Source organism: Chenopodium album, chromosome 20, assembly GCF_948465745.1.
Source record: "Chenopodium album chromosome 20, dcCheAlbu1.1, whole genome shotgun sequence".
NCBI classification, from domain to species: Eukaryota; Viridiplantae; Streptophyta; class Magnoliopsida; order Caryophyllales; family Amaranthaceae; genus Chenopodium; species Chenopodium album.
Window position 1 is genome coordinate 25,824,987 of NC_137853.1, and position 60,756 is coordinate 25,885,742.

General features: G+C 35.7%; 4 protein-coding genes and 1 non-coding gene across 5 annotated transcripts; 3 read left to right on the forward strand and 2 right to left on the reverse strand.

The window, feature by feature from the left end:
- Positions 1–6,924: 6,924 nt before the first annotated feature.
- LOC145599872 (small nucleolar RNA R71) lies at positions 6,925–7,031 on the reverse strand. The gene has a single exon (XR_014104126.1). It is a non-coding gene; the product is annotated as a small nucleolar RNA R71 (small nucleolar RNA).
- Positions 7,032–7,938: 907 nt separating this feature from the next.
- On the forward strand, positions 7,939–8,820 carry LOC145596931 (uncharacterized). The gene has a single exon (XM_081653123.1). It carries the CDS (start codon positions 7,939–7,941, stop codon positions 8,818–8,820), a length of 882 nt encoding a protein of 293 aa, XP_081509249.1.
- Positions 8,821–31,170: 22,350 nt separating this feature from the next.
- On the forward strand, positions 31,171–41,889 carry LOC145598987 (thiol-disulfide oxidoreductase LTO1-like). Its single transcript, XM_081655399.1, has 7 exons — positions 31,171–31,390; positions 31,493–31,766; positions 33,149–33,405; positions 33,494–33,606; positions 37,013–37,160; positions 41,041–41,178; positions 41,595–41,889. The coding sequence occupies exons 1-7, from the start codon at positions 31,286–31,288 to the stop codon at positions 41,673–41,675; spliced, it is 1,116 nt and encodes a 371-aa protein (XP_081511525.1). The 5' UTR covers positions 31,171–31,285; the 3' UTR covers positions 41,676–41,889.
- A 3,592-nt stretch (positions 41,890–45,481) lies between these two features.
- Positions 45,482–47,980, forward strand: LOC145596932 (putative inactive purple acid phosphatase 27; the record flags this gene model as incomplete). The annotated part of the gene is made up of 8 exons (XM_081653124.1): positions 45,482–45,574; positions 45,765–45,894; positions 46,041–46,122; positions 46,222–46,354; positions 46,613–46,818; positions 46,910–47,035; positions 47,159–47,468; positions 47,649–47,980. Coding segments are annotated over 8 exons (1,386 nt in total), but the record flags the coding sequence as incomplete, so codon positions are not given.
- Positions 47,981–48,992: 1,012 nt separating this feature from the next.
- On the reverse strand, positions 48,993–49,616 carry LOC145596933 (uncharacterized). Its single transcript, XM_081653125.1, has one exon. The coding sequence runs from the start codon at positions 49,614–49,616 to the stop codon at positions 48,993–48,995; it is 624 nt and encodes a 207-aa protein (XP_081509251.1).
- Between the last annotated feature and the right edge of the window lie 11,140 nt (positions 49,617–60,756).

Consider the following 60,756-nt stretch of genomic DNA (forward strand, 5'->3'; position numbering starts at 1 on the left):
GATCAAGATCTGTTTATTTAGCAGGACCCGGATCCGATCCGGATTCTTTGGGTCCAAAATTTGAAGACCCATATCCATGAGAAACGGATCTGGATCCACGGATCAAGATCCACCGCCATCCCTAGTTGCGGCACAATTGTCATGGAAGCTAGGTTTCATGATCTAATCCTTGAATTAAATTCTCTGATTTTTGGCAAATTAAAAAGAGAAAATGCATGTTCCCATGATATTAAAGGCTTTAGCACATGATGTTGTTACTTCTCTGTTTCTCACGTAAGTAGAAATGGCAACAAGGTTGTTGCTTACGTATTATTAGCTAGAAAAAGCTTATTGCTGAATAGGATTTTATTACAGTTAGAAATAAGGTTTGTCAAATAGGATCATAGCACTGTAAGAAAATCAAAATGAGCTTTCACCTTGAAGTGAGTTGCCCACCATTAAAACCCATTAACACAATCCTCAGGCCCAATCTTCATATTAATAACAATGTTGACCACATATGATACGGAGTACTAGCTTTTTAAACTCAATTTTTAATTCTTCTAGCACGGTGATAAGTCATTATTGACACATGTTCAACTTTAATCGGACCAATTTTTTTGAGCATATAATCTACCATACACCAATCGAGGAAATTATTATATATATTTTAATTAATAGAATATTCCATTAAAGTTTGAAGGAAAAACCATATTTGTGGTAATGTCAATTTTTTAAGAGGTGATTATTAATTGACAAAGAAGGTATAAAGTGTGGTAATAATTGACAAATATTTGTAGCAATTGTAATAATTTAATTAAAAAGCAAAATCATGGTAGTAATTGACATTTTTTTTTGTAGCAATTGTATGATCCTATGATCGATACTAATATTCGTATGATCATTTATTAAAATGGTTATTATTTTGTTATCAGCGGTGATGGAGGGAATCACATTATATATCATGGTTGTACATGAACCATAACCAGACTAGACCAAATCGTATTCTAGCGGTTTGGTTTGGCTTACGGTTTATAAAAATACGACTAGTAAGTAGCCCGGGCGTTGCCCCGGGATACTACTTTTGTAGTTGTGCAAGTGCTAATTCTTAAGAGCATTTAATAGTGTGTATGTAGTATGTATATTCAATACTTTCATGGTATAATACTATTTAGTGTGAAACATTAAAGCATAACCAACAATTTACCTAAATGGTTAAGTAATAACATTTCTTCAAAGAGGTCAAGGGTTCGAACCTTTTCATCTATATATATTTTTTTTTTAATATAGTGGAGGCAATATGAAGTATTGTTGGTAGTGCAGATGATGTGGCACATTGAGGAATTGAGTGGATGACGTGGCGTAATAAGGAGTTGAGTGAGTGACGTGGCGTAGTGAGGGGGACTACGTGGCGTAGAGACGTTTTTAGGAACGCCTTTTAATATATTAGTATAGATTTGGTTTTGAATTTTTTGTAAATACGGCTAACGGTTTGATTTGGTTTTTTAAAAATTATAAACCAAACCAAATCGTAGAAGGTTGTGGTGTTCTCTTTTTTATGGTGTGATGATAAAGAACAAGACTACCTCCATTTTCAGTTTATTAATTTTAATTTTAGCGGAGCAAGTAGAAGGTTATGGTGTTCTCTGCCTTTTTTTTTTTCCTTTTACCTTGAGTTTTCTTTATGTGCTCTAATTTTTTTCTATGTAATGATAAGTTTGCTTGCAAGAGCGTTTGATTAAATACTTAAGGCACTGAATTCTTCCGATTGAGAGAAGGAGTATGGTCGAGCAGGATCTTGATTATCTAGCTTGGCGAGAGGTGAATGCGGGGAAATTAGGTTGTTGACTAACCTCCTCATGACCAAACAAAATTTAGTATAATCCTAAACTAACCCCCAAACAAGTCTAGTGATAAGTTCGGAGTCGAACCACAAGGAACGAAAATGTTAGATTGTTCTCGATCTAATCCTTAAGCTACCCCAAAGTCGGTTTATGGATAGCGGACACTACAACTACACTTGCACACATATAAAGAACAAGATATTATAAAGTCTACTAGGGGGCAAAGATCCACTTTGAACAATTAACAAGTTAATGAGAATCCATTTGATAATCAATCATGCAAAGAAAGATTAAAATGGGAATTAATTACACTCATTGCAATCACTTAAATTCCTAGCCTAGATCCCTCGTTGACTAGGTGCATAGAAGAAATTTACCCAAAATGCAATCAAATATATCAATTCTAATTCACAATCCCTTGTCAAACTAGAACTAATATGCAATTGAGTTTACTATCATGAAAGATCAATCCAATCTAAAACAAACAACATGCCATCACCAATTCAATCAATTTAATCACACAATTATCATCAAATTTATCTCAAATACCTCAATTAACCATTAAAAAGCTTCACTCAACACTTAGTAGAAGAAAATCTACTCAAACATGATTAACAAAGAAATTAAAGAAAGCATAAAGAGAAAAGAGAATAAGAATGCTCATTGATATAAGATGGAAATCATCAAATTCCTCCTTTAATTATATAAAATCCATGGAAACCATTGTTTTTCTAACTTTCTCTCTCCAAAATTTGAGAGTTTCTCTCACTAAAAGTAAATACCTAAAACTAACTTAAGAATTACTAAAAAATGAATTCCTCCTCCTAAAATGAGAGAAAAATCTATTTATACTCCTTATTAAATTACATAGGAAGCTCCGCAAAAAGTCGAGCATCATGTATAGGAGCGGGCGCTCCAAATTTCATGTACGGGTGCTCCTAGCTACAGAAAAATGAGACAGAATCGTTCTAGAAAGTTTGGAGCGAGCGCTCCTCATAGGGTGTACGCCCGCTCCAATCGGACTGGACAAACCACTGAGCTTCAAATGAACATATATCCCACGTTTTACATTGGAATTGAGTATATGACCTGTTGTTGAAAAGCTCTCGAGATAAACTTTCATTTCCAATTAGAATCACTCCAAAATGTTACGTAGATCAAAAAATATAGGCGTTTGAAGTTTTATCTTTGCAAATAAAGTGCACATTTCTTCATTACTTGTTTTTTTATGTTTTGTATTTCTTCAATCTTGAGCAATGAACCTATCCAAGTGTTCCTCTAAAATTGGATCTTGTTTTCCACGTGCTAGCAAAAGTGGAGTCAAATTTCCTTGATTCTTGATCCAAACCAATGCATAAGAGTATATCAAGTTATGTACCTAGTACAAATCCACATAAACATTTCCATGAGTAAAAAACTATTCTAAAGAGAAAAGAGAATGAAAGCAATAAAACACGAGTTACTTCCCAAGAAAGATTTGCTTAAGGTCCTAGCTTGACTGCTTTAGTAAATAATGTTGCAACGAACGCAAGAGCTTGTCAAATGCACTACTACACATTTCGTAACATAATAAGTAGGCAAATGAGGGGAAGAGGACGTGCAACAAGGATAGTGCACGTAAATGAGGAGAAAGATGCCAAGAAAAAGAAGAAGAATCAAAAGTAAATTCAACAAAATTAGAAGAAGAAGAAGAAGGGAAACTCTCCTCAAAATGTTTTTGGGTGGCAAAATCACCCTTCTCCTCAATAATCATCGAGTGGGGAGCTTGAATATCCTGAATAGAAGGAGGGTCCCCAATAGGCTCCTTGACGAAAGAAGGGAGGGACATAGGATAGTAGGGGATATGGTTAAATTTCCTTGAAAAAGGGACATGAGAAGAGAGGATAGGAGCAATACAAATGAACTCTTTCTCACCATCATTCCTCACATCACCAATAAGAGCATGGAAATCAATCATTGAATCTTCAAAATATGGACACTCATGAACTTCATATCCCTTAAAATCCAATCTCCAAGAGAAACTACATCATCCTCTTCATCACAACAATGAACAACATGCCCCATAAAAATCCCAAAGGCGAAACTCTCAAAACCATGCATGAATGGATGCAAATTCATTTTAAAATCATCTCTTTCCCATGAAGTATTTGAAAGGAATGGTGTCCTTCGAACAAGTGTATTATTCCGTTAGCGGGTTCAGAATTATTAGAAAGCTAATATATTCAGTAAGGTCAAGTGATCGGAATGCCTGGGTGGAGGCCGCTTCCGATCAGTAATATTAATGGATAATTAATGTTACAGCTTAATCTTGACTGAACCCTTCGGGTCACACCAAGCATTCAACAAACCGAATCGATGAATTAATCCGGAAGGAATTAATGAGTCAACTGAGTAATATTTATTCAGACGTCGGAAATTCGAGCTTAGAGCGTCGAAACCGAGCGTCGGAAGTCGAGTCGAAAAATAGTGAAAGACGAGACGAGAAATAGTAATAAATCAACAAAAAACCAAAATACCCCTAGCATCGGAATGCCCTAGCAAACCGAGTGCTAAGGGCGTATGGCCTAGCATGGTGGCTAGCATGCGCACCAAGCCGAGCCTAGGCTGGCTGGTGCGTGCTAGCGCACCCATGCTAGCATGCTAGGCACGCCAGCCCGCTGCTGCTAGGCCTAGCAGTGCTGGCCGAGGCACAAGGCCAGCAGCAGCAGCCCGCACAAGCATGCGGGGCATGCTGGCCAGCAGCAGCAGCAGCCCGCATGCTTGCTGGGCTTGCTGTGCGTGGCTGCCGCACCACATGGCAGCCCACCTTGGCTGCCTTGGTGCCCAAGGGTGGGTGCCATGTGGCTTGTGGTCCATGAGTGTGTGGGGAGTGTGTTGGCCGGCTATGGGAGAGGGAGTGGGGAGCAAGTTTGGTCCCCCCCCCTTCTCCAAATGGTCCTCACCTAACCACTCACATGAGCTTGCCACTTGTTGATTTATTACTAGCTTGATTATTAATTTTATTTTAGCTTTAAAATAAAATGGAAAAATCAAATGATGTACACGTTCTATACCATATTTTACCCTCATTTTATAGCTATTTTCGTATGGTTTTTGAGCTCTACGGAGCTACTTCTCGCTAATATCCTCTTCTATAGTGTGGTTTGGTCTATTTAGTTGATTTTGTAGGTATATAGAGATTTCCGGATGATTTGGACTTGTTTTGGATAGCCATGAGAGCTTATGAAGATGTTAGAGAATTTTCCCCGTGTCCGCCCTGCAGGGCAACATTGCCCTGGCAGCCAGGGCGAAGAAGGAAAGAAGAGAAGTCTCAAAAGAGGAAGTATGAAGAGTGTAGCTTTTGTCCGCCCGGACCGGGCAACATTGCCCTGGCAGCCCGGGCAGACAAGAAACTTCACAAGAAAGGCTATGTGAAGAAGCGTTTGGGCGATGTTTCTCGCGCCCGACCGGGCGGCTTTGCCCGGTCTGACCGGGCAAAGCTTCGCGAGACGCGTTTTCATCATTTTTCGGGATTTCTTAATTAAGGGATGTAAATACCCCTTTGTAAAGCCCGATTAAAACACTTAGTTATTATCTTAGCAGTTTTAAACACTTTTAGAACCCTAATATTCTCTCTAGATCTAGATTACATTTTGATTACATTTGATTTTCAAGTTTTAATCTTTATTCATCAACGATCGGTACTTTTCTTCATTCAAGCAATTGGTATTCATCTTTATTCCTTCTTTTACTTTTACTTGCTTATTAATTATGTTTTCTTCATTGAATATTGTTTTTGCCTTCGTTAATATGTGTGAGTAGTTTCTTTATTCCAAGATCTAGCGGAACCCGAATATGATTGATGCATGATTTAATTCTTTAAATTCTCTAATGATAATTGCAATTGATATGCTTAATTGATTATGCTCATACCAATATTAGATTAGGGATAATTAGTATTGTTATTAATCCATTGTTTTAATCACAACGGGAGTTGGGTTTTGACGGATTTGAATAAATCAATTAAGGGTTTGAAGTTCATCACGGAAGTAGGTGAACGGATGATTAGGAAGTTAGAGTAATGTGCTCAAGGTCTTTAATTTGCATGATTCCACGGGAGTAGGTTTGATTGTGATTAGAGAAGCCATTGATAACTCGGGAGAGACCATTGGTATTATATAGGGATTACTTTTCCTCATTAATCAATTGAATTATATGTTAGGGGTAGAACGACTATTGCATTAATTGTATTCGTGGTGATGCTTGATCTTGGATGTTTTTAGCATTGATTTATCATATTTTTTAGTTTGATCGCTTTAATTAGTTCTTTAGTTATTGATTCTCATTCGTTTGATTTGGTTACTTGCTTAGTAATTGCTAGAGTTTATTTAATTAGTTGAACCATAGTCTCTTGGGATCCGACCCTTGCTTGCCCGTCTACATAGTAGTGGTCTAGTTAGGTTTATTTTTGTTAGGTACGCGACAAGCCTATCAAATTTTGGCGCCGTTGCCGGGGACTAACGGTTTCATTCTAGTTATTTGTGATTCGTTTTTACTAAGCATATATTTTGTTGCTTCGGCTATTGTTCCTTGTGTTTTTGATCTCCCGTTTTAGTTTCTTTGTTGCATGCAAACTCGAAGTTCAGGTTCAGATGATTTAACACCTTTTGATTCTGAGATCGAAGCTACTGCAAGAAGACGAAGAGGTAAAAGGAGGAAAAATCGAAATACAAGAGATATGGACGATCCGGGAACAAAATCTCTTTTGGAGTATGGTATTCCGGATACAACAACCGGATTCCTCTCCAGTATTGTTAGACCACCTGTCACCGCTCAGAGTTTTGAGTTGAAGCCCCAATTCATACAGTTCATCTCCAATGATTCTTTTGCGGGCTCACCTAATGATTGCCCTGTGAGTCACATTGATAGTTTCTTGGAGAAGTGTGACACTATGAAGCTCAATGGTGTCACTGATGATGCTATTAGACTACGCCTTTTCCCTTTTTCACTACGGGATAGAGCCAGGGAGTGGTTACGAGATGAAGGTATTGGTTCTTTTGATACGTGGGACAAGCTTGCCAAGGCCTTTCTAGTCAAATTCTTAGGGCAAGAGAAAACCGCAAAATTAAGGAACGAGCTATCTACTTTCCATCAATCCAATGACGAATCCCTATATGACGCATGGAGAAGATTTAAGCGATTGCAAAGACAATGACCTCACCATGGTATTCCAGAGTGGATGTTGATCCAAACGTTCTATAATGGTTTGACCCATGAGTTTCGCATCTACATTGACGCTGCGTCCGGAGGTTCCATCATGACTAAGAACCCAACCGATGCGAAGGATTTGATTGAGAAGATGGCGGCTAATGATAATTACCATCCAAGGGGACGAAATGCTATCAACATAGGTAATAAACATGATGTTGATGCTCTAACCATGTTGACTAGTTCTGTGCAGGCACTAACTCATAAAGTCAATCAACTCCAAGCTGAGTCCCCTCGACCCTCGATGGAAACTTGTCAGATGTGTGGATTGCAAGGCCATACGGCACGGGAGTGTCAACCCAATTACGATGGAATGACAATTGAGCAAGCCAATGCTATTTATACCACGACCTCCACAAGGCCATTTGATGAAGGGTGGAGAAATCATCAAGGGTTCTCATACAAGAACACTCAAGCTATAGCGAATCCTCCATCACCACCCGCTTTTCATGCAGGGGCACCTATCAATCATCATCCCATGCACCAACCACCACCTCAATCTTCAAATCTTGAGTCCATTATGGAGACTTTTGCTACTTCCCAACAACAACAATAAGAGCTTATTTCAAAGCAATTTGAGTTACAAGCAAGGCAGAATGAATATTTTGAAAACTCGATCCAACTGCTCGTTGCTCAAAATAAGAGGATAGAAACTCATCTTTCTCAATTATCACAACAAGTGAGTCATCTATCAACTCTTCAAGATCAAGCAAAAGTCCAAACAAAACAATGCAATGCAATTTTCGTGAAGAGAGATGAGTTGACTACGGGGGGATTAGAGAAGAAAGTGTGCAATTTAGAGTCGAAAACTGAAATACATGAGAATGAAGGTCCCAAATATGTTGCTCCACAAGCCTATGAGGAACCGATGCCTTTCCCGCAAAGGTTATCAAAAGTCGTGCTCGATAAGCATTTTGGGAAATATTCTGAGACTCTTAAAAAGGTATATGCTACCATTCCTTTTTCTGATCTTATAATTCAAATGCCTCAATTTGCAAATTTTGTGAAAGGAATTCTAGATCATGATCATAATGACAAGAAATTAGAAAGTTTGGTAGTAAAGGAGAAATGTCCTGATCCTCTACATGATAGCTTACCACCTAAATTGCATGATCCTGGTAGTTTTACTATCCCTTGCATGATAAACGAAACATATTTTGATAGGGTCTTGTGTGATCTAGGTGCTAGTGTTAATTTAATGCCCTATTCTTTGTATGAAAAATTAGGTTTGAAAAAACTTAAACCCTCCCCCATATCTCTTCAAATGGCTGATAGAACTGTTAGACTCCCTAAGGGTGTAGTTGAAGATGTATTAGTTGGGATTGGTGAACTTGTTTTTCCTGTTGACTTTGTCGTAGTGGATATGAAAGAAGACCTCAAGATCCCACTTATCTTTGGTCGCCCTTTTCTTGCTACAAGTCAAGCTTTAATAAATGTTCCTAAAGGACAAGTGACCATTAGGGCTCAGGATAAACAAGTTGTGTTTAAGCTTTTCAATGACCATAATTTTACTTTCGATGGTGGTACTTGTTTGAGAATTGATGCTACTAACCCTTTGGTTGATAAGTGTGTTTCTAATAGAAATCTTGTGAGCAAAAATGACAATATTCCACCACATGATGGGTTTAGCTACATTAAAATAAGCTCGGACACAAAACACATCGACTCTAATTTGAAAGAGTTGTTTGGAGGTGGATATATTAATGAGCAATACCACGGAGTATCTTCTCCGTGTGGTGACCCAGGTTGAGCTACTAAAGAGGGGTCGAGCTAAAGACCTTAAACAAGCGCTAAATGGGAGGCAACCCATTCCGTTTTTATTTATTTATTTTATTTTCCCTTTTCTTTTATTTATTTATTTATTTATTTTCTTTTTAGTTTGGGATTATGATGCGACATTATTTTGAGGGCGGTCCCAGCTCCGCCCTTAGGTATGATCCCGCCTCTGCCATTAGGGCCTAGTTTTCTTTTTTCCTTGCTTGTTCTTATTCGATATATGTTCACATTGAGGACAATGTGAAGTTTAGCTTGGGGGAGGGATTACTTTTGGCTTTGGGCAGTTACTTTGTGAATCATCATGACGATGAATAGCTAGTAAACTACTTCCCTGTGCCCCTATCCTTGATGATTTAAAAGTTTTTTTTTTGTTTTAGCTTGATTTTGATTGAAAGACTTGCAATGCGGATTAAATGATCATGATCTGATTTTGGATTGTCTTGGCCTAATGGAAGTCAACTTTGCTCAACTGTGTATGAATCTGGAGCTTGACTGTGTTAACTGTGAGGCTTGAGCCTTTAATATTCATTCATGTGTGTTAGTTCCTAGTGTGACAGTGATCTTAGTTTTGACTTGAGACTTTTAGTAGTGTGCCATGATACATTGCACATGCACGATGAGGAGGACGAAGGCCATGTTCATTAGGTAGCCTCCAGATGAATTTAGAAACGTCTGTTCCCTTCTTGTTTACCCATGTTGTAGCCTTGTCCATGTTCTTCATCTAAGTCACAAAATTAACCTATCGGCCCCAATTAGTAACTTATCCCAAGTCTAGCTTGGGGGAGCCATCTATCTTGGTGTTCTCTATGATTTGTGATGATGTTTTAGAGAAGATTAATTTGAAGCTTGAAGGTTCTTGAAATTTTTGCTATATGATCTATTTTTGAAGCTCTTATAGTTTGTTATTTAAAAAAAAAAAAGTTAATGAAAAAAAATGAAAAAAAAAGAAAAAAAAAAGGAAAAAAAAAAATCAGCTTCTTAATGGATAAATAAATGAGCTTCAAAAATAAGAGTAGTACGATGAATTGTTATGTAGGGTGAATAAGGTAGTAGTTGCTCTCAATCCAAGTTATGTTTGGAGTGTGTGTTCTTGTGAATTAGTTCGATGGGATTTTAATTTGTATTGTTCATTTTTGATGGCTTCCCTGAGGGACTATATTTGCCTACATTTTCCAATTTTTCCTACCCATTTTCACCCGGCCTACATTACAAGCTTGAAAAAGACCTTCTGACCTTCGTGCATAGTATTGTGTTCATGTGAAACGAGTCTTTTGTCAAAATGCTGGAGTATTTGTCACATTTCGAGTCGACTTTTGACTAGGTTGAGCGGCGTTATCACCCTTTAAACACGCGAGTGTTGTGAGATAGGGGGTTATCATTATTGGTGGGGATGGAGAGAGATCGGGCTCATTTTTAGCTCGCCACATAAAATTGTGCAGAGTGACCACTAAGTGAGATATTCTAGTCATCGATTCCTTATGTGTACATGGTTGACTCTGTTTGATGGCCATTTAGGTTAATTGATAGTCTGAAGGAGGTGATTGGTTGGCTAAGATGCTTGTGTGTCCGATTTCGATTTTGAGTATGATATTTTCAAATGTATTATAGGGTGAAGTATGTTTATTTGGTTGTTGATAGTCATTGATTGTCTTGCTTGAGGGCAAGCAAGAAGCTAGCTTGGGGGAATTTGATGTACACGTTCTATACCATATTTTACCCTCATTTTATAGCTATTTTCGTATGGTTTTTGAGCTCTACGGAGCTACTTCTCGCTAATATCCTCTTCTATAGTGTGGTTTGGTCTATTTAGTTGATTTTGTAGGTATATAGAGATTTCCGGATGATTTGGACTTGTTTTGGATAGCCATGAGAGCTTATGAAGATGTTAGAGAATTTTCCCCGTGTCCGCCCTGCAGGGCAACATTGCCCTGGCAGCCAGGGCGAAGAAGGAAAGAAGAGAAGTCTCAAAAGAGGAAGTATGAAGAGTGTAGCTTTTGTCCGCCCGGACCGGGCAACATTGCCCTGGCAGCCCGGGCAGACAAGAAACTTCACAAGAAAGGCTATGTGAAGAAGCGTTTGGGCGATGTTTCTCGCGCCCGACCGGGCGGCTTTGCCCGGTCTGACCGGGCAAAGCTTCGCGAGACGCGTTTTCATCATTTTTCGGGATTTCTTAATTAAGGGATATAAATACCCCTTTGTAAAGCCCGATTAAAACACTTAGTTATTATCTTAGCAGTTTTAAACACTTTTAGAACCCTAATATTCTCTCTAGATCTAGATTACATTTTGATTACATTTGATTTTCAAGTTTTAATCTTTATTCATCAACGATCGGTACTTTTCTTCATTCAAGCAATTGGTATTCATCTTTATTCCTTCTTTTACTTTTACTTGCTTATTAATTATGTTTTCTTCATTGAATATTGTTTTTGCCTTCGTTAATATGTGTGAGTAGTTTCTTTATTCCAAGATCTAGCGGAACCCGAATATGATTGATGCATGATTTAATTCTTTAAATTCTCTAATGATAATTGCAATTGATATGCTTAATTGATTATGCTCATACCAATATTAGATTAGGGATAATTAGTATTGTTATTAATCCATTGTTTTAATCACAACGGGAGTTGGGTTTTGACGGATTTGAATAAATCAATTAAGGGTTTGAAGTTCATCACGGAAGTAGGTGAACAGATGATTAGGAAGTTAGAGTAATGTGCTCAAGGTCTTTAATTTGCATGATTCCACGGGAGTAGGTTTGATTGTGATTAGAGAAGCCATTGATAACTCGGGAGAGACCATTGGTATTATATAGGGATTACTTTTCCTCATTAATCAATTGAATTATATGTTAGGGGTAGAACGACTATTGCATTAATTGTATTCGTGGTGATGCTTGATCTTGGATGTTTTTAGCATTGATTTATCATATTTTTTAGTTTGATCGCTTTAATTAGTTCTTTAGTTATTGATTCTCATTCGTTTGATTTGGTTACTTGCTTAGTAATTGCTTGAGTCTATTTAATTAGTTGAACCATAGTCTCTTGGGATCCGACCCTTGCTTGCCCGTCTACATAGTAGTGGTCTAGTTAGGTTTATTTTTGTTAGGTACGCGACAAGCCTATCATCAAAGTATCCCACATTGATGGGAGAGCAAATGATACTCCCATCATTTCCTATAAATACCCATGTATGGGCATTGGGAATGATGCTTGAGTAAGAGTTGAAAAAGGCATCACAATTAGTGAAAACCTTTGAACTCAATATTATTACTCGGGTTTTGTTGGTCGGGTCTTGCTAACTCCAAGACATTGGACCTAGTCGGTTTTGTTGGTGCGGGTGGACTTCGTTGGAGGTCTCCGTGCGAGCGGGACTTGAAGCTTTCAAGTAAGAGCTCATTTGGAGCGAAGCACGCGTCAAAGGTAATTAGCTTATCTTGATCTTGTGATTAATTTAATTATGTTCATGGTTTTATTTATTGCGAGTGCGTTCTTGGTTTTGGGTTTATTTCCGCGGTGAGTCGGACTCACCAAACCCCAACAGCGGTATCGGAGCCTCGCTCGTTTATTTTTAAAATCATGATATTTTCAAGGTGTTATTATGGCTTATTTTTTCTGGTTTTAAGTTGCTAATTATATTAGTAACTCGTTTTTCCTATTTTTTACCTCGTATTTGAGCTATCTTCAGCCCCGAACTCAGATTTCGACCCAAAAATAGTGAATTTTGGGTGGAAAACGTGTTCTGGAAATGGTTTTACCCTTGCAGGACTCGGTTTTTAGCCAAAAAACGACCAGAAATGCATTTTTCGAGGGATTTTTCGTTTTGACGAAAAATTTTAAGTCTTTCTAACCTTGAAAATTGGTTGCATATTTATGGTGGTTATGTATATGGTTCTTTCCTTATTTTATATGCAATTTTAGACCACTTTAAGCATGATTACTTGGTAGTAATTGGTGCTTGAAAGTTTGGTTTTATTTTTCACATAATTGCAAATTAATTGCATTGAGTGTGAAATAGTTGTTCTTTGATGCTTCCAAGTATTAAAGATTCAATCTTTACTTATGATAAGTGATTGAAACTTTGAGTTACTAAATTCCATGAATTTTGGTTAAACTTTGTTGATTTAATCATTTTTTAGTTGATTGGAATCATAAAGTTTAAAACTTGTGATAGAAATTAGTTTATCTTCATATTGGAAGATATAATTTTTCATGAAGTCACAAGTATTAAAGTTGGAGTCTTTATTGAACTTATGTTCATTTTTCCAACTCCCTTTTATTTTGTCAAAATCTCAAGATTAATTTAAAGTGATTAAATTAATAGTGAGAAATGCCCTAATTATTTTTTGTTACACCAAGTTAGACCAATTTTATTAAAGAATGATTCTTGGTAATAAAATTGGTTAATTGCTTTGGATGAATTATTTAAGTTGGACTTGTTATTTTTCATTTTTCCTCAAAAAAATTGATTCTAAAATTAATTTAGAATTGATTTATAATGTCACACGCAAAATTCGATAATTTTCGAAGCATTAGCACGCAACACGAGGCCTAAGAGCCCCGAGCTAGCTCTCGGCCAGCTGGGCTGCTCACGCAACCCATATGTGGCTGCCAAGGCTGCTAGGTGCCTCGTGCTTAGGTGCGTGGTGCTGTGTGTGCGAGGAATGGAGTGGGGCTGCTGCTCGCTGCCAGCCACACCCCGCACCAGCCAGCAACGAGCAGCAGCATGGCGCAGCAGCAGTATAGTGCTGTGCGCGCTGTGCTTGCTGCCACGCTTGGCTTGGCTGGGCGTGGCGTGTGCGAGCACAAGCAGCCCATGGGCATGCTTGGTGTTGCGGGGTGCCGATGGTTATGCTACGAGCTTGTTGTACGGTATGTACGATTCAATAATTAGCATAATAACCCCGGGTTATTAAGTCGATGCTATTTTAAGGTTAATTTTAGCATTGCTTAATAAGTAAATAAGGGTAATTTTGGGTTCCAAGTCTTAGTGCTAGGCACTTAGACATTATGGAATACGTAATTTTGCTTAACTTGTCGTTTTAATTATTTTAATTATTTTGTTTATTTAATTAAAATTTTGGAGGCTAGGCCTCGGGTTTATGAGCGACATTTGCAAAATTAATTTTGACAAATATTTGGGTTCACCGACTTAATTAATTGGATTAATTAAGTTTGGATGCGGAATTTAGTGGGAGCGTATCTTAGTCATTACCTTAACCGGATAAAACAACTTTGACTAGTTTAATTAGGCGTGTTAATTGAATTAACCACCTAGATTAATTACTAGCTAGTTCGCGCGCGGTTTTATGCATTGTTACTTGTTTGATCGTTGTAAAATGCATGGGCCATTCACAGATAGTGAATGGATGAATGGAATGTAAAATTCTCTCACAGGTTTTATGAAATGGCAACTAGTGGGGCCCGATTAGGATAGAAAATACGGACTGTGATCCGTGATGTATTTTTGTAAATCTAAATACGGTCTGCGAACCGTTGAGTATTTTTGTACCTTAATATTTAGATTAGTCCTAATCGTAGACACTAGCAATTATATTATTTGGTCAAGTCTTGAAGACGGGGTTCTTAGAAGACGAAGCCATAAAGTTGCAAAAGAAGACCTTTTGAAGACTTGAAGATCTCAAGGGGTCATGCTAGTTGCCAAATGCATCTCTATTTATGTTTTCGATATATATTTATGTTTATATATATGAATTATATGTTAGATGCATGGTTAGGATTTCGAATGTTGAGATGATTAATTAAGTTCACTTAAATCAACCAACATAGAAACCCTAGGTCCCTTAAAATTGAGTAAAACTTGCCATTCCAAAACACACTTACCAACCGAACGAGGGTAGTGGTGGGCTACGCCAAAGCGAGGCATCACTACTTCTCCAAGGAACGTAAGGCATACTAGGTATGCAAGTGGTTTTGGTTATACTCAACGATATGAGTGATGGAGTCCTAACATGTCGTGGCAAAGTGAATAAATTGTTTAGAGAGCATGGGATGCGACGATTTATTCAACCAAGAGTGGCTTGGAGCCATTAGCAAAGCGTTGCTTACCTTAGGAGATTGAGTGTTAAGACAAGCCAAAGCATGCTTAACCACTCTTTGTTTCTTTGGATCTTGGAATCGACTTATTCTCACCAAAATTGGGGACAATCTTTAATGTGTGAATAAGACGTTTTAAATAAGTTTGATTAAAATGCATGATTTCAATCTTATTTAAGTATAATGAATGGTTTTTCATTTTAAATTCTTTCAATTGTAGAATCATGTCTTCAACTAATAACTCGAACAACTTACGCTCAATTCTCGACAAGGAGAAATTGAGTGGGCCAAATTTTCTTGATTGGCAAAGGAATTTGCGTATTGTTCTCATGCAAGAGCAAAAGGAATATGTCCTTGATGAGGAAATGCCCGAGACTCCCAATGAGGAGGTGACTCAAGCTGCCCTAAATCGATGGCAAAGTGCCAATCGAGATGTCAAATGTATTATGCTGGCCACAATGTCTCCTGAGCTTCAAAAGACATTTTTTGAAAAGGAGACGGCTTTTGAGATCATTTCTGAATTGCAGAATATGTTCCAAGAGCAGGCCCGAACTGAAAGGTTTGAAACCCACAGGCAGATCCTTGAGAGCAAGCTCAAGAAAGGAGAGCCAGTCAGCCCACATGTACTCAAAATGATTGGATTGTTTGAAAACATGGGAAGGCTTGATGCGGGGTATTCAACCGAGATGGCAATTGACATCATTCTCCACTCGCTGCACAAAGGCTATGATCAGTTCAAGATGAACTATAATATGCACAGCATGGAGAAAACCCTCACCGAGCTTCATGGTATGTTGAAGCAAGCTGAGCAAACGCTCAAGGATGAGGGAAAGCATGATATGCTCATGATTAAAAAGGGCAAGCCGTTCAAATTTTCGGGCAAGAAGAAGAAAGGCTTTAAGGGGAAAGGTAAGAAGAAAACTTTTCCGCCTAAGTCTAAAGCTACCAAGGATAAGAAGGTAGCGTCTTCTAAATCTGATTCCGAATGTTTCTACTGTAAGAAGAAGGGACATTGGAAGAGAGATTGCCTCAAGTTCAAGGAGGATAAGAAGAACGGAACCGTTGCTTCTGAATCAGGTATATTCGTTATAGACTTTAACTTCACTAGCTTAACATCATGGGTATTAGATACCGGATGTGGCTCACACCTTTGTTCCAATTCTCAGGGACTAAGGAACGCTAGAAGGCTAGAGAAGGGAGAGATTGAACTCCGCGTCGGCAATGGAGCCAGAATAGGTGCCGTATCCGTAGGAACTCTCAGTTTGTCTTTGCCCACCGGGCTAGTTTTGGAACTCGATAATGTTTATTATGTTCCTAACATTACCAAAAACATTATTTCAATTTCGGCGTTGGACGCCAAAGGTTTTGAATTTCGAGTAAAGGACAAAGAATGTTCATTTTATCTCGATAATGTTTTATATGGTATTGCACATTCTGAAAATGGTCTTTATGTGCTTTCATTAGACAAACAAGTTTATAATGTGAATAATGATACCAAAAGAGCTAAGACCATGGAGTCAAATCAGACTTACTTGTGGCATTGTCGTCTTGGCCACATTAACATCAAACGCATCAAGAAACTTTTACAAGAAGGTGTTCTTGACTCTTTCGATTTAGAATCGTTTGAGAATTGCGAAGGATGTCTATTAGGCAAGATGATTAAACAGCCATTCTCCAAGTTGGGAGAAAGGGCAAGTGACTTATTGGGTCTTATACATACCGATGTATGTGGACCAATGAGCTCAACCACAAGAAATGGACATCGATATTTCATCACTTTCACAGACGACTATAGTAGATATGGCTATGTCTACCTCATGTCGCACAAATCTGAATCATTTGAAAAGTTCAAAGAATTTCAGAGTGAAGTTGAAAATCAGCTTGGCAAGAAAATCAAAGCCCTTCGATCGGATCGAGGTGGTGAATACTTAAGCCAAGAATTCGATGACCATCTGAAAGAAAAGGGTATACTTTCAGAATTGACACCTCCAGGAACTCCACAATGGAACGGAGTATCCGAAAGGAGAAATCGGACCTTGTTAGACATGGTACGATCAACAATGGGTCTTAGTGATCTTCCTATCTCTTTCTGGGGACACGCACTTCTAACTGCGGCACTAACACTGAACCGTGCTCGTAGAAAAGACTCCATATGAATTATGGACGAAGAAACCTCCTAGGTTATCTTTTCTAAAGATATGGGGATGCGAAGCATATGTCAAGAAATTGATCTCTGACAAACTTCATCCCAAATCTGACAAGGTTTACTTTGTGGGCTACCCAAAAGAAACCAAAGGGTATTACTTCTACAACAAATCGGAGAACAAAGTGTTTGTTGCTCGCGATGGTGTCTTTTTGGAGAAGGAGCACCTTTCCAAAATGACAAGTGGGAGGAAAATCGAACTCGACGAAGTTCGTGAGGATGAGCAACAAAATCATAATGACAGTCAAAGTGCTCAAACAGCATCTGTTGACGAAGGTCAAAATGATCAAAATGTGCAAAGTCGAACCGACAATGCAAATGCTCAATCCATTACCCTACGTAGGTCTCTGAGGCCGAGATCTCAACCTGATAGATATCTTGGTTTAGTATTAACCGAGAATCAGGACATCCTGATTATGGATGGAGATGAACCGGCAACCTACAAGCAAGCGATGGCAAGCACCGACTCTGCTAAATGGCAAGAGGCCATGAGATCTGAAATGGATTCCATGTTTGAAAATCAAGTCTGGGACTTGGTTGACTTACCCGAAGGTTATATACCGATCGGATGTAAGTGGATTTTCAAGTTGAAAACCGACAAAGATGGAAATGTATTCATTTACAAAGCTAGATTGGTGGCAAAAGGTTACAGACAAGTTCATGGTATTGATTACGATGAAACCTTTTCACCAGTTGCAATGCTTAAATCCGTTCGGATCCTCCTAGCGATTGCTGCATATTACGACTATGAAATATGGCAGATGGACGTCAAAACCGCCTTCCTTAATGGTTATTTGGAAGAAACTGTGTATATGACACAGCCTGAAGGTTTTGTCGACCAAAACAATGCTGGGAAAGTTTGTAAGCTTAAGAAGTCCATTTATGGATTAAAGCAAGCAAGCAGAAGTTGGAATCTGCGTTTCGATGAAGCCATCAGTAAGTTTGGTTTTATCAAGAATCCAGATGAATCTTGTGTTTACAAGAAGGTCAGTGGGAGTAACATCGCCTTCCTAGTCTTATATGTCGATGACATATTGCTCATTGGAAACAGCATTCCGTTGTTAGAGTCTGTAAAGGCCTGGCTTGGAAAGTGCTTCTCAATGAAAGACTTGGGAGAGGCTCAATACATACTAGGCATCAAGATCTATAGGGATAGATCGAAAAGGATGATTGGATTGAGTCAAAGTACTTATATTGATAAGGTACTTGCTCGATTTGGCATGGAGGAGGCCAAAAGAGGTCACCTGCCAATGTCACATGGCATAACCCTAAGCAAGAAGCAGTGTCCACAGACACCTGATGAGCGGGAAAGAATGAATCAGATTCCATATGCTTCGCTTATTGGATCTATCATGTATGCCATGATATGTACTAGGCCAGATGTGTCGTATGCCTTGAGTGCTACGAGCCGTTACCAATCAGACCCAGGAGAGGCGCATTGGACTGCGGCCAAAAATATCCTAAAGTACTTGAAAAGGAACAAGGATAAATTCCTGGTGTATGGTGGCACAAAGGATTTGGTTGTGGAGGGTTATACCGACGCAAGCTTCCAGACAGACAGAGACGATTTCAAATCGCAATCTGGATATGTGTTCTGTCTAAATGGAGGGGCGTTTAGTTGGAAGAGCGCAAAGCAGAGTACAACTGCAGATTCTACAACTGAAGCCGAATACTTGGCAGCTGCTGAAGCAGCTAAGGAGGCTGTTTGGATTCGTAAGTTCGTTGGCGAACTTGATGTTGTACCCTCTATAAAGGGTCAAATAGCCCTCTATTGTGACAACAATGGAGCTATTGCTCAGGCCAGAGAACCTAGAGAACATCAGAAGGTCAAACATGTCAAGCGGCGATTTCACATGATTCGAGAATGGAAATCAGAGGGTGAAATCCGAATTTGCAAAGTTGGAACGGATGACAATGTAGCCGATCCACTTACTAAACCTTTGCCTCAAGTGAAGCACAACAAGCACGTTGAGGCAATGGGAATCAAGCATGTTGGAGACTGGCTTTGATTTCCTTGTTTAGTGTTTTTAGTTAATTTTGAGAAAAGTTAATGTAAGACACTAAGGAAAACCATTCATGTTTAGGAGTAATATAAAATTTCATGCAACATTTTATTACTCCATTATGCTATTTAATTGTGGTTTAGGATTAAATAATGAGTCCATTCGATTCTGAGAATATTCAAAATAGGGTATCAAGACCAGTCTTGGTAAGGAAACACCTATTAAGTGAACATTGAATATTATAATCGAAAATTATCCCTAATCAAGGTCATTTAAACGATGGACGATTAATGACCATTTGAGATTAGTGTGTAGTCTGATTTATAGCACCGTTTCATGTGCTACGAGGACGTGATTGTCATAAATCATTTGCACAGGTATTGGTTTAGAACCATACTGGATCGACCTATGAGAATACTTTAAGAAATTTAAAATTTTTGTCATAAGTATACTTCTCATTATGGCTATCGGAACCTATTTCCTCGACCATGAGTAGTGGGAGTTCTCTTGTTTGAGTACTAGTTCGCTTTGATGTTGTCAAACGTCTGCCATAATAGGGGATTATAACGGCAACACTCGGGCGGCTAGGTCCTCTCAGTAAGAGGAGCTACATTACAAGACAGGGAATGTCCCCCTAGTAAAATAGGGAAGATGTCTTTGTTGTATACAAGGCCTCTCGTAGAGCGAGACTGTAAAATGCATGGCCGTGCTCGGATGGATTTTAGAAATCATCTGTTTATTGACAGTCGGACTCGGAATCGAGAAACACTTCTGGACGTAATAAGGATGACAAGATCTTACCTTATAGTTCATGAAGAGACATTAAGCGACATAGGAAAGGGCTATACACAATATGAGCACTTGTCCGGAAGGACAAGAGGGAGATTGAAAGGAATGGTGTCCTTCGAACAAGTGTATTATTCCGTTAGCGGGTTCAGAATTATTAGAAAGCTAATATATTCAGTAAGGTCAAGTGATCGGAATGCCTGGGTGGAGGCCGCTTCCGATCAGTAATATTAATGGATAATTAATGTTACAGCTTAATCTTGACTGAACCCTTCGGGTCACACCCAAGCATTCAACAAACCGAATCGACGAATTAATCCGGAAGGAATTAATGAGTCAACCGAGTAATATTTATTTAGACGTCGGAAATTCGAGCTTAGAGCGTCGAAACCGAGCGTCGGAAGTCGAGTCGAAAAATAGTGAAAGACGAGACGAGAAATAGTAATAAATCAACAAAAGACCAAAATACCCCTAGCATCGGAATGCCCTAGCAAACCGAGTGCTAAGGGCGTATGGCCTAGCATGGTGGCTAGCATGCGCACCAAGCCGAGCCTAGGCTGGCTGGTGCGTGCTAGCGCACCCATGCTAGCATGCTAGGCACGCCAGCCCGCTGCTGCTAGGCCTAGCAGTGCTGGCCGAGGCACAAGGCCAGCAGCAGCAGCCCGCACAAGCATGCGGGGCATGCTGGCCAGCAGCAGCAGCAGCCCGCATGCTTGCTGGGCTTGCTGTGCGTGGCTGCCGCACCACATGGCAGCCCACCTTGGCTGCCTTAGTGCCCAAGGGTGGGTGCCATGTGGCTTGTGGTCCATGAGTGTGTGGGGAGTGTGTTGGCCGGCTATGGGAGAGGGAGTGGGGAGCAAGTTTGGTCCCCCCCCTTCTCCAAATGGTCCTCACCTAACCACTCACATGAGCTTGCCACTTGTTGATTTATTACTAGCTTGATTATTAATTTTATTTTAGCTTTAAAATAAAATGGAAAAATCAAAGTATCCCACATTGATGGGAGAGCAAATGATACTCCCATCATTTCCTATAAATACCCATGTATGGGCATTGGGAATGATGCTTGAGTAAGAGTTGAAAAAGGCATCACAATTAGTGAAAACCTTTGAACTCAATATTATTACTCGGGTTTTGTTGGTCGGGTCTTGCTAACTCCAAGACATTGGACCTAGTCGGTTTTGTTGGTGCGGGTAGACTTCGTTGGAGGTCTCCGTGCGAGCGGGACTTGAAGCTTTCAAGTAAGAGCTCATTTGGAGCGAAGCACGCGTCAAAGGTAATTAGCTTATCTTGATCTTGTGATTAATTTAATTATGTTCATGATTTTATTTATTGCGAGTGCGTTCTTGGTTTTGGGTTTATTTCCGCGGTGAGTCGGACTCACCAAACCCCAACAGTATTCTCAATTAGCTCACTTAAAAGGATATGGTTTTTCATTTGAACCTCACAAAATATATGGGACATAACTTCAAATAAGTCCAAACACTCATGGATAGAAAAATCACAAACATGCACTTGAGATTCATCAAAATAAGAAAGGGGTTTTGCATTCACAAAATCATCATTTAATTCATTCTCAACTCCTTTTTCTTCACTCAAAACCTCACTAATGTCTTCCTCACACTCTTTTGATTGCACAAAAACATCATCATCATCATCCTCAACACACACATGAGATTTAAAATATTAAAGATCATGCAACAAAGATGACAATTGGCTTTCTAGCTCTTCCTTTCTCCTTATTACCTCCTCAATACGCTCATCACTCCTTTTCATCATCTCCAATTGACTTTTCATAGATTTTGAAAATAACTCCTTACTTGGCCCAAATTTAGAATCAAGCTCAAAACGCCTAATAAGGGATTCTAAATAATCAATAGGAGACTCACAAGATGAAGAAAATTGAGGGTTTACAAGGGGAGAAGGATCACAACCAAGATTGTAAGCATCAACATTAGAAGGATAAGTATAATCATCACCATGGGAAGAGGGGGCACAATCAAGCATATAAGATTCATTATTGGGAGAAATAGGTAAATCACAAGAAGGCATGCTAAATAATGAAGAATATTGAAACACACCATGCTCATCAACATTGGAATGCACCTCATCATCATGAACAATAAGGGAAATACAGTTGAAATCTTTTGTTCTAGGTTCACTAATGGGATCATGTGACAAATCATGGGAATTCATGCTAACATTAAAAGAATCAACACATTGTACATCGATATTAGAAACATGATTACCCCTATTATAAACATGTTAATAAAACAAACATAAAAATCTCAAGCGTCATCAATTGACAAATCTTGAAATTCACCATTATACATGATTGCAACAATATCCCTAGTTTGCTCATTCAAACCACAATAACAAATCTCACAAGCCTCCCAAAGACTACAACAATTAACGTCTAAAAATCCTTCAAGTCTATTGAAATAGTCACAAAAGGCTCATTATCATATTGAGGAAATAAGGAACATGTCATTTTTTATTTTCACAAAACAAAAACAAAAATCAAAAATCAAATAAAAGATAAGTATATACAATTACTTAGACTCAAGCAATAAAAAACAATCAAACATTAATATCGTTCCCCGGCAACGACACCATTTTGAACGCGGGAAAATTAGGTCGTTGATTAACCTCCACACGACCAAACAAAATTTAATATAATCCTAAACTAACCCCTAAACAAGTCTAGTCATAAATTCGGAGTCAAACCACAAGGAACGGTAATGTTAGATTGTTCTCGATTTGATGCTTAAGTTATGCTGAAGTTGGTTTATGGATAATAGACACTACAACTACACTAACACACATATAAAGAACAAGATATTATAAAGTCTACTAGGGGCAAAGATCCACTTTGAACAATTAACAGGTTAATGAGAATCCATTTGATAATCAATCATGCAAAGAAAGAATTAAAATGGGAATTAATTACACTCAAGAGCAATCTCTCAAATTCCTAGCCTAGATCCCTTATTGACTAGGTGCATAGAAGAAATTTACCAAAAATGCAATCAAATATATCAATTCTAATTCACAATCCCTTGTGAAACTAGAACTAATATGCAATTAAGTTTGCTATCATGGGAGATCAATCCAATCTAAAATAAACAACATGCCATCATCAATTCAATCAATTTGCATAAAAATAATTATTTTTTTTGAAAACATAAAAGATAATATGCAGTCATAAAAAATAATATTTTAAGTTGCTTGATTTGGGATAAAATAACAAATAGATTTTAGACCAAATTATATTTTGTATGTAAAAATAGTTCTAAATTGATACTCCGTAACAAAGAGTGAAAAACCATGCATGGCACGGGATCTAATCTAGTTTGCTTAAATATGTGAGGTATAGGTAAGAATGTAGCTAAGTGAGCTCATATTCGATCTTTTTGAACATTTGAACCTCAATCATAAAAATTCTTGAAATTGAACTTATTTGACGTGTTAGAAACTTATATTGATGCATAATTTACATGTTTGACCTTAACACATGTAGCATCCATTTGGTTGAAATCAAGATATATAGGCAAGAAAGTAGCCAAGTTAGTTCATTTTCATTGTACTTTTTTTAGCATGTTTAACCTTAAAACAAATTAATATAAGAAATAAAACTTGTTTCAAGTGTTAGAAACTTCCAATATAGCATATATGATATGTTTGAAGTAATTATTCATTCATTTGATAAAACACATAAAATATAGGCAAGTGAGCTTTTTTTTTTTTTTTTGGAAAGCGGGTAAAAGGAGACTAGCTCCAACAGACTCGACGCAAGAAATTAAACTACCGACAGACTTAGGCCCCGTTCTTTAGAGCTACTCTGCTCTGCTTTGCTCTGCTTTGCTCTGCTTTAATCTACTCTGCTCTGCTCTGTCCTGCTCTGCTCTGCTCTGCTTAAAATTAATACTTAATATTAAATTATTATAATAATAATAATGTATATTTAATAATAATAATAATAAATAATTAATACTTAATGATAATAATAATTAATATTGAATAATAATAATAAATAAATAATATTTAATAATAATAATAATATATAATTAATATTTAATAATAATAATATATAATTAATATTTAATAATAATAATAATAATAATAATATATAAATAATATTTAACAATAATAATAAATATTTAATAATAATATATAAATAATATTTAATAATAATATTATTAAATATTAATATTTAATAATAATAATATATAATATTTAATAATAATAATAATATTATTAAATATTTATATTTAATAATAATAATTAATATTTAATAATAATAATATTAATAATAATATAATTTTATTTAATAATAATAATATTAATAATAATATAATTAATATTTAATAATAATAATATAATTAATATTTTAAAATATAAATATTATTAATTATAATTAATATTTAATAATAAAATTTAATGATTATAGTAGAAGTAGTAGTAGTAGTAGTAGTAGTAGTAATAATAATAATAATAATAATAATAATAATAATAATAATAATTGTAGTAATAATAATAATAATAATAATAGTAGTAGTAGTAGTAGTAGTAGTAGTAGTAGTAGTAGTAGTAGTAGTAATAATTATAATAATAATAATAATAATAATAATAATAATAATAGTAATAATAATAATAATAATAATTGTAATAATAATAATAATATTAGTAATAATAATAATAATAATAATAATAATAATATTAATGAAATCTGCTCTGCTCTGCTCTGCTGAAATCTGCTCTGCTCTGCTCTGCTGAAATCAGTTCTGCTCTACTCTGCTCTGCCCAGAAGCTCAAAAGAACAGGGCCTTAGACCTCTTCGCAGAGTTGGTAAAAACAGAATACATCCAAGAAATAGGGGGACTACTAACATGATCATCAAAGGGGGGGATACAATGAGATTGACTAATTCCAGTATGGATGTTAGACATGAGATACTCGAGGTTTGATCCTTTACGTTTTCTTGTCCGGCAAAACTGATTCCTATTATGAGAAACAACTGGCTTCTTCCTCTTCTTCACATGCGACCTACCCAACCTTCTATTCTTCAGTTTGTTGGAGTTAAATATGAAGGTAACGAGGGTAGGATGAGTGGCTCCTATAGCTCATTTTCTAAACCCAAGGGTTCATCCTTGTTAGATCAAACCTACTCTACTTCAGCTTGATCGGTAACGTGAAAGTCGTTTATATGCGTTATGTTACCATTCTCGATGCATATGGATGCATTGCTGTAGTCAGTGGTGCTTGAGTGTACGTGATCATCTGATTTTTCAGAATCAATAGTGGAAGTAGTGCCACTGCCAACAAACTGGTCAAATACTAGTGGGGGGAGACCTTCTTCTTCTTCTTCCTCCTGCGATTTTCCCTGTTGCGTTTCTTTTCTACCGAACGTACCATTTCCTTAGGCATTGACACAACATCTGGACTTGTTCTATCCATGTTAGTGAATTTTGAAGGGTGCCTATTCGGTGCAGTCGGTTTTTTCACGCATAGGGTCATCCACGAGCCGGTTGATGTGTTGAAGAAGTTCATTGTTTTCCCTTGTTGAAGCTCGAAATAAGACAAGTAGGGGATCTTGAGGTATTGGTTTATCCTCCTACTATTGGAAAAAGAGTAAGTAGTTCCAACTTCATGATACGATGCACGACTAGATCCTTGATTGCTCTGCAGTAACTTGAAGCTTCCTCCCCGGAGGCCAATGGGAAGAAGGCATTGTTGGTAATAGCTGAACTCTCCACTTCCCTTTCAATGACAGGGTCAGTGACATTCATGTTAGTCAACCCGCTCTGTTCATCATTTCCCATTAACACAGTACCGGTCCCCGGAATAGAAGCCTCACTGACCTTACCTTTCTTAAAGCGGGTAGGAAGGGTCGGGTGGGTAGACATTTCACTCCTCTTACTGTGAGACTTCTTAGGCTCTAGCCTGGCAACCTTGTCAAGATTGTTGCCAAGATCCTTATCACTTTCCTGGACTTCCCTTCCACTCTTTAATTTGTTAATCTCTCAGAGTAACCCCTTAATATTCTCCAATTCCCGGATAATATCATGACAATTAGGTTCAACCTTAGCTGCCTTACTAAGGTCCTCATATGCTTCTTCAGTTTGGAAGAGTTTAGCCTCTGGTAAGGCCCTTCTGTAGAAAGCTTTTGCATTACAACCATCATACTTAATGACTAAGGAGCAGAGTTCCTTAGTTAGTTCATAATCATGCACCTTAAGAGCACAAGCTACAAGGTTTAATTCCAAAGTAATTGCAAGATTCCAAAATAAACTATTGTCCTCCCCATTTCTAGGAGAAACAAAGCAAAGGAATTTTAGACCTCTGTCATACCTCTCTCCCGGAATAATAACATCACCATTTTTGAAGTAGGCATTACCTTCCTCTTTCAGGAACTTGACATGGTGAAGGATATTACGGGGACAATTATTGGAAGCAAATTCAACAATACTATCATCATAGTCATCATTTAGGTGAATAAGCATGAGATCATTTATTAAGGATTGACACTCCACTAAAAAACTAAAGAAAACAAGAAAGAAATGACTAAGACAAAGCACATGGAGCCTTACATAAACTACCTAGACAAGGTATAGAAACAACTAGGAAGTAGGAACGGTGGTGGTGGTGAGAATTCACAGGACCCGATTGACTCAGCTACAGCAATTGAAAGGCGACCAGGTTGTTATCGGCGAACCACCGTCCAAGCTCTTCGCTGGCGATTGGAGAACGACACTAAAGTAGAGCTAGAGAAGGGGCGGTATGCCGACGATCGAGGAGAAGTGCCACCCACTCCGATCTCCTGCTTATTGATGAATTGAACTGGAGAAACTTAGGCGGAGGAAACTAAGTTTTGGTTTCTTGTTTACAAGAGCAAATTTAAAACTTAAAAAAACTAAGTATTGCAAGTGAGCTAATGTTTGTTCCTTTTGTACATTTTGAACCTCAAATGATACTTCCTTCGTTCCCCAAATAATACAACATGGGGATATAACACGAATTTCAAGAAATTCAAGAAAGTGATAGAGATAAAGAGAAATAAAAATAGGGCTCCATGTGACGAGGAGAGAGAAAGAGGAAAATTAAAACATGTGCAATCAAGAAGATGTTGCAATATTTGTGAAACTTCTTAAGATGATAATTGTTGCAGTTTTTGTGAAACAGAGGAAGTAGAATATAATTATAGTTCCAATGGAGCTTGTTTGAAGTATTAGAAACTTATATGCATGAATGACATGTTTGTGGTGATTATTCATTCCTTTGCTTTTTTTTTTAAAGGAAATTTTATTCATCTACTTAAATATGTGAAGTATACGAAATAAAGTAGCCAAGTAAGCTTATTTTCCAATCTTTGTGTGTATTTTGAACCTCAAATGATAAAAATTTACAAAATATAAATCTGTTCAATTGTTATAAATTTATAACTATGCATAAATGACATGTTTTAGGTGATGGAATTAATATTTAAGTCATGTTTGGATGAATACAAGAAATGTAGGCAACATACATAGCCAAGTAAGCTCATTTTGCCCTTTTTTTGTGCATATTGAGCCTCAAAGGATAGAAATTTAGAAATTAACTAGTTTTTAAGTGTTAGAACTTATAAATATGCTTGATTAACATGTTTGAGGTGATTATTTATTCATTTACTTGATTACATGAGTTATAGGAAAGAAAGTAGCCAAGTGATCTAATTTTGGATCTTTTGGTGTAATAGAACCTTAAATGATAGAATCCTTAGAATTCGATCTTGGTTCAAGTGTTAAAAACTTATAATATGCGTTATTGACATGTTTGAGGGGTGACAATTCATTCATTTAACTGATTACAGGAGTTATAGGCAAGAAAATAGCCAAGTGAGCTAATTTTGGATCTTCTAGTGCAATTGAACCTCAAACAATAGAATCTTAAAAAGAGTACTTGTTTTGAGTGTTAAAAACTTATAAATATGCATTTTTTATGCAGTTGAGGTGATTATTAATATATTTTACTTGATTACATGAGTTATAGGCAAAAAAGTAGCCAAGTGAGCTAAATTTGGATATCGTTGTGCTTATTAAGTCTCAAATTATAGTAGTTTAAGAAATAGAAGAAGGCGGTAGGTGTTAGTGGTGGCAAAGGAGATTGGCGTGAAAGGGGGTGAGAATGTTCCAGAAGTAGTGAAGGAAGTGAGTCATAAATTAAAAGAACGAAGGAGCGAAGAAGAAGGCGGATGCGGCATCGTTGGTGCTTGGTGGTGTGAGAAATAAGGTAGGAGAAAAAAAATTATTAGGTCTATGATAAATTGGAAATTTTGGTTTTAATAATCCCAACTTAAGCCATTTGCTTTAAATAATCCCAACTTTGGATTATTATTGAATAACTTAACTTTAGGGAGTATTCGCTTTTATTGGTCCCAACCGATTTTCAACTTGATATAACAGATTACCTTGAACACATGACAACACATGATTGGTCGATTTTTTATTTTTTATTTTTACTTTATTTTATTTTTTTTTAAAAAGAAAAGAAAAACTAAACAACAATAATAATAATAAAAAAACCAGCACACCCACCTCCACTACCCAATCTAGCAACCTCGCCCCTCCTTTCTCACGTCCCTTGAGTAGCCCCCTCCACCCACCCTCTGTCGGCGTCAAGCCCAATCCCGTCGACTCGCCGTTATCACGAACCATCCCCGGCCCACTTTCTTCTCTAGCCTAGAAACCGTACTCCCTTTCCCTATCTTCGACACCGACACCACCTCCGTTGGGGTTTTGGGGTTGGGAAAGGGGAGGGGGGTAGGGTTTCAGCATTTGGGAAGGGGAGAGGGGCGGTTTTCAGGCCATTCTGGTGGTGAGGATAGGGGGGCTAGTTTGTGGGTAGGGCAACCATGTCGGAGGTGGCTTGCTGTTTATATATATATATATATATGTATATATATATATATATATATGTATATATATATATATATGTATATATATATATATATATATGTATATATATATATATATGTATGTATATGTATATATAGTGTATATATATACATGTATATGTATATAATGTTATTAGGATCGGGATTCTACTTTGGATCGAAAGATGGAAGTAGGATCGAATCGTAAAATCGGATCGTAAGATCGACCGATCCTACAAAAATTGCAAAAAAAATAAAATTTTACTAAACTGTTTCAAATATTTATTCATATTTAAACTAAATTAAGTATATAATAATAATATTTCAATTTTTTTAAAAGTTATTTCCTTATATACATTACATGACGATAGTGTATACATACGCAATCTAAATTTATAATACTCTTTGTTAATTTTACATTCTAATTCAAATAAAAAAAATTAACCTCTAAAAAAAAAAGAGAAAAAATGTTGCTAGTTGTGGTAGACCTAGTAACATAATTCATACTTGGCTATCATTTTAATTTTTTGTGCTAGAGCTTTACATGTTTATAAAATCCAAAAAAATTAGCTTCCACTCACTAAAGATTATTAAAAGGTTTATATTACATACTTGCACTGAAATTAGATAATTAAATTCATTGTAACATAATCAGCTACATCGATCAAGTGAAATTCGAGTGAAATCAGGCAGGGTTGGATCCACAGTATCTACCAACCAAGAACAATAGTAAGCCCACAGATTTAGCTTATTTTAAACAAAAATAAACAAAATAAATAAAAATTAAGGGGAAAAAATAAAGAAAAAAAAATAAATTGGAAAGAAACCAGATGAGCAAGTCTATACTAAGTCCACTAAGATAAAAATGTTCCTTTTAAGCTTATTTTGTAGAATCGGTAGAATCGCCCATAGGATCGTAGAATCGTTATCGATCCTACCGATCCTGTACGATTCTACCGATCCTATGGCCGATCCTACCACAGATCGATTCTATGGACGATCCAGATCGACTGGGTGTATTAGGATCGTAGAATCGCACGATTCCACGATCCGGATCGCGATTTTGATAACTATGTGTATATATATGTATATATATACACTATATATACATATACATGTATATATATACACTATATATACATATACATGTATATATATACACTATATATACATATACATGTATATATATACACTATATATACATATACATGTATATATATACACTATATATACATATACATACATATATATATATATATATACATATACATATATATATATATACATATACATATACATATATATATATATATATATATATATATATATATATATACATATATATACATATATATATACATATACATATATATATATATATATATATATATATATATATGTATATGTATATTATATATATATATATATGTATACATATATATATATGATTAATCACGTTCTAGCACGTGGCTATTAAATCATAGAAAAAAAAAATTACATGTTTAACATGTTATCAGTCATTTGAGACCAATAAAAGCAAAAATCTAAAGTTCAAATAGTCAATAAACTAGGTTATTCCGTGCGATGCACAATTAAAATTAACCTTTCTTGTAATAAATATTCAGTTGCATTACATCTTATATGAAGAATAGAATTATATAATAATTTACATTTAAAAAAAGTATTCCCTCCGTTTTTTTATATGCATCACTTTGACAATCGCACTATTCACATACCATGTGGTTGACTTAATTTTTTAACCTCTACAAAATGAATAAATGTTATTATATTATTTATCATTAGATTCGTCATAATGTCTAGTTTCATAATATAATTTTGTTACAATTTTTACTAATACACAATTAAAGATATTTATGGTCAAAATAGCGTCTCGGCAAATGTGCCGGTCAAACTGATACATATAAAAAAAACAGAGGGAGTAAGATAAATTAAATCCATGATCAACATCAAACAAATTAGGCATGTGAAACTATAATTTAGGAGAGAAACTTGGCTAATTGAATTTTATAAAGATACTTATGCATTGAAGTCAAATGTGTAGATTAAAAATAAAATTTAAAAATCAATAATAATTGATAACATCATACATAGAATTGGAGGGAAAAAATTTAATGTGAGAATGACACGTAATATAGTTTTAGAGTTGATGATGTCAGCAATGTTTTGTTTAAGTAATACTCTCTCTGTTCCACAATGATGTTCACTAGTGTAAGATTAAAGATATTTGCGGTCAAAGATGGGTCAAATCTTGTATCGATTTCCATTTTGAAACGGAGGGAATAGTCCAAATTTGAGAGTATTAAAGCCAATTTTCCCTAATTAATTTAGTGTGGATCGGGTCAGACCTTAACCTCATCAAGAGCAAATGACATGGAGAGACATTCACTTCCACTTGTTTGCTAATCAAAAGCATTTTTGCGGTGCAAATTATTTCAATTGCACCATTGAAGCAAACTCAGATGGAAGCTATGATGCTGAGTTCATCATCTCCACTCCATCTCTCTCTCCCTCCAAAACCCCTTTTATCTTCCCCTCTATCATTTCCTTCTCTCCTCAAATTCAAGGTAAAACTCTCTCTTTATACTCTACTTCTCCATTGGATCAACTAATCTTCTCTCTTTGTTTCTTGCTCTTTTGTCAATTCAATAGCTTTTCTCCATTTTCAGGGAAATTCAAGACATGGGGTTGTTCTACTTCCGTCGATGTGCATTCCAGGCCCAATTCGAGACACCCAGAAGTCTGAAGATGAAGAGGGTATGCAAGTTTCATCGTCTTCTTCGAGCATTTCTACATATAATTGGTGTGCAGGACTTGGAGGATTGGGGTTCTTGGAAACTGCTTACTTGACTTATCTTAAGGTCTCAAATACTGAACCGTTTTGCCCTGTTGGTGGTGGGTCTTGCAGTGATGTTCTTAATAGTGATTATGCTATGATTTTAGGTAATGTTTAACTTTCAATTCACAGTTCTTTTATTTAATTGGGCAATTTTAGATTGAGAAATTAATGTGTTGCTGATTTGATTGTATGAAGTTTATTGTTTCAAGTTGAAGATGCATATTAGTGATCTAATTTGGCAATCTGTTTCTATCTATGTGATTGTTTCAAGAAGCTTAAATGTTACTGATGGAGTGATTGATGATTTTCCCTTCCCTTCAAAAAAAGTGTTGGTTGATTAGAAAAGGCAGAAAGTGAGTTTATTTGTCATCTAACATTCTTATTTACCAGCAAACCCAATTTAGAAGTAGTAAGATGTTATACTGCTCTTGTAAATTGGTCATGCCTGATGTAATTCTCAAGTGTATCATGGCTGACATCAAAGCAAGAGTTATGTATTTCTTACCTAAGAAAACCAAAGGCAGTGGCGATACTTGGTTTGAATGTTTGTCTATGAAGATTTGTGATTAATGGAGCGTAGTCGAGGAATGCCTTCCTAGAAAATGATCGTCTCTCCTAGTTTTTGCAATTGTTTCATGGGGTTTTTAAAACTTTTTATTTAACTTTAAAAAAAGTTGGATGAAAATCATGGAATAATAGACTAATAGTTGGTTAGGTGTTGTTTGATTACAATCCCTTCTTCCCCCTCTTTTTCTCCTCAATAAGTTGCTTTGTTTCTCTGGGCTTTTTGTAAGTGGCAAATTAAAATTACTTTTCATAAAATGTTGCAATAATTTGGCATTTGGTATAATCGTTGTTGATGTACTCAGCGTTGGCATGTAAAATATGTAGTTATTTCTCTCAATCTCCTGATTTGTTGCCTAATCTTGTGTCTCATGCATTAACCATCATAGATTATTTTTCCACCAGTGGGTACAGTTTGTGAGTTTAAAGAAATAGAGGCTGAAAACCAATTTGTTACTAAGATATTCAGCCTCGTAAAGTACATAAAACTGCAATAATAGAGAGCAAAAATCTTTATATCGAATATTAACATCATATAAAATTTTAAGATGGCAGGATGACCACACGTGTTTGAATAGCATTTGGTTCATATTACAATCCCTCTTTGGGCACAATTATTAAGCTCTTTAGTGGGACTTGTTTGGTATGGAATGTTCTATCTCTGTCATTGGGCTTCACCGGCCTTGCTTAACACTAGAAATCTAATAAGAATATTTTATATAGTTTCACATGTATCTTGCTTCCCCTCCTTTGAAGTGTATGCTGTTTATCACAGAACTGTTGTTATTTTACCTAAGGTCTTCTTTATTTTTCCCCTAAAAATTGGCTATATTATAACTGATGCTGAAGAATTTATTGTTGACCTGAATATCAATTTTAATATCTCTGCAGGTGTTTATGATCCTCCTTTTGCATTTGCCAGGTGTTCCGCTACCATTAATTGGCATGACTGCCTATGGACTTATCTTTCTCCTTGGTTTGAAGTTAGGAGGGTGGAATGTGCCTCTCAAAATCAATCAAAGTGATGGGCGTCTACTTCTACTTCCTGTCTCTGCTTCCATGGCAGCTGCCAGTGCTTACTTTCTGTACACTCTGGCTACTAGACTTGAAGGAGCTTCATGTTCATATTGTTTGGCATCTGCTACATTGTCATTTAGTTTGTTTTTCATCATTTTAAAGGTTAGTCTCTCCTCTTATGATTAATATTTTAAAAATATTAATGCACTACCATATTTTTTCAGTAATTATTAATGGCTATGTATTACAGGATTTTGGACTGAAAGAGCTACAAAAAGTTGTCGCTTTGCCATTATGTACAGCTGCTATTGTGCTTGGAATACTAAACACCACATACAATTCACTACCTCCAATATCGCCAAGGTAAATAAATTGAATGATATCTTACTCAAGACCTGAGACCCGAGGCTTTGAAATGTTTGTATACGCTTTGCCATGTGTTTGTAATTTTTTGGGGCAAGTTGGAAAAGATTTTAAATGACTCACATAAGATATGTTGTATACATTCAGCTAGGCTTACCCTGGAAACGATTTTTGTTTGTCTTGGGCTCTGGCTGGACCCTTGATCTATTATCTCCACACAATTTTTACCGAAACATGCTGGATCTACGTCATGTACTCATGTTTCCAGTTTCCAATGACTTCTTTGCATGGGGATGTATGGTATCCAAGCCTATGTCATTCAGTCATGCAAATTATTGCAACTTTTGCACATATGATGGTTTTCTACTTTTCTTAAAAGACTTGGTAATTTAAAGCATCCCATTATTCTTACAGTGGGATTATTTATTTTTTTGGTTTTGAATCAGTGGAATTATAAATAACACGACTTATATATAAATTGATTTTTGTTAGACCATTGGCATAAATTATCTTTATTATTTTTACTTTTTTTTTTTTGGTATTTTTTAAATTTCAAAGCAACAATTAGTATGTTAGTGGTGTTGATGAGAGCTAAATGGCTAGGGTCTGTGTAATTGCCATTACCCCTTGAATCATGTGGTTCACTCCACTCTTGCTTGTTAACGACAAGCAATGTATAAAAAAGCTCAAGGCGCGCTGAGGCGATAAGGGATATGCAGCGCCTAGGTGCAACTAAGGCGCGCTTGGTGTGCCTAATTAAAAATGCCTCGCCCAGGCCAAAATAAGTGCTTACCCCCTATCGCCTTGCGCCTCAGCGCCTTAGGCGCGCTTTTTCAAACACTGGCGACAAGAGAGGGAGAGAGTCAGAGACTACGCGAGGATATTGTATGAGCTACAAAATGGGAATGGGGGATTAAGGTTGGTGTCTTAGGTCCCAATCATTAATCCTCACTATCTAAACTCTAAAAGTGCTTTATTTTGGAAATACTTTCTCCTTTTCTATATGATCTACATTTTCAACTTGTACAAGTTTAAGAAAATTTGTGAGTGTAGCATATGAGCCAAACTTTTATTAACTTATATTAGCCATGTATTTTCTTCATTAGTTGAACTTATATTAGCCGAACTTTTATTAGAAGAACTTATCTGAACATATGAGTGCGGATTTACGTTAATAAAACTTAATCAATCTTAGTAGACCTAAAAATGAGTGAAAACAAAGTGAGGGGTGGAGAACAAAGCCTTTAGGGACATCATGGAGGAGGTACCCATAAAGTATGCCTATAAGGCCTTAAAATTCATAAAGAATACATAAAGGAAAGCAATAAAGGAGGGCGGGACTCCAACATCCTCCCCCACTTATTTAAGTCTACAGCCTCATCAATTTACGAAATTATAAAAAGAAAGTGAAAAATATTATACAATTATCATGGAATCTTAGATTTGTGTATTTGTTGTTTGCGGTCATAAAAGTCATCTTAATTATGGTGGCTTCTTTCTTTTTGGTGAGCGAGTTTTTTGGTTCCATTGTTCTTAAATACATCTCCGGAGAGCCAACTTTTAGGGAGCTGGTTGTACTTGTTTGTCCTTGCATAACACCCATTAAAAAAAAAAAAAAAAAAAAAAAAAAAAAAAAAAAAAAAAAAAAAAAAAAAAAAAAAAAACATGATTTGGAGAACTGGAAATCCAATCTATTCCTTGTGACAGTGAACTTTTTTTTTTCCCTTTCCAGTCAACCAACTTCATCATCTTGGCTTTTTAGTTGATTGACTTCATGTTAGTGCCTTCTTTCTTGGTTCCATAGTCATTAACGCCATCACCGAAGAAGTGAGTTACTCATCTGTCCACCATGGGAGTATGGCACAAGTGTTTCTCCCATTTATAACAAGGTCAACAAACATTAATTCATTGGAGGACTCTTTTGTCATAGGAGCCTCTTTGCTCATTGCATACATTATATAGATGTCACCCGCTTTTATCTAATTATGTGTGTTTACCATAGGTCAATTCGTTTACTTGATTTCTTTGCGACTTTTTGTCAAAATATTGTTTCTTTCCTTTCTGTTTGCACTCCTACCATTTGTGTAGGCGTAGGCTTAGGCATAAGCATAATATGTTGTTGTGCAACCTAAAAATTTCAAAGGAACATGATTAATTTGATTCTCATATTGTTGTGGAAAAAGGACGACTTGAGCCTTTGAGCGTTAGCTCCTCTACCTTTTCTTTTATCACCTAGTTTATTGATACAATAAGCTATTTCTTAGACTTTTAGCGTAGGCACTTCTTTAATAAGCTATGGCCTTTTCAAAGGAGTATTTCACTAATCTCTAGAGTCATCTACGAATCTTATGTTCAACTTATTCTTTCAATATATAGATGACGATTACCACTTTTCGTAAGTCTCAATTATCCAACATCCAAGCTAGTATTCCTTCACATAGTTTTGAATTGGGATTCGTGAAAGAATCCCTTGTGTTGGATCTTTTGTATTTTCACTTAAGTGGCGAATTTAGGGATTCAAGATAAATAATTTGGTCCTTGAGTTCAGTCTTGACCTCCTCTTATGTATCTATATTGGTCTTCTCAACTTAAATTTTGCGTAGTGGGCCCACCATAGCTTGGCATTGTATGATAAGTACATGATTGTGTCCCCCTTTGGGTCGTCCCTTAATTAACTGCGCAAACATGGTATGAAGTGATGTGTGGCTATAGTTTGGTGCAAGAAGTGAGACAAAGTTGGGGCAGCTGTTTGCAGCAACAGTGGGAATCATGGGATGTTTTGTGTGTTGCGCATTGGGTTGGGTAGTGATCTTATTTGGTGGAACCACATGTTGTGCTATGTGGGCAAGATCCAAATCAACATTGAGTTTGCATTATGCTGAATTTTTTGTAAACATACATGATATCCAAGGGAGTTTGTTAGGAAATTATTTTAATTTGCCAAGATGTAAAGGGACTAGGTTAAGAAATTAGGTGTCATAATACAAGGATTTATAGGCTCATTGTTTGTATGATATTATGAACAAGATCTTTTGTGTGTGTGTGTGTGTGAGTGTTGTGGGGGGGGGGGGGGGTGGTTCTTTAGAGAGAGACACCAATATTGAAGTGGCTCAAGGTGGGACACCTGAGTTAGGGTGACTTAAAGGACATCAAATGTATGGATGTTTGTAACTTTGTATTATTGATACTGGTTTGATTAATAATACAAGTTTGGGTGTAATTGTGTAAGATTTTTTCTGCCATTTGAATTATTGTGTTATCGTTGTTAATTTGCTATGCATTTGTTGATCTTGAATTTATTTCTGTACTGTTTGTTGTTTGATTGTGACCTATATGGGGTTGGATCTCCTTACAATTGATGAGTCACTAATTGATGTTGTGTTTCTTTTTTAAATTCACTGAACAGATCAGAAGTCATGGAATTTCCTTATTATACAACAGAGATTACTTCAGCATCAAGTCCATATGCAATTTCACTTGCAAAACATCTCAAATCTACAGGGGCAAAAATGTATGGGGCTTTTTGGTGTTCACACTGTCAAGAACAAAAACAGGTAATCACTCACAAGTCACAACTAAACTGATAGTGCAAAGCTAATGAAATTAAAAAACCCGTGTCATGATAATTCTGCATCTTTTTGTGCATGTGTGGCGTACATATAGAATTTCAATTTGGTTTATCCTAGCTATCTGATAGTCAGGTTATTTTCATTAGGATATTTTTTTTGCTGTATGACTTATCTCTGTTGGGCATGGTCTGTCTTCTTATTTTACTTGCTTGTTTTTGGTAAATTAGTGCCCTTGTTATAAGCTATTTTCATACAACATCTCCACTATATTCAAGATTACTCCTAATTGGCTTTATAGTGAGATTAGAATAGTATTTGGATCTTCAACAGTTCAATGCCCTAGTCTATGGCAGGATCAATGTCACTTGGTGTTATTTTGCTTGTGTTATTGTGTAAGTTTAAGTTTTGGTGGGGAAGGTGGGGGGGGGGGGGGGGGGGGTAGGTATAGTTTGGAGGGGATGAGATAAAAAGTGTTGCCTAATGCTATTTCCTCATTTGAACATCTTCACCATTAATTTTTTAAGTCACCAAGGCGCACTAAATCACAAAAAGGCATAGAAGGATCCCTATCGCCGAAGTTTTCCTTGACCCTTTCTATGCATTTGTAGTAAGGTTAACTTCTAGAATTTTTCAATATGGCATATCTGCCTAATCTTCTGTGAATATGTTACTTGGACTCGGGTACCCATGTCCGACACGGGTACGTGTCTAAGCGTCTGCGGTTATTCTGTGAAAAAATTCCTTGATTTTGAACTAAAAGTGAAATGTCCGGGTGTCATACTCGTGTCCGAGTGTCATGCCCATGTCCGAGTGTCATGCCCATGTCCGAGTGTCGAGGGTCCGGCACGGGTACATGAGGTGTAATGAAGAGTCCGACTAGTATAGCGATTGTGATCATGGTTATGCTATAATTTATCTACCTAACTCATGAAAAAGCTTGTGGAATGGATGGGAATATCGAAGAAAAACCCCTATCAGCAAGTGTTCTTACTGTTCTATCAAAAGCATTAAATGCTGAAGCACAAGAAATCACAGGGCTTTTGCTTATTAAAAATCTGCGGAGAAGACTCACCACCATTGAAAAAATCTAGCTTCTGTGTGATGGGTTTTACCATTCTATCCAGTTACTTTCAATCCCATTTTTTTTATTGCAACCCTGCTTATTGCTTGGTTCTCTTTAAAATCAGCAAATTCATCAGTAGGCTATGTGCAAGGAATCAGTATTTGAGGGAGGGGCACATTAGTCATAGCCTATTAGTAGTGTCTTGAGGAATAAGTTAGAGTTTGTTATGAGAGTTTTCTATAAATAGGACTCATTAGGAGGGTTAATAATCATCCAGAAAATTATTGTTAAGCTTGGCTTAGTTTTGGGAGAGCTACTCTTCCTCTCGAATGAAGAGTAATTGTTTTGTTAGATTACAGCGATCTTCAATACAAATATCCGTTACTTAGCTTAAATTCTGCTTAATCATCTTCTTAAACTCTCCCTAATCTTTCTGACCTGAGCTAATTCCTAGCAAATGGTATCCTGGTAGAATCAGCCCCTGAAATTCGATTTTCAGCCATTTAGATCAAAAAAAAAAAAAAAAAAAAAAACAGAGAATGGAGGTCGCTGGAGCTCCGATTTGGTCACTTGAGCAAGTCTCCGAAAGGATGGAGGAATCAACGAAGAGGATTGTTGATAACCTTCAAAGAAATCTGGAGAAAATCTTTGATGATGTATTTTCTCCAATTTTCTCTTCCATGAAATTGGAGTTGAAGGAAATGGAAGAAGAGCTTGAGGATGAAGAGAACCAAGCAGATTTAATGGAGGAGGAGGAAGTTCCAGAGAACATCTTCACCGGCGAGGATTTGCAGTCAGCCACCATTTCCATAGGTGAGGAAATTTCCAGATGTGAGCAAAACTTTTGTTCCATCATTAGAAGCTTCTCTGGTGGCGTGATGGTGGAGAAATTGGGTGGAGGATGTCATGGAGGTGCTGGTGGAAGCCGTGGTGAGTTTGCAGGTGGATTTACTGGTGGTGGTGTGCCTTTTGCGAGTGGTGTTAGCAGTGATTTTGAGAGTAGTGGGTTGAGAAATAAGGTAGGTGGTTTTGTTGGTGGTTTGTATGGTGGAATATGTGAGAGAGGTGGCGCCGGATGTTGTGGATCTGGTGGTGGCCCGGGTGTGTGCACTGGTGGTGCGGATTTTTTGGGTGACCCTGGAAATTTTGTCGGTGCGATTGGTTGCGAATTTGAGGGTTTGGTTAGGAAGCTCAAGTATAAGGGAAGGCTTGGCGATTCTGCAGGTGGATTTACAAGTGGAGGTCAAGGTGAACTGGTCGGCAATCGGGCTGGTGGATATTGTGGCCTTGCTGGTGATGTTCACAGCGGTTTTGAGGAAGTTTTCGCTGGAAAGGTTCAGCAGGGAGGTATATCCACCGCTGGTGGTGGCCTAAACAGGGATGGTGATTTTTCGAGTGGTTTTACAGGTGGTGGGAAAATGGTCAGAGGGGGACTGGGATCTTTAACCGGCGGTGAAACTGATGGTGGGAAGATTCTATGGAGGTGGTTTCACGGTGGTTTCCAGAAGTACCTAGAAAGAGAAGTTAATGGGAGATGCCTTGATGATTCTTGTGTTAGCTGGGAGAGGAAGATAGTAGAAGGTGCTAGTAAGGGTATTATAGTAATAATACACCTTCAAGAAATTGCAAGTGATTTCAGCAAGAGCTCACGTGCTTCAAACAACACAGACTGCTATAGTAGATACCTGAGACTTAATGGGCTTTCTCATTTTCAGCCCAACCTATCATATTTTGTGGTGACTTGCAAATTAAACTCTTCAGGTTTTGGGCTTGTTAGTTTTAGGCCCATCTATCTAACATCAGTTTTAAAATCCAAAGTCATCACCCAGATGGTTCATTGCAATTTCCCCTACCCACAACCAACTCATCCCAAGTCAACGAAGACCAACTCTACCCAAAATTCAATGATCTCTCATACCATGCTGGTGCATCATTCAGATTTTTCTGCCACTAGTGATCATTGTTGCCAAGGCCGGGAATCCAGTTCCGATTATAAACCACCTTGAGGACAAGGTGAATGTTTGGGCGGCGGGTATTGCAAGGAATCAGTATTTGAGGGAGGGGCACATTAGTCATAGCCTATTAGTAGTGTCTTGAGGAATAAGTTAGAGTTTGTTATGAGAGTTTTCTATAAATAGGACTCATTAGGAGGGTTAATAATCATCCAGAAAATTATTGTTAAGCTTGGCTTAGTTTTGGGAGAGCTACTCTTCCTCTCGAATGAAGAGTAATTGTATTGTTAGATTACAGCGATCTTCAATACAAATATCCGTTACTTAGCTTAAATTCTGCTTAATCATCTTCTTAAACTCTCCCTAATCTTTCTGACCTGAGCTAATTCCTAGCACTATGTTACTCTGTCTTGGACACACGTCAAAGTTATTACACAAAAGTGACGTGTCAATGGCTATAAAATAATGTATCAGTGTTTCATGGTTATTTATATATGATGTAGTTTTGTGATATCTCTGAAGCACACACCAGGTCTTGAAACTGTTTTTAAATATGCACCTCTGCCATATCTAATCTGTGAAATAGTTGAAGTAGTGAATTTTTAGTCATATTTTACTATAATGAGTTTGCTAGGTTTGTGTAATATAGAGCTTAATTTGTACCTTTGTGGAATATTCGTGGCACATGCTGCACATTACACGTATTGCACTCTCATCAAAGTAGCTATTTTGAACTCCTGTTAAGTGTCATGATGTGGTTTCATTATGGTGAAAATTGATTTTCAATGTTTTGGTAAGCAACCCTTTTGTTTAGCAGGATAACATATTCTATATGATTCCCTGTCTATAGATGTTTGGACGTGAGGCAATGGAGCTGTTAGATTATGTGGAATGCTTCCCTGATGGTGTTAAGAAAGGAATTAAGATTGCTTCAGTTTGTAGTGATGTTGGAATTGAAGGATTTCCTACTTGGCTCATTAACGGCGAGGTGAGTCTACTGTGTTGCAGCTGATTTCATCGTAAAGTTTTGATTTTTCTCTAGCTTTCATGTTATTTTTTTTATCTTCCCATTGTGCACTGTGAGATTTAATTCTCAGAGGCTTTCTTTAATCTTTAACTTCAGCTATTCCTTTTACCCTACTTTCATTTGGCATGATATAGTAAAGAAGCAACTTGTAGGCAAAAAAAAAAAAAAAAAAAAAAAAAAGAAAAACAGTGAGGCTTTTTGTTTGCTGCTGCAGTTCTTGTAAGCATTTCAAATTTTATTCACTTTGTTGCACATTTAACAATATTCGACTCAATATTTTGTGCAACAACAATCTTCAACTCAATATTATTCTAATGAATGTTTCACATCTCAGCACTTCTCTATATAAACTGTAGCTATGTATACCCTTTTTGTAGGTAATTAGTGGAGAAAAGACGCTTGAAGAACTTGCTGAAATATCTGATTTCCATTATGATGCTGTAAATCAACCTAATTAAAACCATGGACTCCAATGCTATGTATCCAAGCCTTGTTGGAGAGGAGTTCTTACTGTAAGATTTGTACAATAGTTGCAGTTATTTAGGCTTAGTTACATTTTTCAGATTTTTATCATATGAATAGTTTATGTATGCTACAAGCTGCTCCTATTATAAACACGAGGAATATTTAATCGCATTTTTTATTCATTTATTTATTTTGTTTCTTGTGTGAGCTTTTAGCTTTATGTGGGGAAAAAAATCCACATTTGCTTAAATTTACAACTTACTAGTACTTGAAGGCCCAAACCTCATTGACAGAGAAATTGTATCCCTTTTATAGTTATGGATGGGATATGGGTTTAATGGTATAGTTGATATTTTAGGAGCTTTGGATCATATCTCAACCTTTTTTTTTTTTTTTTTGGGGGGGGGGGGGGGGGGCGGTGGTGGTGGGGCCTTTAGGGGTGCTGTAGCTCAAGATGGTTCTAGGGCGTGTCTCGTGCCAAGCCCACGTTCTTTGGGTTAGGTTGGCCCGTTGACCGTCACGGCTAGCCCAAGCCATAGTGCCAAATCGTGCAGTGCTTGCGTGCCTAAGCAAAATTTCATTGATTTTAGCGTGATTTGCCATGGTAGGCTAAGCTGTGCCGAGCCTTATCGTATTTCTCCCATATAAAGGTGGCCCATAGTTCAACACACACAATAATGTGCCGTGCTCCGTGTTTTTTTTTTTTGCTAGGCCGTGCCAGACCTTGGGCCGACCCAGTGCCATCTTAGGTGTAGCCTTGTAGGTGGGTTTGTTGAAAATTGAAATCAATTTTAGCATTGAACCAAACACATGTTATTAAGAATCAAGTTATCAACATATTATCATGGTGTTAAATCTAACTTTATACTCCGCATCACTTTATGAACCAATCACTCCATAATCGGTGATTAACAACCCATGAGATCTTAATGAAGACCAAGGCCTTATTCAGGTAAAAACAGTTGTGAGAATGGTTGTTAATATACTCAAAATATACGAACTATCATTTGACATTGTTCAACATGGTCAAACCACTCAAAACTACCTAATAGTTATTGTCGAATCATGCCTAAATCAACCTGGATGTTTACATGCTTTCAAAAAACAAAAAAAAAAAAAAAAAAAAAAAAAAAAAAAAAAAAAAAACCTGGATGTTTACATTTTAGTTCTTTTTTACAACTTGGCAATTCACCTGCAACTACTACGACAGTAAAACAAAATAACGGTATTATTATTATTCCAACCAACCTCGTTACTCGAAAGGTACTGGCATCTTGGATAATTTGTTTACAATTAATATTTTGTATGTTTCTAACCTCATAACAATTATCATGCTATAATAATATTTAGCAACAGTAAATCATGAAACACGCATTTACCGTAACATCAAAGGACAACGATATCTTCCTATCCACACCCATGTGAAAATTAGAATCAGTCGGTTAAAAATAAATATTAACAAACCAGCCCAATTCAAATGATTGAATTAATTAATCGATAAACTATGAATCAATCTTCGCACTATGAAATTCATGTCAGAAAATCATATAATAATATTGAATCATCTCGTATGAAATTCTCTCTATTATTGTACCTTTAACAAAGTATTTATAGACGTCCCCTTATGCCTCAAGGAGAAAAACCATAATACATAAGAAATCCCACAAAAAATGGGAAAATATTATCGATTGTTGAAATTAATTTTTCTACAAACCATCTTTTTCATATGTTTGCCTAGCAACACTTTGGGTCATCGTCACAAACATGTACTTGGAGATGGTGTGCAACCACTCTCCCAAATTAACATTCTCAATACTAAATTTGAAGTTCGCAATAAGGCGTTTGTTCGTGTTTCTACCATTCGTCTTCCTACTAAGGTAATTTATAATACCGATTCTTAACCCGTGTAATTTGAAGGGGTTCAATGAAATGAGACTATTGTTAGCGTCTTTTTATATGATAGTAATGGGTACCTTTAGTTTAGAAACAAGGTGACATTTTCCGTCTCATTATATCAGGTACTATTAAGAGAACTCGGCTTATAGTGTACATGCATTTATTTACATCACCTTTTTTTCAAACTTCTGGACTAATTAATACTCATAATCTTGATTTTTTTTCTATAAATTAATCATGATATTATAAAACTTTGTATAGGGGGATGAGGACTCAAAGCTATTTGGTGCAAGTAAGTCAATGATTCAAGACATAGAGGTAAATAGAGCTGAAAAGTTTGCTTAGAAACTACTACATTTTACAAAGAATAACTAGTATTAAAGCTATGATGTTATATTGCTGTGGACTGTGTTGCTAATTTGAATATTTCTACAGGATGATGACAATGTTCGCCCAATAACTGTAACTTTTATGTCTGACGATCCTTCTTCCGATGATTGGGTTGGAGTTTTCTCCCCTGCTAAGTTCAAGTACGGTTACATGTCCACATTTATGTCTCAGTCCATTTTTTAATATATAAAACTGATTTTTGTTACGATATTAACTAACTCCCTATATAGAGGGGGTGTGTGCCTCAGTCGCCTTGAGGCTCTATGTCACTGGAAGACGACTCCAGACGAGGAAAGCACCAAAGTGCTGCACCTCAACGCTCAAGGGCCAAGGCACTGATGATATACCTAAGATATATGCAAACAAGCTTTACTTGTTTAGAGTTAAAATAGACAAACATGGGAAAGTTTTAGGCACACTAGGAATCTAGGATCAATATGTAAAGCTTCTAGCCCTTGTAAACCATTCCAATAAAGTGGTTGGATTTTTAGATAGTTAGAGTAAAACAAAAGGAAAGAAGATATAATTTGTTGGGAAATTATATGAGATGCTTTTTTTAGCTAGACATTGAACCAGCATTTGTGTATGGACACCTTGCTGATTTGAAACTTGAAGAGAATGTGATCACAACTTGAGCTTTACTCGCGAAAAGCTACCTTAGTGCACTTCTTTTCAATTGCTAGCTCCATAGCCACTTTGGCTACTATGGTCTATCTGCTACTTCAGACATCCACTCATTCACGAATACTTAGGCACAAATTACCTTTTCCTTCTTGTCCTAATAGTAACAACAACACACATTACTCACATAAAAATTTAATCCATTGATGTTCCAGGGGACTCACACCCTTTGGTTCCTGGCTTCAGCCGAGCTGCTGTAATTGAGAAGTCAGACAATAAGTGAGAGTTTCAGAATTAATTTGAATTTATGTCTTTTGAAATGATTTAGTCGTACATTATTTAGGAAATAAAAAAGAAGACATTTCAAATCATCAATGATAGTGAACCATGCATGCTTAACTATGTCAATACTTCTCTAAGACTCGAGGAATTTGTACTCTTTCTATCAGGATTTGATGATGGAGATTTTCTTTCTTTCTTTTATATGTTCAGTGCATCTACAGACTGCAAAGAAGTTGGTAATGACAGAGTTGAGGACCCAACTATATGCACTGCTCCTATCAAGGTTAGCATAGCTCGAAAGGCTTTTACTTTAAGATATGGACTTCAAATTGTGGTAGAAACTTATATCGTTTTAAATTTGATGACAATTAGTACAAATATGCAAACTACTCGAATACAAATTATCTCAAAAGTGGAAAAGCTGAGTTGAAGTTCGAGTTGATTAATCAACGAGCAGATTTTTCCTTTGCATTATTTTCTAGCGGCTTGTCTAATGTAAGTTTATCAATTAAAAAGCAGAAGCCCCCTTCAACTTATACCCTTCATTTCTTCTTATCGATTATACAATATTAATGGTACTAATGCTTCATTTGTTTGGTAATATTAGCCAAAACTGGTGGCAGTTTCAGACCCTATATCTGTTTTTCCGAACCCAAAAGCCCCCCTTTACCCTCGAATTGCTATGGGAGAAACTTGGGATGTGGTAAGTTTCTCTTTATATTTCTGGGTTATGTGTTAAATTTTGTGGTTTTCGGTAAATATGGAACACTATTGTGCTGAAAAAAGTGTCACACCTAGAGAGAAAAATATAATAGTTAAGATAGAGTTTTTAATAGAAAGATTTAGTGGTTTAAGAACTTGATTTATTGACGTTGCACTTTGTCATTGTACAGATGACAGTGACATGGACTAGTGGTTACAACATAGGTGAAGCTGTTCCATTTGTTGAGTGGGGGGCTTTGGATGGAGCTACCACTCGATCACCTGCAGGGACCTTTACTTATACTCGCAACCAAATGTGTGGTATGCTTTGTCTTTTTTGATTGTATGGTAGTTTGCCTCACTCGAAAAGAATGAGGACATGGTTAAATTGATCATGAACAACCTTGCTAATTCAGAAAGTTTGTCAGTGACTTGATGACTTATTGAGTTGTTTGGCTGTTGTGAAGCTCCACCTGCGCGAACAGTTGGTTGGCGTGATCCTGGATTTATACACACTAGCTATTTGAAAGAGTTATGGCCAAACACGATGTAGGTATCCAAAACTGTCTATCCATACTTGTATTACAGTAATGTAACATAATAAAATGTAGGCTTATAATTGACTTGTCATCATTGGTTATTCTTCAGGTACTCTTATAGATTGGGTCATAAATTACCAGATGGTTCCTACGTTTGGAGCAAGAAATATAAATTTAAATCGCCCCCAGTTCCTGGAGAAAGCTCTTTACAACGTGTTGTAATATTCGGTGACATGGGGAAGGTACAACACTTCTTTATACTGAAAGTTATTGATCATACAAAAAATATATATCAAGGTTTATTAGGTAAATAACATAACATCCTAAAGCGTTGAAGCTCGTTTTTCATAAGATAATGAATCAAGGGAATGGTTTTGGACTTATGGCATTAAAATGCATTCATTAATCATAACCTAAAGCAAGCTCTTAATCTTGAAAAATTTACTAATTGATTACTTATAACAGCAGAATGACAATTTGTATTTCAATTATAATCGAAGGGTGAACGAGATGGATCAAATGAGTATGCTGACTATCAACCAGGAGCGCTGAACACTACTGACCAACTCGTTAAAGATATCGACAACATTGATGCAGTTTTCCTTATAGGAGATTTGCCATACGCCAATGGATATATCTCACAATGGGACCAATTTACGGCACAAGTTGAGCCTATTGCCTCAGTTAAACCCTTCATGGTTGCAAGGTTTGTATTCCATATGTTTTTAGCTGCCTATTTCATATTTATATTCAGTGATAGGCTGATCATATTCAATTTCAATGATGATACTGTCCAGTGGTAATCATGAGCGTGATGCACCAGACTCAGGATCTTTTTATATATACAATGACTCTGGTGGTGAATGTGGTGTGCCTGCTGAAACAACATTCTACGTTCCTGCCAAGAACCGAGCTAAGTTTTGGTAGGTAAACTTTTCGCTATGTCAACAGATTATCTATGCTGTATTCCTTTTCTTCTTATAATAGATATTTGTTCTATGCATGTCATAAAAATAAGAGGTAGTAAACAAACTTCTTTTGAACAGGTACTCGGCAGATTATGGAATGTTTCATTTCTGCATCGCTGACACTGAGCACGATTGGAGGGCAGGTAGTGAACAATACAAGTTCCTTGAAGAATGCCTTGCATCAGCAAATAGACATAAGCAACCTTGGTTAATCTTTGCTGGTCATCGCCCACTTGGTTACTCCTCGAATAAATGGTTTGGTATGGAAGGTTCATTTGATGAGCCAATGGGCAGAGATGACCTACAAAAACTGTGGCAAAAGTACAAAGTTGATCTTGCATTTTGGGGCCATGTTCATAATTATGAGAGGACTTGCCCTGTTTACCAGGTATCTTTTAATTTGAAAATTTGGTACTCTGTAGTCTGTATGTCCCTATGAAACTGACCGCGTTTTTATAACAAGTCATCCAAAAGAACTCGCTATATTTTACCTTTGTTAATAACCTTAACTAGTAACAGAGAAGGTTACAGTTTAACTGCTATTAACTTTGTGTGTATGTGTATTCAGAACCAATGTGTGAAAGAGGGGAGCTCTCACTTCTCAGGCGTGGTGAACGGTACCATTCATGTTGTTGCTGGTGGTGGCGGATCCCATCTAAATGAATTTAGTCCGATAAAAACTACTTGGAGTATCTACAGAGATCAGGATTTCGGGTTTGTTAAGCTCACAGCATATAACTATTCAAGTCTGAAGTTTGAGTATAAGAAAAGTAGTGATGGTAAAGTTTACGATTCGTTCACAATCTCTAGAGATTACAAGGATGTCTTGGCCTGTGTTCATGATAGTTGTGAACCCTACACTTTAGCCGGATAAGATGAAAGATGAAGCAAACCCAATAAAGGCAGAAGATATATGCTTGTTCCTTATTTGTTACTCTTTGTAGATGTTATTGTTTCTTAGGGAGATGTCATGTGAGAGTGTGTAAAAATAGTAATTGTTGTAACACGAAATGTTTTCTAGTTTGGCAATCCATCAACGTAACATCTTTTCTTGTGTTATGCCTTAATCGTGTCTTGTTGACAATTAGATTTGATACAATATTATATCCTAATTTTAACTCTTTTCATCTCTTAAAGATTGTCTCATTTGACTTTTCACAGTACTGTATAAAATTTTGAATGTTTCACAATAAAAATTGACATTGAAACAAATTTAACAATATCTCATATGATGATATGACTATACATTATTTCTTATAGATTATTAGGGAGAATTTGTGATCAAAATTTTAAATACTCGACCCATAAAATACAATTAGCTTGGCAAATTTCATGATATAGAGGGAGTATCATTCTATACACTAGCTGTGCATCTAGAAGTTTATGAGATAACAATTCAAACATACATACAAAAAATCCAACTTGTTAATATTTCTTCAGCAAAAAGAAGCTTAGTTGAACAGTTATAACCAACAGTCATACAAAATAAGTTCAGCAACAATAAGTTGAGAATGTAACCTCAAATTTTTCCATGGTAGCTACCTATATAGATGGTATTCGAATTCTGAAGTCTGACAAAAATATTGCTCACGCATTCGCCAAATCATATTGATGATGGTTCTTGACATATTTCATGTACATGCTCATGTAAAAATAAATTAGGCTATTGTTCTCTCGACTCTTAGAGAGAAGAATTCCCTAACCTTTCTCGTTGTACCTTAAACAACTAGTTCAATCCAACCCGAAAATATATTACTATCATCTAGTGTCCCTTGATGACATCCTATATAACATAACAGTATTAAAGAATCATGTTTAACAAAAGAACATGATTAGTAACACCGCGATTACATGACAAAGATTATAACTAGTACTGTACAATCAAGAAATAACATTCAGAAAAAAACTCTGCTCATTTCTTGCTCTTTTTTTCTCTAGAACCATTACGAAAGAAAGAACCAAAACCCAAAAGATCTGATGTACCTTTAGTGATATACGGCGGTGGTACGTTCAAAGCAGCACAATTTCTAACACCATTTCCATGTGATCCACTTCCTCCTGAACCACTCTTCCTCAAAGGAGGCTTCTGACAGGATGTGGGAGAAAATTTCAGATTCGGATTAGTATTATTGCTCATTGTCTTACCATTATTGGAGCCCGGGTTTTTATGAGTTGGTTTAACAATTTCATGAGACGATGATCCGGTTGATTTGCTTCTTAAAAGAAGAGGCAGAGACCAAACAGAGGAACTCCTCTTATTACTGAAATTCTCACAGTTTAAACTGCTGCTTCTGTTGAACCTCCAAAAAGACTTTGATTGAGTCTTTTCTTGGCGTACCAAAGTTGCTGTTGTCGTCGAGGTTATCTCCTCGTCTTTGTTGATAGAGTTGAGCTTTTCTTTCATCTGAATAGGGATGATCACACCATTAAAAAACAGTTCATCAGCAGGAGAATTATCAGTCTCAGAAAAAGCTGCTGTAACGCAGAAGTCGAAATCTTCACAGTTTTGCTGGTTTGCTGATGATAAGAGTGACATATCTAGTCTAGCAACATCAATTTCTTTTTGGGTTTGGGTTAAATTTGTTTCCGATAAGTCGTGAGAAAATGATATCCGGGGGCTCGAGCAGGCGCTGCTCGAGTCCCCGCCTGTTATCATGTTCACTGCCATCATTGTTTTGTTTGTGTAAGCTTATGGTTTTTTTGAAAGAGGTCAAATTAAATGGCTTAAAAAGGGGAGTGAAATTGTAAAGATTGTTTTAACATGAAGTCAAAAGAAATAAGTGTGTTAATTATTAAAGTTGGTTTTTTGAAATTGTGGAAAAGATTGAAGAACAAGTGATGAATAATAATAATAATAATAATTCTTTCATGGTAAAGTATACAAGAAAGAAAAATGAGGAAGGTTCAACTGCTCCATCAAACTTTTTAAAACATTTTTGGTAAACTTAATTAGTTGAGGAGAGAGAAAATGAATAAAAGTAGTGGGGTGGAAGAAGAGGATTGGAATGAATAATGGTGAATCATTATATGAGAATTGAGAATACTTCAAAAGGGTTTCTCTTCTTAGAGAGGCAAAGGTTGAAAAGAAAACTAACCTCCCAACTAACTTTTAGGTTATTTTTCAGGTGATAAAACTCTTTCTGTTTTCTTTTTTTTTTAAAAAATAATTATCTGAAGGTAACAACATTTCCTTTTTTTGAAAGAAGGTATCAACATTTCCTAGGAATAACACGATTTGACTTTAGCACAATTCACACGTTTGTGTTCGAATTTTTAGGTTTTTTTTTTTTTTTTTTTTTTTTTTTTTTTTTTTGAGTAATAAAAATTGAATTTCCTCTATTTAATTAGTCGACATATTCTTTTGTTGTGTTGGTCAATAATTCAATACAATATACCAAGTATAAATTATATTCAATCAAATATTGCTATTTATTAAATAAAATAATAATAAAATGGATATTATGAAAATACTCATTGGAAGGCCGAAAATTACCAATCTATCACATGGTCTTTTTTATTTATATACGTTAATTATGGGGGTTTGTTAAATGTATCAACTAATTAAATTGGAAAAGTAAAATAGGTTTTATTTTTTATAATCATCTCAATATAATTTCAAAATTAAAACTTTTATTCTTTTATACTTTTTGCTTATCGGTCGTATTATTAATTATTCAAATTAATTTTTTGAATTTATATATTGACAACGAGATTAATGATATACGTGAACAAAAAGAAAATAGATGAAGTACTTCCGTATTACTCTTTGTAGCCCCATCAATTAATGAGAAATTTTATGAACCCCTAGAAAAAACGGATGAAAAAATGACTTTTGAATAACTTGTCAGCATATTCAAGATATTTAATAGCGAAAACAAATATTTGACTTTTTAGACTATTATGTACTATTAATTATTTGACGCATTAATTTACAACTCGTATAGTTTACAAATTATATCTCAAATTATAATATAATAATTTGTACCTAATTCCTGTGAAACATGCTGAATATCTGCCATCTATTGATCAAATTGATGTGTTTAAGGTAGAGTATGTCTACTATATTTCGTGTGCACTTAGAGTTAGAGTTAGGTGTACTCAATGCAATTTCTGTTGCTTATTCAAAAGCTAACTTTTCTTCCTTTTTTTTTCTTTTTTTTCTTTTTTTTTTTATAATTTATCATTAAGATGATTCCAAATGAGTAAATGAATTAAATAGATATACCTTATGTTTTTGACAACATCTTCACAAGAAAACATATTAAAGGAAGAAGCTATTTTTATTTAGTTATTTAATTTCATGATTTAACCAAATTTATTCTTTCGATATGTCATGTATTATCCATACACTCGACGTGTAAAAAAAAAAAAGAGTTATTGTAAAAAATCAAATCAATATGGGCAAGAGGGCAACTAAAAAAAACTTAAATTTCAGTTAAAATTTTTGCTCGAAAAGCCTAATTTTTTTGGCCTGGACTAATGGGTTTAGGCACATCCTATTTGGCCCAAAAATGAGCCAAAATTTTTGCGCAAAGCCTAGCCCATCCATAATCACCTTTATGTTTTACCTTAATCATACAATATTTTTTTTTAGTTTAATGAAATATAGTTACATAGAAGTATATATATACTACCTCTGTGACTCCATATCGTAATAATATTGTCCTTTAGAATTTTAGCATTTTCAAACTATAGCTTATACGTAAGAAAATATTGTCACCAGTATATAGGCTTTTGTTAAATTCATAACACAAATGCACTTTTAAAAGAACTTTTTTTAAGTTTTACAAATGCATAATTATATAAATGTAATAAAATAAGGGGAAAGGGAGAATATAAGAGAGAGATATAGATAGGCAATTGTGTTGTCTCCATTCATCCATTTCATGACCATTTATATATATACTTGATGTGAACATTGTAACCTATATGGACAACGAAGAGTCCATTCATCAGAGGGTTAATGTGAACTAATGACATATGGAGGATGTTATTAAAACCATACTAAAGATAGTCATAAAAGAGATAATTACAAGCTATAATGGGCATACATTATTAGTAACACTCCCCCTTGGATGCCCATTATCTAATAGAGATTTAATATGCTTATATGCTGCCTCGTTAAAAACCTTTCCAGGAAAAACCCAGTGGGAAAAAACCATGGATAAGGGAAAAAGAGTGTAGCGCGCAAATACTCCCCCTCATTATTATATCACTGAAGATCTTTGAGACGACGCAATCCAATACGATAAACTAACTTTTTAAAGGTTGCGGTTGGAAGAGCCTTAGTGAATAGGTCTGCAAAATTCTCACTTGAACGAATCTGCAAAACATTTATATCTCCATTCTTCTAAAGATCATGAGTGAAGAAAAATTTGGGTAAGATGTGCTTTGTTCTGTAACCTTTGATGTATCCTTCCTTAAATTGAGCAATACAAGCTGCATTATCCTCATATAAAGTTGTCGGTGCCTCTTTCATAGATGATAAACCACAAACTTATTTTATATGTTGAACTACCGACCTTAACCATACACATTCACGACTAGCCTCGTGAATTGCTAAAATCTCATAATGATGGGAAGACGTAGCAGCAATGGATTGTTTCATAGAACGCCAAGAAATGGATGTACCACCATGTGTGAACACATATCCAGTTTGCGATCGACCATTATGAGGATCAGATAAATAACCTGCATCTGCAAAACCAATCAAATTTTCTTTAGACAACTTTGGGAAAAATAAACCCATATCCTTCGTACCTTGAAGATAACGAAGTAAATGTTTAATCCCATTCTAATGCCTCCGGGTTGGACATGAACTAAACCTTGCTAATAAATTAACTGAAAATGATATATTGGGTCGTGTATGACTTGCAAGGTACATTAGTGCTCAAATTGCACTAAGATATGGTACTTCAGAACCAAGAATTTCTTCATCATTTTCCCGAGGTCGGAATGGATCTTTCTCTAAATCAAGTGATCTTACAACCATGGGGCTGCTCAATGGATATACTGTATCCATAGAAAATCTTTTAAGAAACTTTTTTTATATATGTTGATTGATGCACAAGGATTCCATTCTCTAGGTGCTCTAGTTGTAACCCCAAGCAGAATTTTGTCTTTCCTAGATCTTTCATTTCGAACTCTTTATTTAAATAATTGACAGTCACTGAAATCTCTTTAGGAGTTCCAATGATATTCAAATCCTGATCCAAATTTCTTTATAAAAATACATGGGCTGATAGGATCATTCTTATAACCTTCTTTTAACAAATACTCACTTAGACGGTTATACCACATACGCCCAGATTATTTCAATCCATAAAGAGATTTGTTCAATTTAATATAAAAACGTTCTCGAGAACTAGATTTTGCTGCTTCTGGCAGCTTGAATCCTTCTGGGAGCTTCATGTAAATGTCATTATCCAGTGGGCCATATAAATAAGCTGTGACTACATCCATCAAACGTAAGTCAAGTCCTTCTCTTATTGCAGACTAATCAGAAATCTAAAAGTAGTTGCATCCACCACAGGAGAGTATGTCTCCTTATAATCAATACCAGGTCTTTTGAGAATCCCTGTGCACTTAATCGTGCCTTTTATCTTACAACTTTACCCTTTTCATTTCTTTTTCGCACAAAGACCCATTTATATCCCACTGGCTTTACACCTTCAGGTGTACGGACTTCAATTCCGAATACTTCTCTTTTTCCTAGAGATTTTAATTCCGCTTCAATTACTTCTTTCCATTTTGGCCAATCATTTCTTTGTCTACATTCTTCAATGGATTTTGGTTCATGATCCTCATTATTATCCATAACATCTAATGCTACATTGCATGCAAAAACATCATTGACGTCGATTTGATTTCGGTTCCATGTAATTTCTGACATGATATAATTTGTTGAAATTTCTTCATTATCAGGTACCTGAATTTCTTCTTGTATCATGTCTAAAGTCTCTTCTGGAGATCCTTCGGAAATTGTTTCTTCAATTTGACTATCATCAATTAATGCTCCTTTTCTTTTCCGAGGATTCTTATCTTTGGAACCTGTTAGTCTTCCACGTTTCTGACGTGGTTTAGACTCATTAGCAAATTTATTTTGTCCTTCCGAAACATCTATTTTAAATGGAGCATTTACAGTTGGAATATGTGACTTGGTCACTCTTTTTGGGTCAGCAAACGAGCCTGGCAATTGATTTGCTAAATTAATAAATGAATTATCTTTTGAACTTCTAGTTCACATTGTTTAGTTCGAGGATCAAGATAGGATAATGATAATTCATTCCATTTAATTTCCTTTTTCAGCTCTCTCTTTTCTCCCCCTAATGTTGGGAAAAGTGACTCGTTAAAATGATAATCTGCAAAACGAGCCGTAAATAAATCCCCTCTTGTAGGCTCAAGATATTTAATAATTGACGGGGATTCAAACCCAACATATAATCCCAACCTCCTTTGAGGATCCATCTTAGAGCGTTGTGGTGGAGCTATTGGAACATAAATCGCACATCCAAAAATTCTTAGATGTGAAATATTTGGTTCCTGATCATAAACCAATTGTAATGATGAGAACTTGTGATAACTTTTTTGCCTAATGCGAATTAGTGCTGCTGCATGTAATATAGCATGTCCCCAAGCATAAATTGGGAGATTGTATTTAATAGTAATGGTCTAGCAATTAACTGAATACGTTTTATTAATGACTCTGCCATACCGTTTTGTGTATGAACATGTGCTACAGGATGTTCAACATTTATCCCAATGGACATGCAATAATCATTGAAAGCTTGAGGTGTAAATTCACCAGCATTATCAAGCCGAATAGTCTTGATGGGAGTATCTGGAAAATGTGCCCGTAACTTAATCAATTGGGCAAGTAATCTCGCAAACGCCGGGTTACGAGTTGATAACAAGGACACATGTGACCATCTAGTTGATGCATCAATTAAAACCATAAAATATCTAAATGGTTCACATGGGGATGTGTAGGCCCACAAATATCACCTTGTATACGTTCCAGAAAACTAATTGATTCAAAATTAATTTTAGCCGATGATGGGCGAATTATCAACTTGCCTATTGAGCAAGTAGCACATGAAATATTAATATGAAGAATCTGCTGGCTCTTCAAAGAATGTCCACATGAATTCGTAATTTTCGCATCATTATTGAACCGGAATGGCCTAACCGGTCATGCCAAACAACAAAATTATCAACAAACTTCTGGTTTACTATCTATAGCATGAGTCTCAATAGTATAGATTTTTGTGTAGTACAAACCACGGAGAATGTAGGGAGCTAAACATGTTTTGTGCCTTGAGTTATATTTGTGATTTGAAAGAATCCGTTGTTTTCTTCATTGATTGTCTCAATATGATAACCATTGTTGTGAATATCCTTAAAACTTAATAAATTTCTTTGAGACAATGGGGATTATACAGCATCAATTATTTTAATTTCAGTTCCCCAAGGCAATTTTATAGTGGCTCTTCCGGAGCCCTCAATGATATTTGTACTACCCGATATGGTACTAACATTAATCCTTTTCATCATCAAATGAGAGAAATACTATACCTTTTATTTTTAAGTATTGTATGAGTAATTGCACTGTCAGCAAGACATAATTCTTCACCATTCATAGCAAATTGAACTTGAGTAATATCCATGTTCTTCATGAAATAAAATACATGTTAAAATATAAAGCATAAAAATAAAGAAGATAAAATAAATAAATCAATAAAAACACCAAAATTATTTATAAATTCATAAAGCATATAAAGTCCTTATTACAACCATAGAAATTAACATAAGTAAATAACTAGATAAAGTCTAATATGTCAAAATATTAACCATAAAAATAAAGATGATAAAGTAAATAAATCAATAAAAACACCCAAATAATTCATAAATTCATAAAGCATATAAAGTCCTTATTACAACCATAGAAATTAACATTAGTAAATAACTAGATAAAGTCTAATACTTAAAGTTGACACAAAATAATATAAATTTAATTATTCCCTTCCGAGGCATTGAAGAAATCAGCAACTTCTAAATGAGTTGTATTGCCAAAATCAAAATTATTTCCTTCCGGGGAAGTAAGGAAATCAACAACATCAAATGGATTGGCATTGCCAAAATCAACATCACCTACACAGTCTTCAAGAACAAGGTTTGCCTCAACTTTCTTTCCTTTCTTCAATGATTCTTGGGAAAATTCAACAAGATGCTTTGGAGTTCGACAAACCCGAGACCAATGGCTCTCTAACATATATTGGTCTCTTTTTTCTCTTTATCATCCCTATGTTCCCACTTCTGGTGGGAATGTGAATTTGTGTAATGACCTACACGACCTCTATAATATCCACTAAAACCACGCCCACGACCGCGACCACACCATTGGCCACGACCGCAACCACGACCTCTACCTTGACCACTACTGCTGGAATGGTCTCTGTTTTTAGTTTCTTTCCCGTTATGGGTTGTCACATTCGCTTCAGGGAACGGAGTAGAGCCAGTAGGATGTGATTCATGATTTTTCATTAACAGCTCGTTATTTTGCTCAGCCACAAGAAGAAAAGATATTAGTTCATAATATTTTTTAAAACATTTTTCTCTATATTGTGTCTGCAGGACAATATTATTAGCATGGAAAGTGGAGTATGTCTATTCAAGCATTTCTGCATCAGTATTATTTTCTCCACATGATTTCAATTGAGAAGTATTTTAAACATAGCTGAGTTATATTCACTGTAGACACCCATTTGTGTCTCCCCAAAACCAAACCCAGTGATGAATGCCTTGTGCGTCGTGTTATAATCGAATTAGGTGAAGGTGATTCGAAAGTCAAGTGTCGCGGTTTAGTTTTAATTAATTTCTCTTCTCTCTGTTTTTGAAAACCATTTCTATTTTATGAAAACGTCCATTTCAGTTTATTTTGGTCCATGATAAGGGTCCAATAATGGTGTAGTTGGATGGGGCTTGAAAAGACCTTTCCAACGATATATTATAAGCCCAATTCCGATGAATAATGAGGAAGTTATGGCCAAAATACTAAACTGGGCCCAAACCGGATTTTACCTACGACCCAATGATCATGAGGAGGGTCCAAAGGTTTAATCCTATTCCTAAACTAATTAGGATTGATTAGAATCTTTTATAAGTTTCTAAAATATCTTAATTATCCTTTTTTTTAAAAAGATAAGATCATAGAATTTGATTTGAATATAAACTTTCCTATTTTAAAACTTTCCTAATTCTATTCGGATTTAAACTTGTTCAAAGATAGTCAGGTATTATTTTCGTGCCTCATATTTTTTATCCAAATTTTATATGTTTGGATAGATCTTGAAATTATCTTTCCAATGATATATTATAATATTAAATCCGAGCTATAACGAAAAAGATATTAAAGATATACGAAACTCTATCCAAAACTAACACCCTTTCATTATTTCGTCCATATCTTTTTATCTACAAAAGATTTTAATCTGATTCTAATTGCATTAGAAAGTAGACTTCAAGAGATTTCCAACTACATATTATATGACTTATTTGGACTTCTGGATCAAAAGATATGATAAAAACAAAATCCGCAAAAACTGCTGTCTACGAGTTTTATTTCGATTTGAATTCGGATTTCTTTTCTTATTCTTCGACCTTCTCTTTTTTCTTATAAATAGAGGTCTTATCTCCCCTTTTTTATTAATCAACTCTTAATCAACTTTCATCATCAATTCTCAACTCTCTTCCTTAATTCTTATTCTTTTCTCTCTTGAGCAATTCATGCTTTCTTTCTCTCTTTTCTAGTTTTACAATATTCCGCATACATTAGACTTAGAGTCATCTAACCAAGTTCGAAGTTGCCTTCGCCCTAGACGTGCAAGGTTTGATAATTTCTGAGGGTTTGGTCCAAAACTAGTCTAAACTTTATTTAATTTGATTTCAATTTAATTATTTAATTGTTCTTTATTATTTTCATTGAAGTTTACTAACTTGTGTATTTTGTTATTAGAAAGAGGTACGAGGCTTCAAAGTATGTAATCTTATTACTCTCTTTCAATGTAGAAAGCATGTTTATTAATGTTTAATTCCTAGTATCATGTTAGGATTATTTTATGCTTTCTAGTATCATGTTTAGGGTGCCTTTATCCTTTCTAATATCATGTTAGTACCATGTTAGGTTTAAAGATTCGGTCTTTATTGCTTAGTGACATGCTAGGGTTTGTTATTAATCTTGTTAGTATCATGCCTAGGATCTTGCTATTATTATCAAGCTTTATTATGCCTTATCATGCTATTATCATGATTATTATTTATTGTTTATTATTTATGTTGCTTGATATATTGTATTGTTATTGCTTGATCACGCCTTTTATGCAGGTTTAAAGGAAATTTGTACTTGAAATCACGCTTAATAAGATAATTAATAATTTGGTTTAGGCTAATGTGATTTTAATTCAAGTGATCGCCAATAATAGTCTTATTTGTGCATTAATTTCAACTAACATAGATAAACAGGGTAGGTTCAACATAATGTTTGTATGTTATTCGAAAAGCGCACATGAATACGAGCAGAACAAAGTAGAGGCCTATTTATAGGGCGGGTCCTTTCTTTTGTAGATTGGATTCGTACCCTCATCCCCGGACCCTATTTGGTTCAAGACCTTATGGAGTATTTGACGATCCTTTGGATTGTCTTTTGGGTACAAGTTCCTTAAAACTTGTTGGCGACTCTTTTTGCTCTTTGTCTTTCCCTTTGGAACGCCACCGTACTTTAGTGTATGATCACAGTGGGGTTCAAGTTTGGGGTTATCATGATGCTTTACCCTCCTTAATTGTTTCACCAAGGCCTCGCGTCTAGGTGTATTTCAGCATCCAACACCCATAATAAATAATTCATTCTGGTAATATCAAAGGCCATAAATTCAAGCTTGGCAAGGTTCGACATTTTCACTATACAAAATAACAAGACAAGATTAAATAGCATACAATAAACATATACTATATGAAAACAATAATACTATTGTTAGTGATTTAATCACATATGAAGGGGCTATCATGAGTTATTCAATTCTTAACATATTTACGAGACATATTAGTAGTCTAAGCAATATAGTCATCAAACTAAAATAATATAATCCAAATTATTAGAAAAGAAAAGTAATCATGGTACGAAAATTAAATGCTTAAAACACCTGAAGTCATGAAAATAATTACTCATTTCGTGTTTTTTTAAGTGATACATATTGACCGGCACATAGTTTTAGACAATTTAATTGACTTAAATAAAATAAGAGGTAAGCGGGGTAGTGGAGTATTAAAAAATTGTTAAAGAAAGATAGTGGGGTTAATAGTTTATTGAAAAGTAATATATGTGAGAGGAAAGATATAATAAAAAAGTAGTAGTGGGTTTGGGTGGGGACCATGAGAGGAGAGAGATATAATATTTTAATGTATTGTTTTGCCAAAAAAGGAAATATATCACTTAAAAAAACACGGCCGGAAATGGAATATGTATCACTTAAAAAAACACGGAGGGAGTATCAATTCCTATGTGGTATAACAAGAGTAAACACTATATACTACGGAGTACTAACATATAAGAAGTATAAAGCTAATAATCAAAAACTTTATCAAAGACAATAACATCATGATATAAAACAATTCCTAGCATCATACGATACATATCAGAAAACAATTCCTATGCGTGTTAATATAAAACATTTGCTAGCATACTTAATTATGGACAATATAATTCCTAGCATCAATATTTGATATGTGTTAACTAATGTTATAAAATGAGTACCTTTGGACTTTTTTTCTTAGCTAGTATACTTACGTAGTGATCAATGTAATAGTTTCGTTTAGAGTATGGTGCTAATAACGTGTAATAAAATAAGGGGAAAGGGAGAATATAAGAGAGAGATATAGATAGGCAATTGTGTTGTCTCCATTCATCTATTTTATGACCATCTATATATATATATATACATGATGTGAACATCGTAACCTATATGGACAATGAAGAGTCCATGAGAGGGTTAATGCGAACTAATGATATATGGAGGGTTACAAGGATGCTATTAAAACCATACTTAAGATAGTCATAAAAGAGATAATTACAAGCTATAATGGGCATACATTATTATTTGTAACAATAATTAGTTCTCTTATATATTAAGGTCACGTCTGGTTTATGTTAATATTTCATTGAAAAATTAGTTTTTATGAAAATATAATTTCAAGGAAAACCAAAAATTGTAAATTAGTTTTCATTTGTTTGGTTTTTTACAAGAGAATTTATAGGCAAATTATAGAAGTGAAATTGTGAGAATATATGAGAGGAAAGTAAAAAGAAGAGTAGGTAGGATGGTGAAAAGTGTGGCTTCCTTATTTTTGTATAAGAAAATGTTTTCCATCATTAATGATGCAATTTTCATCTATTAGAAACATTGTTATTCATCGTTCAGAATCCAAATGAAGGAAAATGAAAAAAAAAAAAAAAAAAAATTATGAAAAAAATCATTTTTCTATGAATTTACATTACTTTAAACCAAACGGGACCTAATAGACATGAACTAACATTGGTAAATGCTAGGAAAAAAAAGGGTGTACTCTGTATTTTCTTCTTAATTTATTGATTCATTTACCTATGCTTCTTAGAAGTTTCAGGC

Coding starts and splice junctions, on each gene's coding strand:
- LOC145596931 (XM_081653123.1), top strand. CDS start 7,939: ATGCCTTTCCCGCAAAGGTTATCAAAAGTCGTGCTCGATAAGCATTTT.
- LOC145598987 (XM_081655399.1), top strand. CDS start 31,286: ATGGAAGCTATGATGCTGAGTTCATCATCTCCACTCCATCTCTCTCTC. Junction 33,607..37,012: donor CTACCTCCAATATCGCCAAG/GTAAATAAATTG, acceptor TTCACTGAACAG/ATCAGAAGTCATGGAATTTC. Junction 37,161..41,040: donor ACTGTCAAGAACAAAAACAG/GTAATCACTCAC, acceptor CCCTGTCTATAG/ATGTTTGGACGTGAGGCAAT.
- LOC145596933 (XM_081653125.1), bottom strand. CDS start 49,616: ATGTCACTCTTATCATCAGCAAACCAGCAAAACTGTGAAGATTTCGAC.